At 44.1% G+C, this 55,590-nt stretch overlaps 1 protein-coding gene across 1 annotated transcript; it reads right to left on the reverse strand.

Annotated features, from left to right (window-relative positions):
* Positions 1-3,230: 3,230 nt before the first annotated feature.
* TOMM40 (translocase of outer mitochondrial membrane 40) lies at positions 3,231-27,553 on the reverse strand. The gene is made up of 10 exons (XM_018561331.1): positions 27,428-27,553; positions 20,688-20,891; positions 18,880-18,947; positions 16,918-17,010; positions 14,668-14,769; positions 12,159-12,264; positions 10,608-10,730; positions 9,153-9,229; positions 5,875-5,977; positions 3,231-4,298 (listed from the first exon to the last, which is right to left on the reverse strand). Exons 2-10 carry the CDS (start codon positions 20,884-20,886, stop codon positions 4,159-4,161), a joined length of 1,011 nt encoding a protein of 336 aa, XP_018416833.1. The 5' UTR covers positions 20,887-20,891; positions 27,428-27,553; the 3' UTR covers positions 3,231-4,158.
* Positions 27,554-55,590: the final 28,037 nt, after the last annotated feature.

A 55,590-nucleotide genomic window follows, 5' to 3' on the forward strand; every position in this document is an offset into this window, starting at 1 on the left:
TAGGGTTTACAGTTCCATTGTTGCCCCAAAAGTACTTACAGACCCTACAGTGGTGACTGCCTTCCACACCAATTTTCTGATGCTTGTTGAACTTTTTATTAAACATCATTGGAAGAGAGGGTTAGGGCACAGACAGGGCTGGATATCCCACAAGGCCAACTGAGGCCTGGTCTTGGGGTAGCAGGGAGTAGAGGGACAGCAGGGGTGTGGAATTCCTATCTCCCTAAGCCCAGGACATGCAGTTGCGGGCGGCAGGCCCTGTGATTAGTTAGGGTTACTTGCCAAGTCCTCCCTTTCCTCTTACGGCCTCATTCACACAACTAACAGCCGGCCCGTGCACAGCCGTATCGGGCCACTCCCGGGAAGGACAGGTGCTGCGTGTGATTGTACGCAGCAGCCTGTCCTTCTCTATGGGAGCGCGAGGCCGTACGCTCATCCGGACTGCAGTCCCTGCAGGTGTCCCTGCTCGGACGCAGACAGGATCCACCCTGTCTGCGTACAAGTACGGACACCTGCACCGACGTGCAGTTCGGGTGAGCGTACGGCCTTGTGCTCCCATAGAGAAGGACAGGCTGCTGCGTACAATCACACGCAGCACCTGTCCTTCCCAGGAGTGGCCGGTTACGGCTGTGCACGCAGCATGGTTCTGTACGGGCCGGCTTTTAGTCGTGTGAATGAGGCCTACATCAGAGGCAAGGGAAAGTAAAGGGAGTAATGAATGGAGTCATTTAATGCTTCCCTGTAAAAACAAGCTGCAGCAGCAAACAAAAAAAGTTTCAAACAATGTAACCCTTTTAACCCCCCTTCCTCTCATGCTTATGTTATCTGCGTTCTGTCTCTGCTCTGACCTGTATATAAACCGTTTCACCTCACTTATCCTGCACATCTATACAACGACCCCTTTATCTCCATCCTCCCACTGTATGTGACCTCTACAGTCACTCCCTCACTCTGTCTTCATAATTTAACCTCCTCAATACCGGCATGTTCCTTAATTTCCTAAAAATTAAAAATATTATGGCAAAACATCAGATGACCTTGGACTTTCTACTTCCCAAAAGGAGTCATTTCGGGGATTTTTGTACCGTTCTGACATTATTTGCCGATTTATAAACGAAAGTGAAACAGGCCGTTTTCAAATGTTTGGGTCTTTTACTTATTATAGTGAACACATTTTAAAAAAAGCGGTCAATAAAAACCACTAAAAGAAAGCTCTACCTGTACCCAAAAAAAAGATATTAAATTCATTTTATTACAGAGTTACGTGACGGAGGAATTCTCAACCAAACTTGCAGAGCGCTGACAACTGAAACATGGCCTGGTAATGGAGGGGGTGGAACATGCTGGTGCTGAAGTGGTTAATCTGTGTATTTAGCCGTTTGCCTGGACTTTAGCTTTATGTTCTGTGCTGGTCACAGCAACCCGATTCTTGTTCTCATTTTCAAATGACAGATCTGTCTGGTCTCTATGGGCATCTTTTTCCTATTGCTTTTAAAGATAAGCTGCTTATACCATTAGACTTTACAGAATGTGAAAAACATTGCTATATACATTATCAACATATAAAATTGGAATTAGGAGGCATATTTTTAAACCAGAGAAAAATCAATGAAGTGTAAATGAAATCCGTGCAGATCTTGTGTATATTTCACAGTATAAGGTAGCATCTGTCTGGCATGCCTGTCACACTAGCCATATGGGCAATGGATCTGACTCACTGCCATACACTGCCTGACACATATGGCGATAATTGCTGCTGATAACTAATATCATCTGTTACCGCATTAAATTAGTCCACATAGAGCAACTTGACAGCTTAGACTGCACTCGTGTACAGCTCCGCTGTCTAAACACACAAGTAGCCTTTTTATGGCGTGGACCAGTACATCAAATAAAGCTAAAATGTGCCTAAAATGTGCCATTGCCAGCTTTTTCTTTAGAAACAAAAAAAAGCGAGAGATACCTGGCTGCCAAGCTGATCCTCAACCTTCAAGGATTGTGGAGTTACTGACTAGGAGCATATATGCAGGCTAGAAGTTCTGTCTTCACTTGCTGCGGATCGTGGTCAGTGAGTCCAGAAGCATTAAAGCCAGCACGTATTTAGCACTTTTAGAAGGTGGTCATTAATGGTAGCTTCTATATTTTCTCAGTACAGGTTTCCTTTAAAGAACTATGAGGCGAGTGATTTCCACTCATCCTCATAGTTAGAGCCGACCTGTGACAAAGAAGCTGTCACAGGCCAGCTCTATCGCTCGGGAAGTGAGCAAACACTGCGGTCCAGGCACCTCTAAAGAGCATGTAAGGGAGCTGTAAGCAATGCACGTATAGATGGATGGAGCTCCCTCAAGGCCATAGCCCCACCCCACCTAAAGTTGACACTTCGCACCGGGCAGCATATATTGAATGGCTGCTCATTGCGAGAACTAACAGTGCTGCGCTAGGGGGAGGCCGAGAAGCCATTCACCTAGAAAAGTGAAAGGCATGCGGCGACCCACTGGACACAGGGTCGCGACCCACTTTTGGGTAACGACCCACCAGTTGAGAACCAAGGCTCTAAAAAGGAGCGCCACAGCCGGGACACTTTCCACAGCTCGGTCACTTTCCGATCATCTCCCTACTATCGGTCACCGCTCCCCGCAGGGATCCCCCCCCTTCCCTCTCCGATCCCCCAGCGCTGAGTGGTCACGCAGCTGGGTGGATCTCGACAGTATTGTCAGGATCCGTCCCGGCTGTGGCACTCTCAGTATATCACGGGCTAGCTTTGGGTCACAGGAGGAGGTTTGTGTATGGCCTCCCGTGACCCTAAAGAGAAGCATGGGGAAAAAACACTTACCCCATAGTTATTTAAATAAGTGTAAATGCAATATAAAGGGTTTGTCATCCCCAAGTACTGCATTACCTGTGCACATATATGGAGGGGGCCAATTTAAATTAATGGTTTTAGATATTGTATGTGTTCTGTGAATGGAGAAAGTGCAAGACAGAACAGAACGTATGCTGGCCACATATATTACAATATGTCGGCAGGAGCAGAGTCGCTAGTGTGCCATGGCCCTAAAGGAGATTGTATAATTAGATTGTAAAGTGTGTTTAGTGTTACTTGCTCTGGTTGTAAGCAGAGGCCCGCTATAGAGGTGCTGTGTTATTAGGGCCATAAACAACCATCACCCCAACCAAAGCTTAGACATCAAGATGGCCAATGATAAAATAAACCACACTGACAAAATAAATCCCGTTGCGGAAGTCACTTTATTGGTGCTGTACATGCCCGGTCATGACTTCGCTCTGGGCTCCACATCAGTTTTGTGTAAAAGATCAGTGTCATTTTTCTCTTTATAACTTATAAACATGATTTACATCCAAGTTCCTACAGCGGGAGGTCAGGAGGCAGCAGGAGTGAAGCCTCCTCCCCTCGCCAACAGCAGCACAAGGCCTAGGAGGGCTTAGGTAGGTCCCAGAACAGACCCTCCTCCTAGACATGACACCTCCCAACCCCAGAAATGATAAGCCAGAGTAGAACAGAACAAGATGGCGGATCGGACAGACAAGATGGGAAAGATCAGTCACTTGTGGCATCACACTCACAGAAAGGCAAGTCACATTCATAACATGGAGTTGTTGAGAAGACTGCATAAATGGTTTAGAAGATACAAATAAAAAAATGAGGGAACAGCTTTTGATTCGGGGACTGGACAGGACAAACACAGACAGAAAACTCACTCAAACCAAAGTAACTGTTGACCAATATCTCTGAAGAGAGACTGTCCATGCACAAAGCAACCAATACAATGTTGTCTGGCTATTCCATAACGCAATACAGCTATGAAATGGCCAATCGGATTGGTTGCTACAGACCAGCCTAAATCTCCCATCAGACCTTATTAACTATGAGGTCACTCGTAAGAGTAGACATATGAAGACAAGGATGGCTCCCCCTCCGCTCCAAGTACCTACGTTAAAGATCAGGAAATTCCTCCACTGCCTCCCTAACCCCAATGATAAAATAAAAGTCCATAAAAAATGTGCCTGGCAGGAGTTTTGTGGTGGAAGGGCGAGTTAAGAAATTAGGGAGAAGGGGAAGGCAGTCAGAAAAGCAGAGGGAGAGGCCGCATGTCTAGGTGTGGAGGAGAGACCACAAGCCGTTAACGGAAGATGATGTTAACCGATGGTCAAGCCGAAGCCGCACACAAATTTGTTCTTCTTGTGGTTGAGGAAGGCTCCCATGGCTAGCGTGAGAGGAAGTGGTGGAAGTTTCTTTTCTAAAGTTGCTCCGACTAGCCAATTACTGTCCAGCGAGCCTGCCAGATAGAGACATAGAAAATTAGCCAAAAACATAGATGAAAAATGAATACAATCCAATATATTAACAATATACAAACCTATACCTTGAGCTACATCACCAACCTCGTCCCAAAATACCAAACTGTACAATCAACTCCTCCCAAGAGCTCCTGCTCTTCAACTCCCTCATCAGCTCCTCCCATGTTTACCTCTGGGACTTCTCCAGAGCCTCTCCCATCCTCTGGAACTCCATACCCCAACATGTCTGGCTATCTCCTACCTGCCTTTAGGCAATCCCTGAAGACTCACCTCTTCAGGGAAGCCTATCCCACCTCTACTTAAACAAATTAGCTTTCACCTTCTCCATCACCAACAGTTATTGCCACTTGTATTACTTGCCCCTTCCTTTTAGATTGTAAGCTCTCACGAGCAGGGCCATCCTAACCCTCCTGTCTGGATTTGTATTGTAACTGTACTGTCTCCCTTTATACATTAAAGTGCTGTGCAAACTGTTAGCACTACAAAATCCTGTATTATAATAATAAAAAAGGGGAAGGGAACGCATGAACAAGAAGAAAATTAAATGCAAGAGGTAAGAACTGTTCTGGTCTCAGTAAAACAAAATTAACTACCAACATCCTATACAGAGAAGAATGAACTCCACTCACCCTGCCCAATATATCTTTGTATGCATTTTAGATTCCTCTGAAATGTTCTTCCAGTAAAAAGTAGAGGGAGAACTCCCTCTGACCAGCAGTGCCAAGGGAGCATGGAGCCGGCTTCCTTTACAATCAGGAAGCCAGCGGTGGGTTATGACCTGCCTCCCGGCTTCTGATTGGCCAGGAAGCCAGCTTCACTTGTTGGTAGGCAGCCTAGCTTCCTAACCAATCAGGAAGCCGGGAGGTTGGTCATGGCATGCCGCCCTGCTTCCTGATTGGTCAGGAAGTCAGGCACCCTCGGCAAATAAAGCCGGTATGCTTTCGATAGAACACCAGCGTCTCAGGCAATGGGTCATGAAATGCCGCCTTGACTTCCCAATAATCGTGGCACAAAGCACCGGTGTCGGCAAGCACCGCGGCTTTGAACACAGAAGCCAATATTATTTTCATGCGGCTCTTCGCAGCCAATCAGGAGCTTGGACTGCCAATTCCAGCATGAAACACCACCTCAAAAATCACAGAAAATTGGCAACATCTTATCAGTCCACTTTAATGCAAGCAGGTACAGCCTACTCGAAAGGGTCAACGCTGCTCTGATTTCAGAACCAGCACAAAAGTGTTGTCACCCCATCACAGGAACCTGCATCAGGTAGACTTAACTGGCAGGATCAACAGGTATTGGTGAGAATTTACAGGGGAACCAAGGGAAAACTGTTAGTGCAGATGCGTTTACAGTGAAGTGCTGTAGCACATTTTCTTTTTAAATGAGAGGCCACAGCTCTACTTTAAAATGTATCAAAATCACAGAGATGTCATGCAATGTGTTCTAACTAAAGCAGACTTATTTTTAAAGAAAGAAAGAAAGAAAGAGACGGCATAACACCAATATTAGCCTTACCACCGTCTAGTGGCTCAAAATTCTAACTGTCCATACCTTTAAACAGTAGGTTGGCTTTGGGGAGATCCAGCTGGTAACCCAAGGTGACACTTGTGTCCTGCATCCGGGTGTTAGCTTCAAACTCCACTCCTACTTGAAGCTGATAAAGTAAAACAGAATGTTTATGAGGAACACTGCTCAGTAATGGGGGTAAGTGAATCCATGATACTACTGTTATACATGGCCACCATTTACACTTCACAAGCCTATTGATAAAATTGCTACTGCCAAATACAATACAAACGCAGGCATGACAATTAGAGATGCAACGATATTTATTTTCGGTACCCGTCGATACTGAATACAGATACTGGAAGTCCCATAAAGGAAGCCGGGCGGCGTCTAATGACATGCCCCCGCGGCTTCATGGCCAATCAGGAAGCGGGGGGCAGGTAATGACTCGCCACCCAGCTTCCTGATTGGCCAGATTCCCGGAAGTGGGTCATTACACTTCGCCCGGCTTCCTGACTCGACGGGAAGCCGGCTCCATGCTCTCTGGTCACCAAGTGAGCAGAGAGCGGGGAGCTGGCTTCCCGGCCAATCACGAAGCCGGGGAGCGAGTCATTACCCACCTCCCCCCGGCTTCCTGATTGGCCGAGAAACTGGCTCCATACTCCCTGGTAACGAGGGAGCATGGACCCACGCATGCACAGTAGCCATGAGATGTCTGGACTGACGAATGCTTTTAGCCTGTAAGATTTCTGGACTTGGAGCTCCTCATCTGCAGTGCGCTTGCGCGTTGGCCTGTTGCCCCCGCACGTCCGGGCCTGGAGAAGTGATAGGACACCGGCTTCCCGGTAATGACTCGCCACCCAGCTTCCTGATTGGCCAGATTCCCGGAAGTGGGTCATTACACTTCGCCCGGCTTCCTGACTCGACGGGAAGCCGGCTCCATGCTCTCTGGTTACCAAGTGACCAGAGAGCGGGGAGCTGGCTTCCCGGCCAATCAGGAAGCTGGGGAGCGAGTCATTACCCACCTCCCCCCGGCTTCCTGATTGGCCGAGAAACTGGCTCCATACTCCCTGGTAACGAGGGAGCATGGACCCACGCATGCACAGTAGCCATGAGATGTCTGGACTGACGAATGCTTTTAGCCTGTAAGATTTCTGGACTTGGAGCTCCTCATCTGCAGTGCGCTTGCGCGTTGGCCTGTTGCCCCCGCACGTCCGGGCCTGGAGAAGTGATAGGACACCGGCTTCCCGGCCATTGAGGAAGCCGGGCGGTGTGTAATGACTCGCCGCCTGGCATCCTGATACCGGAAGTTCCGGTATCAGAATAAGCATCAGGAGTTTTTGAGTGAGTAAGAGTACGAAAAAAATCAGTATCGGCACCGATACCAATAGTAGTATCGGTGCATCCCTAATGACAATGGAACTGCAACTTATTATTCCTAGTCCCTAGTTGTATGATTTTAAACCTGACATAAGAAGATAATGGGGACCTGTTTTTATAAAAACCTAATCATTGGGATAATGCGGACCTGTTTTATAAAAATGCTTGGTGCTTGGCTGTTATGCTGACTCTCTGGCTTCAATACTTTCTGGGCTACCGACCTGTAAACAGTGTGCAGATCAGGAGAATCACAGTAAAGCCTGATCTGTGTCCCTGTGCCAGGTCAGTGACACAAAGTGTACAAATCATTATTCAATGTCATTTATAGAACACTCTAGCTGTATTTCTAGCTCTCTTAGTCTAAAAACACCCTTTACCTAGTTGCCAATATGTAAATTAACAGTGCAGCTTGGTATCAAGCGCCATAAAGCTATGTGCTCTAACCTATCCACTGTTACCCTGTACTCCAATATCACAGACCAATAATAGCTGCAGTGTTTCCAGATATGGGGGAACATGTTACACCCCCACCCCTTCTCCATCTCCCATAATGCTGACAACTTTCAGAAAGTTAGTACTTGCCTAGGAACTTTGGAAAGGTAAAAATAGGCAATGCCTGCTAACTCTGTACACTATAATTTCCATACTGAGGAATAGACCTGAACAAGTATGCAGATTAGTGTTCGGAACAGATTTTCCTGATCTGCATTCTTGTCTCGCATCCGGTAATTTAAATACTGAAGCCAGTGACAGGCTGTAAATTAGTATGTTAAAAGGATGCCAGCAATGGCTCCCACTCAATGTCTCAGCATACAAAACTCCCTCTCTAGAGCATGTCCCAGGATTAGATTCTACTTTAACCTTGTTCCTGTAAGAGGAAACAGCTTTTATTACTCCCTAAGACATCACCAGGCTTGTAAAATTCTTGCAGGGAAACCAAAGGCCTATTTTCTATCGATGCAAACATGCCTCTCAGAGCTACATTTCCCAAGAGCTTATTCCCTAGACATTGTGTGGGCAGTGTTCTAAAAGGAAGCAGCATTGTTTTACTGGTAAAGAAATCAACGTATGCATGCAGAGAAGCACAGAGCGAGTTATGCCTACCAACAGGCAGAGATGACAACTGTGCTGCCACAATGGTTGCATAGAATATGACAGGTCATAGTTAATACTCACATTAATGTGAGATGAGAATGTATATAGTTTATTTTCCTTAAGCCATATATTCTGAGCAGCATTATAGTTGGTTCATGTACTGACATCTAGTGGTCATTCTGGTTATTGCACCATGTTTTTCTGTGTTCCCTCCCATCTATGATGTATTTCCCCCTTCTTGTTCAGTGTCATGGCTGACAGTAACATGACCACATGTTAATCTGCATTGCATGCTTGGAAACATGATCATCTTTGACCGCTTTAAAATACCATCTATTCATTCATCTGCTGTATCCTGTTGTCTGCTGTAACCTGCATAAACGGAATAAAGTACTTTGTGGATGAAAGGGTATTTGGTGAGTTCAGCTATCTGATGCAGTGATTATATCTGCTTATACAGGTCAGGCATAGAGGTCTCAGCAAGGGATAAATCGCTAATACAACGCTGACTGGGATTTCTGTGCAGCAAAGAATCTGTTAGCCCAAACAGATTAGGAGCACACTGGATTTTTGGTCAAAACGGTAATTTTTTTTGTATGTGCAGCATTTTTATTGGGATAAAACATTAGGAAATGTGTCTGTACTGAATATTTTTTGCCCTAGCGTTTAAAAAGAGACCCTGTCAGGAAATATGGAGAACAATAATGGAATTAAACTTCACTCACATCAAAACGAAAAATCCTGCCCTCTCCCCGTTCTCCAAAATCTGACAGAGGTCGTCAAATGCACCTATTTAACCCAAAAGAGATTCTGCACATTTAAATACATACAATAAAATGGTAAAGTACCTGATCATTAGCTTTATGGTAATATGTTGCGTGCGCTCCTGCTTGTCCTAGAGTTAATGTCCCGGTCCAATTTGGAGCTATAATAAAAACATGAAACATTAATGAAGCAAGAAGAAAAACAGCACAGTTAAAACTATTAAAGCTGAACTCCAGGATCCCAGACAATTTATCTCCCTTTCCTTATCCACAAATAAAATACCTTTAAAGCATTTTTGTTTAACCCCATTGATTGGTTAAGCTAGGCCCAATGAAAGGAGTCACACAATTCCCCCCCCCCCTCCCCCCGTTAGCATATTTCCTTCCTCGGTAAAGCTCTGTTGTAGGTATACCAGCCAGAGGGAGCCTGGGTTGACTGCTAGGTATGTACCCTAGTAGCTTTATAACAGACAGAGATAGATAAGGCTTCACCCTCCAGGTTATCCCTCTATACAGTTCTGCAGCTTCCTGCATCTAACCTGCACATTGAACTATGAATCACTTCATTCATCCACACACTTTGCAATCTGATTGTAATATATATATATATATATATAATCTATATCTACCTCACACACAATCATATATACTGTACATACATACATACATACACGGTATTAAAGAAATGCACCGGCCCATCTTATTTGAAATAGATTTAATAGATTCAGCTAGATAAACTGTGTGATCAGCATAAGCCTCTGGCTGATCAAATCAATACATAGTTTTCACTCTAAGGCCTGGTTCACACCTGAACGTTTTGTAGCGCGTTCAACGCTCGACGAACGCTCAAACATCTAAATCCCATTGTATTCAATGGGTCTGGTTCACACCTTGCCGTATTTCCGCCCGTCCGAACGCGATACAAAACGGCCTACATGTACTTCTTTGGGGCGTTTTGATCTCGCGTTTCCATTGGGATACAGCCAATAGCCCATGGAAACGCGCGTTTGTCGCGCGTATTTTTTTTTTACCGCGGATCGCGGTAAAAATGCACGACGCGAACCGCGCAACAAACGCGCATATTCAATACGCCTAGGTGTGAACCCAGCCTAAGTTGTGTCCACTAAATTTACTCCATCAGGTTGAGAAAATTAACCCCTTCATGGCTGAGGCATATTTTTTCTTTTTTAAAAATGGCCCTGATGCCAGCACACTGTACGTCACTGGTCATGAAGGGGTTTTGGGGGAAAAAAAAAACAGCAAGTTTCCATCCAGACCTGGTTATTTGACGTTCACAAGAGTTCAATATGGCTAGAATTAAACTTATTCCTTAAGTCAAGCACTCTCTACAGGTGTCCATACACTGTACGAATTTCGTCTGGTTCTACAGGTGGTACATACACATGTGCAACCACACGTGCACACACACACACACACACACACACACACTTCCTCGCCTGTCACATTTCCTTATAGAAAAAAAATACGTGAAATGATGCACACTATAGTTGTTCATGAATTTATATATAGAATTATTACCTGTGTATCTTCCTGCTAATGACATCACTGTTCCCTCTTCCCCAGGACGCCGGTGGTAGACAAGTTCTCCTCCCAGTGCCAGACTGGGTGTGATGCTCTGCATGTAGTGTGCAACCACAATACCTAGAGACAAGATATATTCATTTGCACATACACATGCTGCTGAAACACTATGAAATGTATGCCAACACAATGAGTTGTGCTATTGAAGGGAGAGAACATTCACTTTTTAATATAAAACTCCATTTACTTGATACTATTTAACAAGCACAAGTCATGTGATCTTGTAACAGAAAAGATTTTTCCTTTGCACCGTTCATGTGAGTACCAGTTATATCATGCTATGTGTCACTGGCAACCAGAAGTTCCTTCAATCTGGAAAGACAGAAAAGCCTTTTTCCTTTGTCCAATACTTTGTTAATCTTCTGTGTGATGCGGGACTACATAAAATTAGATCTTAAAGCAGAACTCCAGTCAAACGCAACAAGATAACAATGAATAGCCTATATACGTTTGTATTGCAGCAACGCACGTTACATGGGTTGGTGCGATGGGGTGCCATTCATTCTGAATGGAACCCTAATGCACCTTGCCAACAAGGCGTTGCAGTGCACTGCCAAAAATGGTGCACAAACTATTTTTGGTGTACTTGGTGGTATTGACAGCCCATTCGTTTTGAAAAGGGAATATTAATGCAACACAAAAATGTAAAATGAGCCCTACAAGATAAAATAAAAATAAATAAAACCAGCTTTTGCTGCAATATTCAGCTGCAGTACAGAGATTCTCCCTGATTTCCCATGCAATGTACTTTTTTCTGCCACTAGATGTCCTCAGTCTGATGGCTAGCATCATTCAACCCACTTCCTCTTAGCCCAGGTAATCAAAAAATTAAAGGAAAGACAACATTTTAGAGTAGTCCCCAGAACAAGAGGTAAGAGGAGATCACCCAATGTGGAGTTCTGTTGTGGGAACAGCTGTGACTTTGGGCGATTTCCTCTAACTTCCTGTTGTGTCGCTGGGACAGGAAGTGAAGGGCAATTTCCCTAAACTTTCTCTGGCTATACATACACTTTAATGATTACAGAGCTCCATTAATTTGTGTCTGCTCAGAATTCATCTTTAGCTGTAGCCATCTTGAAAAAGCAATGCAATGTAGCTGGGCATTTTTTCTAATCAATCTCCAGAGTTAATTATTTTCCTTTTATAGCTTCAATTTCTCTTTAAGATTTGGCTTATGCTAAACTGCCTGTCTACAGACCAGTATGACAGTCACTGGTCAGGGGGGGAAATAGAGGAAAACCTGCCCTACCCACTATGCAACACCCATTACATGCTCTGTAGAAGTAAGCAGATATGAGGACGTGCCAGTGGATACATAGTTCTATCGATTTCAGCTACAAATATTTGGCATTTAGGGATAATAAAAACATTTAACTAGATATAAGAAATATACGTTTATTTGGTTGGCTAAAGTTTTGGATGACTGAATACAGCCCACCACACTCCGCATCTCCTCTAAGTGGCATTACAGACAGACATTTTCCTTACCAGATCCCACTAGTATGTCAGGGTTGCCCAATGTGACGGCGGCTGTGAAGTCTTCTCCTCTGTATTCTGTGTCTAGCTGCCAGTTCACAAACTTCGACTGCTGAGTCTGGGAAAGGAAGACACAGATTGCACAAAGGGTAAGGGACAATGATGAGATCAGGTTTGATTCAGTAATGTGAGCGTTTCTAAACATGTGGTTTGCGATTACCCAACTGCTCTGCAAAATGACTGTGATGAATACAGCAAGGAAAGACTCTTTCCCTATTTATACCTTATATCTTATACTTTATACCTTATATTTATACCTTATACCTTTACCTTATTTATACCTTATACCTTTATATCTGGCTTTACAGAAGTGATTGGGTTTGTGATGACAGTGGCACATCTGCAACATAATGGGGATATGGCACTTACGTGGGTTCACATGACAGAAGGTTCAGGCCGCTGTCACACTGGTGGTGTCATTTCCAAGCAGCCCAAAGAGCTAGAGGGGGACCACTGGGTCCGTTTATAGCATCCTATTGTAGAAAGGATCATCACACTTTTTATGCCTTGGCACAGACAAAGATGGGTGAATCACAAAAGAATGTGTATCTCTATCATCTGGCAGGTGAAACCGTTCCTATTCATGTGTTTAAATAGCCTCAGGGGTAATCACTGCACTCTATTTGTAAGGTAAATGCCCATATGCTCATCCACAAAAATGTCCATACATTAAAAAGTTAATGCTTTGACTTCTCTCCACTGAAGACCTGTAAAGGTGCCCATACACCTTACGATTATCGTACGACAATCGTAACGCGTGAATAGAGTGTCCGACCGATAGTTTTGTACAATCGTACGACTTTTGACAGTCAAGCATGTTTGAAAACTTTGGTCGATCGTACGATGTTCGCATGGTTGGTGGCGTTTCCGTCCGTCAAAAGGCATGCGCAAACGAAAATAACTGCGGTCAATTACCGCAAGTCATCCAGGTGGTTTTTTTTTTAACTACCGCTGATTGAACCTTTCGATAAATCGGGGCAGGATGGGGCCGTCGTACGAAAATCGTACGACGGTTCGATCATCGGACGAAAAGTTTCGGCCGACAATCGTAAGGTGTAAGGGCACCTTTAGTGTCTCTATACCCACTTTGGACTCTTGAGTTTAAATAGTGTATTTAGCTATGTGACAGGTGTTGCTCTTTAAGAAAATAAAAGCTGCAATGCTGCTCAGCTGACAGGATCGGTATGTAAACTAAGAGTGCACACAAAGCTAAAGTGAAGGAGATAGGATAGTAAGTCATAGAGCCCATGTAGGCAAATTTCACTTCAAGGGCTTGTCCACCTAAAGCTATTATAGGCCCTGGGTAGATGCTGCATGTTTGCTATGTGTGCGTTTATAATCTGCCACCTACACATTATATACAGTTTTTTAAAGGACAAAATTAGTTTTAATTTGATGTGACATACACATATATATATTCTTACAAATTCTTTTTTATTTAAAAAAAAAAAAAAATGGTGTAATATTTGTCTCATAACATTATTAGCCTTCTCCGCACTATATTTTCTTATATTTTATGAAAAGGTTTTTTTATATATATATATATATCTCCCCCCCTTTTTTAAATATGTTTAGAAACTTTAACAAATTGTTTCAATTTATGTTTAAACTAGGGGGCACTAAAAGGGTTATTTTTATTTTATTTACAGGGGCTTTGAATACCAAGTATTCAGAGGAGACACCGTATTCTCCTCAGAGATACTTTGTATCAGTTTTGTAACACACTGATACGGCTGACAGCTCCACAACACATCACAGTGATCACAGTGCTGGGAGCCCCTAAGATGCTGTTGAGGGTCTGCCGTGGACACCGAGGGATCCAGCAACAGCATGATCTCGATGAGCGCCTGTCCCTCCACGGGCCAAATCTCATTTTACCGCATGACAGGATTATTCTGTCACCGGTCTTTATTGACCTGAACGACTGACGGAATAATCCCGCCATCAGTCAGGAAGGGGTTAAAGCCCAACTCCAGGCACAGGAAACTAACCAGGAATACACTCCATTTCCTGAAAAGCAACTCCCCCTGCTGGCTTTCTTTTACATTAGTCAAATCTGCTATAGTTCCAGGCTGCAGGTCTCAAAGATGCCAGTGCTACGGTCATGTCTCCTCTTAGCCATTCACAAAACACAGAGCCCCAAGCTTAATTTTGCAAGTGGCCAAGAGGAACAGGAGATGGAGACACAAGAGTAGCACTGGGGTCTCTAAGAGCTGCAGCACTTACATCTACATGGTCTGGAAGTGCAGTGGGAGCTGTACTTCATGTACAATCATGAAGCTCTATCTACTGCATTAGTCTCAACATCCCCAGGGTGCATTTTATGACTGGGCTGTAAAATGGGGGCCCTTAGTCTATGGAATGAGAGTAAACATGAAAAAGCACTTGAGCAGTGTTGGATGTAACAATGAGGCTTCTGGTAAATAAACTGTGAACAGACATCTTTGTTTCATTATCCTACCTGAAGTGCAATCTTTGATCGGACACATTGAGTGGCTTGATGGATTATTTGTGCGTTCAGGCTGCCACTGTTATCCATTGCTCCAACTAAAACAGGAAATGCCTGTTAAAACAAAAAACACAGAAGCATGAGCATTCACCTACACAAAATGAATCAATCCTCTTAACATTACGATACTTGTGCTTAGAAATGTTGCAGCCTTGCTAAATCTCTTATCTCACGGAAAGCCTTCTAGACAGGAGGTTCAATTCCTTAAGCTTTAACACATGAGCTATTTGCCATAACCACCATTATTTTAAGCAATGACAACCAAGAGAAAGAGCTTAAAATAAGGTTTATAAAATGGAAAAAATACACACAGCTTAATCCAGGGCTCAACAAATCCCAGGCGCCAGGCCGCTAATGCGAATAGAAATTGTGTCCTGGCGCGTGGGCTTTTGTCAGCCCGTTCAGCACACCTGTCTTCGCCGCTTTCCCCAGCAGATTTGTTGCAGGTCTTCTCCAGGGTTGTGGAATTCCTATCGTCCGACGCCCAGGACATGCAGTTTTGGGCGCTGAGCGGGTGTTTTCTTCTACATTTAGCCCCGCTTCAGGCAAGCAGGGCTAAATGTTGAGGGGGTGGGGGGGGGGAAAGTGGACACTCAATTTTGTACAAGTGATCCGCCTGTATCACTTGTATAGCAGCCTGCTTGTCTGTGTCCCCCCCCTCCACGGTCCGTCCGTCCGTCCCCCGCCAAAGTCCGTTCCCCCAGCCGCCCCGCTTTTCAGGGTCCCCTGGGACCACGGCAATAATTTCAGGGTGGAGAGCAGGGAGCAGACTGGAGAACGTCCGTTCACCGATCTGCACCTTGATCAGTGACAAAGGAGCGCTGTATTTACAGTGCTTCCTGCGTCAGCTGTCACATGTGGAGCTGTACATAAGATCCAGCACAATGCTGTGCTGGATTTTCTGTACTGGAGGGCAGGCTCATAAAAAGAGTGTTTGTCCCCTCCAAATGATATCACATGGGGGATTGTTATCTCCTGTGTGATATCAATAAAGTTAAGAAAATATATTTTAAAAAAAGTGATACATTCAAAATAATAATAAAGGCCACCTAAGCAAGGTAAAGTCACCCTCATGTTCTTGAAACCACTCCTGCACAATACGAGCACCGTGGCATGGCGCATTGTCTTGTTGGAAGAAGCCATCTCCATTGGGATACGCCATCAACATGATAGGATGAACTTGATCAGCAATGATACTTTGGTATGTTGTGCTATTCAGACCTTGTTCCACACGAATTAAAGGGCCCAAATCATGCCAGGAAAACATGCCCCAAGCCATAACACTGCCCCCACCAGCTTGAAGGGTTGTACTCATGCATGTGGGGTGCATGCTTTCATGCTGTTCCCGCCACATTCTGACTCTGCCATCTGCATGATGCAACTGGAAACGTGATTCATCGGACCACATGACTTTTTTCCAATGCTCCACTTTCCAATTATTATTATTAACTGCAGACAGCAAAAGGTGTTCGAACAGGCCTTCAGCTTCCATATCCCATACGATGCAGTGTACGGCGAACAGTGCGTTCAGAGATCATTTGAGAGGATAACTGATTAAGATCGGCAGTCATTTGATGCACTGTTGCCCTTCTGTTGTCTTGTACCAGTCTTGCCACTCTCCGTTCTGCCCTAATATTGACTAGTCGCTGACGGCCACAATTCGCACGTTCAGACCCAGATTTTCGACAGCAGAAGTGAAAATAAATCACTTCTACTGTCGTGGTAAACAACCTGCTTCCCTATTTATAATGGTCTGGCCCTCTAGCAACTTCAGCGCAAAATTATAGATAATTTGCCTGCAAACATCAGGTGGTCATAATAATCTGAAGTAACATTTTGTCTGTCTCTGAGATTTATCCTTGCCTTGGGCTTTCATTTTTGACTTGTTCATTGATCATTTCGTAATTGTTCTGCTTATGCGGTTTGGGTCTGAATGCTCAGGCTTACTCACAACTTGATGCCTTATTCTGATACCCTCATGTTCTTGTCCAGCTCATTTCCTGTTTTTTTTTTTTTTGTGTTCAATAAACACAGATTTAACCATAAAGAATGGTGACGACAACTTGCAAACAACAGATCACCATTTAGTCAAATGTCACAATTACAGTACATACAATAAGAACTCACACATTTTACGTGAACTTTCCAAACAGTTTTCAGTGTAACAGTGGAGAATTCCCAGTATATAGATTACATTCTCACCTCTGCTGGGCTCAGCTGCTTTGTTCCAACATATGTGGCTCCAAATTGATAACTTGAATCACTGAGAGCACTGAGTGAGACCGTATGGTTTACCTGCGAGACAGGACAAGAAATGGGAAAAACTGAGATGGCAAGTGTGTCAGACCCTCTGTCAAAAGGTATTAAAATGCAACTCTAGGCAATGCTAATAATAGTTTGTGAATGCCATTGCTATTGCAATAATAAATAAGGCTTCTGGAGAAGACAGCTGCCTCCTGTGTCATGCAAAACGGAAGTGCCACCGGACCTAGAAGAGTCCAGAGAGGATTTACCGATACAAATTCAACAGCATAAAAAAGCCAGGGTGTTTTGGGGGTCCACACAATACCCCTTCATCAAGGCTAGAAATAGATACAAGCTTGATAATTGTTATTCCCTGATAACTCCCTTTCCTCAAATCCTCCAGGATGGTTCACATGCGCTCAAAGTCCTGGAGGATGAAGTGGAAAGCTTGAGTTTTGACCTTTTCCTTGAATCTACATTCTAACTAATATACAGCACAGAGAGAAAGCTATGGATACGACCGTATCGTAAACTTGCAAACAATGTAGATTTCTATTTATACCCGTGTTTTATATTTTCATCTGTCACTGTGCTGTATGTAAATTTACAAACAATGTAGATTTCTATTTAAACTTCTGTTGCTCTGTATTTCTACCCTCGATGAAGGGATATTGTGTGGACCCTTGCAATGAGTTGGCTTTTTTTTTAAACTCTTGAACTTTTATCAATAAAACCACTTTGAGCTCGACAATACTGAGTACCGGTGCCGTGATTATCAGGAAATCAGGCGGCAGATCATAACCCTTAGCCCGGCGTCCTGATTGACTGTGAAGCCAGCGATCTAGCAAAAGGACACCGGCTTCACTTGCAAAGGCTGCCTGACCAATCAGGAAGCCAGGCAGCGAGTCATGAGGTGTCGTCCGGCTTCCTAATTGGCTAGGAAGCCGCCTTCACTTATTGCTAGGCAGCCTGGCTTCCTGACCAATCAGGAAGCTGGGTCATTACGTGCCGCCCGGCTTTCTGATTAGTTAGGAAGCCAGGCTGCCTAGGAACAAGTGAAGCCAGCTTACTAGCCAATCAGGAAACCAGATCATAACCCACCACCCAGCTACCTTATTAGAAAGGAAGCCGATTTCATGCTCCCTCAGCACTGGCAGTCAGAGGGACATCTCCCTCTTACCGGAAGTTTCGGTATTGGAGGTAAGTATCGGGGCGTTATTATTATTTTGTATGTAGCTGCTAAATACTCGGTGATCCTGCCAGTTCCCCTTTGTACCTGTTGCAAACTGACCACACCAAGCATGGAAGCAGATCCACGGCATGTCTTTAACTCCTGTAGTCAGTTTTTTTGCCATGCCTCCTCTCTCTCTTCACCCACCTCACACAGTACAAAATCATTTTATAACCAATATCCTGCAAGCAGTAAATAATAATTTGTCAACCGTGAGGGATGTATAGTCATCTAAGTAGGAAGAGTCGTAATATCCCAGGATGCAAGTAAAGATGTCAGGGCAACATTCAAGGATGTACCCATAACCCCAATAACAGCTATGATCAGCTCTGCACAGTATTTTCTGAGCTACACACACCACCATAACAAGAACTCTGCATTATCATACTTGTTCCAGGTGAGTGGGTCAAAGTACTGAAGCATGACAGCCCAGTAAGAAGCATTAACATGGGGACAGCTCTGCACTGGCAGCCTCCATATTCACAGTACAGGCTTCATTTGGAGAGAAACTCAAACAACTGATCAGCTTTTTAACAGTTTTTATAGCCAGAGCAATGTCATGACAGAAAGAGCTGCTGGGACCCCCTAGAGATATAGAGAGCTGGTGTGTGATCCAACCTTCTGCAGCTACGGAAATATCAAAGCCAACAGTCTACCTTAAGTGGGAGTGAGCCATTAATGAGCCTTACCTGGAAATAGTTACTCAACCCTTTATTTACAATAAGTTTCACACCTTCCATCTGAATGGGGAATAATTCTGTGAGAAGAAAGCAAAATTAAAGATAAATAAATTACCTGAATTTAGGAACCTGACAAGAAATTCAGCGTCATAGTGATGAGCCAAATGCAATGTGTGAGGGGTGGGAGAGTGTTGGAAAGCTCCTATACTCCCTGGAAGTGTTAGAACTTTGCCCATCCTGAATGGCCTGCCATTTGGGCATAGTGGGGACAATGGAAACTACTTATGCTCAGGCACCTCTAGGTCTGTACTTTATACCTGCTAGCATCCTTTTTTTTTTGCAAAGTGAAATAGTGAAGTGCGTCAGTGAATGAGCAAATCTTAAGCATACTCGTTATATGTTTTTAATTGTATGCAGCACATTTTTTTTCAGTTTAAAATGGAAAATACTACATGTCAAAATTAGAAAAGTTGGGGTTTTTGGGCAGCCGACTGACAACTTAACAAACCAAACATTTTGTTGAAAAAATATATTGATTTTATTTGATTAAAAAATAATTGGAATGGATAAAATGTTTTGACAACAAGATTCTCCTATAGGCTTCCTCCACACTGATTGTAGTTCATTCAAAGAAAGATAACATTTAGAGATTTTGTACAATGGAACATGATTAGATGATTAGAAAGCATGATGTAATAATTCATGGACACAATACATGATCAGTATAAAAAGAGTGATGGAGGAGCTTGATTTTCTCGACGTTTCGCGCTAGATAGCGCTTCTTCAGGAGATGAAGAGAGAAGTTGTCCTTGGAGTCTGTGTGCGTCCCGGTTGTTCCAACCGGCTCAGACAGTAAGAAGTAAAGGCGTAGGGCAGGGGGAAACGGGACCAGAGAAGGAGAAGAAATGAAGACCCTAAAACCCCAGTGGAGGCAGACTCAGTCAAGAGATGGCAGATGAACCGCAGTTTGCAAAGAGTTGGAGGTTAAGACACAAGACTGTCAGTCTGCGTCGTAAAGTAGCCGTTCCTCTCTTGAAATCGAGCCCCCAGCAGCCAATACAGCCCTTTCAGAGCACAGCCTATACTCCAATACTTTTTCCAATATTTTTTCAACAAAATGTTTGGTTTGTTAAGTTGTCAGTCGGCTGCCCAAAAACCCCCAACTTTTCTCATTTTGAAATACCAATTTCAGGGGTGTGGCATCCTGTGCTTTGATTCAGGTCATTCTATGCTAAGAAAATACTACATACAGATATTTGGTATATACTACTTGCAGCCAGAAGGTGAAGGTCAATGCAAGGAGTAGCCAAACTCCGGCTCTCTAGCTGTGGTGTAACTACAAATCCCATTAGGCATTGCAATACTGACAGCCACAGGCATGACTCCTAGAGACGGATGCATCATGGGATTTGTAGTTTCACCAAAGCTGGAGGGCTGGAGTTTACCTACCCCTGCTCTATGCTATAGTAGAGATGTAGAGAAGTCTATGACTGCTTTGCAGCAGTGTGATGTGAACCTTCAATTTAGAAACTCTGTGCTGTGCATGGGTTCATGGGAAGACAATATAAAAAGACAGTTTTCAGGCAGTGACAACAGTTTTCTTTTTACCAGAGGAACATGAAGAATTGCAAGAGACTGTCAATCCAGTACATTATATACAAAGCAAATCAGAGTGATCGCTAAGCTGGGAGTTATTTTCTAAAATGACATTTATAGATTCTAATTCCATACTTTTTCTTGAGGGAAACAGCAAAATTGCAGTTTAATAATTACTGCCCTCATGACTGACCATGGGGACTCAGCGTCTCAGGACTAACCTTTGCACTTGCGGTGGCACTCTTCATACGTGCCGGGATTCGGTAACCGCTCTTCCTGAGTTTCTTTCTTTTCTGCTACTTGGCCCAAGCCAGAGACAGGGGGCATTGTGAACCCAGGAGGCACAGATACTAAACCAGGGCCTGGAGAGGACCCTGCAAGAGGGGGAGAGGGAGAGCTGGCAGCCATAACATTCCCCATGATTTCTGTGAACACAAAGCAGAGGAAAACAAATACATTATTTATGCTGTCTGTTGTGTTACTGGGTCAGGAAGTTAGCAGAATCTCTCCAACATATAGTTACAGCTACAATACCACAACAAGGTAGATGTTAGTGCCTGGGTCTCTACTGATAAGATTTTCTGTGACTGCGGGACAGGAAGTGGTGGGAAATCTCCCCAACAGGGACACAGGCAAAAAATAAAAATGATGTTATACTGTTTTGCACACTAAATTAGAAAAAAATAATTTGTATTTAAACGCTTCTCAGAATATCTATCCAAGCAGGCAACGATCATATGAGCATTATAAATGAAATGTAATGTTAATCATTTATTACAATCAATAGGGAATTTACCTTGTGTACATAACATACATGTGTAACTCAGTTATACATCTGTAAACCTGCGTCAGCTGAGGACACTGTCAGCCGAGGGGTTCACCCAATGCTAAGATTATTTGCAATCTCAAAGATCAGCTTCAAAATGGAATTCCAACCCAGAACTGTTTTCTAATTTTGAGTCACAATAAGGAGGGTTAAACGTTTATCATCATGGCTTACGACTAGAGAGGTTTGACCTAATTTCCTGTTCCACGGATATAACAGGTCACCAAAAGAAGTGACCCCATTAGTAGATTACTCCTCGAAACGTGGCCATACACTGTACAACCCTTGCAAGACTTTTGTCTTGCGAGGGTTGTAATGTAATTTAAAAAAAAAAACGTACGATCTGCCCATCTTGGACAGGCAGATAGTACTTGCGATCAGCGCAAGCCAGCCCCGCTGAGGGGCGGGCTTCCGATGACTGCAATGCTGAACGGGCAGTGTGCGCACACCGGCCCGTTCGGCAGTTGTCGAACAAGCACGCCACTTGCACGATTCCCGGCGTGTTTTCCAGCCTGCCTGTTCGACGGAAGACGTGCGAACATACAGTAGAAATGGTCGCACGCCTTCCATACATTTTGCGATTAACGTACGACCGCGGGATTTCCCGCGATAATCGTACAGTGTATGGGCACCTTTAGATTAACACTAACAGGAAGAGAAGATGAATGTCCCCAACAGGGACAGAGTGAGCAACACAGACCTGGCCAACACTAACCCAGTTTTGGTTGAGGTTCTACTTTAAAGTCACATTTTCTAAGGCTGCGTTCACACCTGACCATTTTGTAGCGCGTCCTACGATCGACGAACGCGCTAGAAAACGGTCTAAAAAATAAATAGCATTGTAGTCAATGCCCTCGTTCCCACCTAGGCGTATTTCCGCCCGTCCCTAACGCCCTACAAAACGGCCCACGCCTGAAAAGGTCCCGGGACTACTTTGGGCCGTTTTGTAGGGCGTTTTCCATTGGGATACAGCCAAGTAGCCTTTGGAGTCGCGCAACTTTTTTACCGCGAATCGCGGTAAAAAAACACGCGACAGATGCGCTTTTGCAATACGCCTAAGTGTGAACCCAGCCTAAGGCATATGTTCTAAGGCATTTTTATTATTATTTTTATTTGTTACAAAAATAAACAAACATTCATTTTTACAAAATGAAAGGAGATGCCCTTTTTAACAGTTGTCCCCAGAACAAGCACCCCCTCTGTTCCTGCTCTGGAGACAACGCAAAAATGTTTAAAACAGAACTGAAGCCAACACTTTTCTTTTTTTTGTTGTTATTGTGAGATTTCGCTTCAAATGGTAGAGCTTTATGGACATAGTCCTCTCCCCTTTAAGAGCCTGGTAGCCCATTTTGAATCAAAAGAAAGTCAAACAGTCTGCATAAGTTTTCCTTGCAGGGGTTTCCAACATCACATTCATGCACTTCTTGCAAAACAAAACACAGTTTAAGCCTCTGGCTTCTACTTTCTCGGCATCCAGCTACTTTGACCCACCGCTCCCTGTCTGTTCCTTCACAGACTACTGTCTGTAGTGTTGTCCTCAGCCCCAATGACTCTCTCTGGCCATCACTGGCCTTATTCCAGCCACCACAACTGTCTCTCTTGTGCCTCCAGCACACACATCTGGCTTCACTCTGACTCCTGGCTGGTTCCCTCCTGACTCCTGAACAGAAAACCTTCCACCGTCTCCAAGGTCGAGCCCTGAACCCTAGCCAGCAATCTTCTCATAAGGGCTGTGGCACATCTGTGCCATCAATGGGTGCTTGTCACTACTAAACCATGGACCCGCAAATGGAGATTTCATCCCTCACAAATCAACTTTGAAATCTCCTGGTTTCAGGATCCCGGGCAGAATCTAGAAAGAACTGCAAAGCCAGTTCAGCAATATGCAGATTGTAGCTCATCCCTTTGATCTGCAGATTAATGAAACAGTAGATACAAAGGTAACAATGCAGCTTTGTATTTCTCCATCTTGCTCTCTTCTCTTTTTTTTCTGACAGCAGCAGCTTCTACAGCTACTCTATTTACACCCCAACTACCGGCTGTCACTTTGACAGCCAGGGATTGCCAGCAAATGTGAAGGGGGAAGAGGCAGAAGGCCATGGATAGGTGTCCTGTGTACTTTGTATTATACAGGTGAAACTTGAATAATTAGAATATCGTGCAAAGTTCATTTATTTCACTAATGCAACTTAAAAGGTGAAACTAATATATGAGATAGACTCATTACATGCAAAGCAAGATAGTTCAAGCCGTGATTTGTCATAATTGTGATGATTATGGCTTACAGCTCATGAAAACCCCAAGAACCCCAAATCCACAACCTCAAAAAAGTAGATTATTACATGCAATAAAACAAGGATTGTACATAGAATATCGGACCTCTGAAAAGTACAAGCATGCATATGTACTCAGTACTTGGTTTGGGCCTCTTTTGCAGCACTTACTGCAATTACTTTTGCACGATATTCTAATTATTCGAGTTTCACCTGTATATTTTTGTGCAACAGTAGCATGCCCAATGTACATTTAAGCATACATGTTAAGTGACCATCAGGAACCCGATTAGAGCTGCAACAGTTAATCGATTTAGTCGATTAAAATCGACGATTGAAAACGTTACCAACGTTTTCGATCGTCGATTCGTCGGCTATCGATTGATTTCCCTGTTCGGGGCTCTACACGCGGCCTGAAGCACACGCTGCTCACGTCCCGCTGAGCAGTATAATCATTATACAGCGCAATGGAGAATACCACCAGCTATAGAGGACTACAAATCCCAGCAATAATACATTATATACAGCGCAATGCAGAGTAACGCCAGCTACAGAGGACTACAAATCCCAGCAATAGTACATATGTAGTATAATGTAGTATTGCTACATTCCTCTATAGCTGCTGGTATTCTGCACTGCGCCGCTGTATTATGTACTATATTGCACACCACACTCTTTTTTTTACTTCTACCGCGCCAAGCTTGCTCCCGTGATGGACTACAATCTCACCACAAACTAGTAGTCCATCACTGGAGCCTTTTTTTTTTTATCCGATTAACTGATTAATCGAACTTAATAATCGGTCAACTAATCGATTATGAAAATAATCGTTAGCTGCAGCCCTAAACCCGATCCTGTCTAATGACAGGCAGAAGACACATGGAGACAGAGAGAGGCTGCAGCAGATCAGCAGCAAAGAGATGCAACAAATTATTATTTTTTTAAAGGCTCAGTATACCGCGAGCTGTAGCTCGCGGTATACTGAGACGCCGCAGCTGAAGCGGATCCCGACAATTGTGCCGGGATCCGCCCAGCTGCGTGGCTCTAGAGGCAGAGCCAGCTGTACTCGCCCCCTCCCCCGTCCGTTCCGCCAGTCAGCCCCCCCGTCACGGCAGAGAACTCATTGTCACAAGTCGGCTAGAACTATGAGGTGAGTGAAAAGCACTCATCTCATAGTTCTTTTTTTGGGTTTGGATAGAGTTGGAAGTGACTAGAACCCCTGTCAGATTTTAATTGCCGTGTGTCCCCGTTAGGATGATTCACCCTCTCTATTTGTCCCGGTGAATGCAATCACTGAAAGAAAATCCCACATATTAGGTTGTCATCAAAACAGAATTGATGGAATATCTTCCACTGGGGACCCTTTGGCTTCAGTTCTACTTTAATTCCCGGAACACACCAGGAACCCTAACCACTTGCTCTCCGGAGCAATTTCTTACTATTTGCACACAGATGATATCAGAATTTGTGTCTAGAAAACAGCTTCAGACCCCCAAATAATAAATATATTTTCTGAAAGCAGATGCACTGTAGAATAAAACAAATGCTAGTTGCTACGGCATTGGCGCACATTTTTATCAAACTAGTATTTTTAAGATAAAATAAACCAAAATGAAATTTTACAGAAACAGAATACCCCATTTTTTGGTAAAATATAAAAGACGGGGTCACGCCGGGTAAAAAAATACCAAACATGTCAAGCCTTAAAACTGCGTGCGCTCGTGAAACCGCAAAAAGCTACACTACCCAAAATTACCCATAGGCAACGCTGCTTATCAGTTTAGTGTTACCAGTGATTGACGTCCTTAGAATTATTGCTCTCACTCCAACGTTCACGGCAATAGGTAACATGTGTGGCGCAATTTACGTTGTTGCATGTAGGTGCATCCGATGCATGTTTGCGTTGTATGTGCGTGCACGTGGGGGACGGGGGACTTTAACAATTTTTTTTGCATTTTTATTTTTCAGGTTACTTTAATTATTTATTTTTACACTCGACTTTATTGCGATCATATAGGGGGATAACTAGCCCCCTATGTAATAGTAAATAGGATGTGACAGGTCCTCTTTATTAAAGACATTAGGGGTCTTTTAGACCCCTGTCACCTAGGGACCCCAAAGAAGCTGAGGAAGCAGAGATCTGCTTCACCAGCTTCTTCTTCTGGCTCTAAGGGCCGGAGAATGTGCACAGTGACCCCAGAAGTGATGTCATACACATCACTTCCGGGTCGAGTGATCAGAGGAGAGATCAGCGGCTGGAAGCTTGCTAATCTCCCTCCGATCTGTCAGGGAAAACCCGCTGCGCCAATGCTAGGCCCTCACGGGGTGCTGGGGAGCCCGGGGTAGCCGGCGGGGAGCACACTCCGCCGCTCAGTACAAACGATCAGGCGGCTATAGAGCCGCTGGATTGATTGTACCTTAACAGCCATCGCCAGCTGTTTAAAATGATAGCAAGAACACGGCCACGGCTGCAGCAGCTGTGTTCTTGGTATAACCACTTCAGGGGGAGGACGTGTATTTACCTGAACGTGCCTGAGGTGGTTAAAAAAAAAAAAGTGACATATTCCGTCCAATGAGATTTGAGAATGAGTCACATGGCTAAATTAGAGAGCCCTAAGCTTAGTGCATTGAGCTTATAGATCTTCAGCAGACCAGATGGCATTGTTAGGGTTTCCAACTAATTAAAGGGTACGTACACCCAATCAGCAAACTTCTCTAATTCTGTCCCTTATGATCTGCAATGTAATCCATCGAAAGTGTTTTATTTTATCTGTTCAACAAGTTTAAAAAAAAATACTTTCTGATGCTGCCAGATATCCTGTGAGCTGATAACAGTCAGCACGTTATCAGTTTGCATTGTTCCTGGCTCTCTCTCTCTCTCTCTACTGACAGCTAAACCCCTCCCCTCTATGTCACAGAGATGAGAGGAGGGGATGAGGTGTTCATAAAAAAGGCATAGTCCACCGTTTTGCAACTATTTAATAAATGAATCCACAATAATAAAATAAAAAAGTGCATTTATTACATTTTTGCACCGAAGCCTGCAGAGCATTGCAACCGCGTCCAGTGCACAGCTGGTTTCATTCTCAGGCTCCTGCACTGTCAATCACAGTCCCTCACTTGTGCTTAAGTGAGATCTAGGAGTCTCTCTGCCGCGGTGGTTTGAAGGTTTGGGGGAAGAGACCATATTTCTAAATACATGCAACATGAAGCATGGTCACATGGGTGGACTGAGCCTTTAAGTTCTAACACACTGCCTGTTCTAGGGTGACTACACTGCTACTTGGCTACAATCAGTGCTGTCACTGTAGTACAGGAAGTGTATTACTGGCAGAAAAGAAAGGGGGGGGGGGGGGAATGGGAAAGAAGAGCCAGAAAAAGAAAACTAATGCAGCCACCACATCTGCTGAGCTATATTACATTTGTGTTATTAGGGTTTGGATACACATTCCTATCTTTATACACAGGCACACTTTAGGGTGTAGACACAGGAAACGCAAGCTGCTACACACTGGGGTATATGATTGGTAGGCATGTCCTGTCACAAATGGAACAATCAAATTTAGGGCATGGCTCCAAGGTGTCACAGTTTTATTTAGGCCATAGTGCAATCGTTAGCCCCTCCCCCCCAGCCTTAGTCTGCAGTGTGACCCCCTGTGCAGGGTCACAGGACAGGCCAGCTGCAGCTCCTGGGCTCCCCCATGCAGCAGTGTGCAGTCCCCTCCCTGTTAACCTTCCCCGGCATGTCCCATTCATACTTAATGTACCAGCTTATGACCCACCTGGGCCACCAACGCCCCCCGCCTCCCCCCAGGTACTCCTTCCCCTTATCCCTCACCTTCTCCCCCACCCTAAACCTCACCTTTCCTCTCCTCTCCAGCGCTCTCTGGGCTTTTTCACATACACTCACACACGAAAAGAGCAACCGAGCCCGCTGGCCGCCGTAGCCCCGCCTCTCCTTCTTCGTTATTGACAGAAAAGTGCAACCACTCCCCCTCTCCCTTGCCTCATTCGTTCACTCCTTCCGTCAATCAGCCGGCTTTTTGCGGCGCAGCCTAGCTTGCTGCTAGGCGTCTTGCGATTGGCCCAGTCTCGGCAACCTTGGCTTTCTATTGGCTGAAGCCGGCGTTGAGGTCGTAGTGCAAGGTCATGTGAGCCGCCCCACAGTTCCACGCGTTTTTCAGGCCGGGGCCGCCATATTTTTTGGGTTGTTGTCATAGTGACGGTGACGTACTGTGGCGACTAGTGATGACGTTCGAGGGTTAATAAGTAGAGTTTAGCGAAGGTTGTTCTCTTGGTTCCACAAAGCTATCCTGTAGCAGGGGCCAGGTGGGGTGACCACACACGTCTTAAAATGCCATTAAGAAAGTTTTAATGTGAACCTGTCAGTCTCTAATAAGATCTTAATGGCATTTTCATCCAATAGAAGAACACTTGTACCCACTGCTCCGGCTTATGTGACCTCGCTTCGCTCTGATCCAGTGCATAGTATTACCATCTTCTTTTAAAGTGAAACCCAAATACTCTAGCGCTGCAATTTTCGGGGGGTGGGAATATACAGGAGAGGAGAGACGGCCTGGGGAGAGAGAAAAGAGACAGCAAGGAGAGCCAGCCAGGAGGATGAGCAAGGAGAGACAGCCAAGAGCATGAGCAAGAAGAGACTGCCAGGGGTGAGAACGAGGAGAGACAGCCAGATGGATAAGCAAGGAGAGTGAGCCAGGAGAAAGAGTGAGGAGAGTCAGCCAGGAGAGACAACCAAGAGGATAAGCAAGAAAAGACAGCCAAGAGAGTGAGGAGAGATAGTGATAAACACATCTGCCTGAAGCAGAACCCCTGTGGCCTTCAAGACTTTTTTGCACCCGGTGTTTCAGACACATCCCTGCTCCCCAAGTTTCAGCGTCCCCCCGTGTCCCACGCCTCCTCCATGCACTCAAGTTGGAACACCAGAACCCCATGGTTGCCCCTGTACATCTGGCATTGTAACATCTTGTGTCCAGGTTTTAGCTGGCCTGAAACCCAGGACTGTTCAGCTGATCAGTCCTACCAGTGCTACAGCCTCCTCCGGGACTTGTTTACATCGGCTCTGTTAATCTGTGTTTAGAGGTGCAGGCTCAATACAGGTGCACATAGAAAACAATTCTTCCCATTGAAGTCAATGGGGCCTGTTCACACACCGTTGTGTTGCGTCGCTGAAATGGCCCGTTGCACCAAAAGGCGCAGAAGCTGTTTTCAAAGCAAAATCGCGCAAAAAAACGCACGAAAACAGCTCATCGGCTCAATCGCCTAGGTCTGAGCCTTGCCTAAACAATAAACATAAGAATAAGGAATGTGCTGTACTATTTAACACCCTTCTATGTGACAACATAATGCAATAAAATGAATAATTACCAGGAAATACATTTATTCAGTCAAGATTGTAGTATTCCCTCATATAGATGTTCAGTGCAGATGTCATATTATAATGTTTAAAGAAAAAGTGTCCTTACATTAGTGGTAACCGGGAAGAATGCCCCTTACATTGGTGGTCACCGGGAAGAATGCCCCTTACATTAGTGGTAACCGGGAAGAATGTCCCTTACATTGGTGGTCACCGGGAAGAATGCCCCTTACATTGGTGGTCACCGGGAAGAATGCCCTTTACATTGGTGGTAACCGGGAAGAATGTCCCTTACATTGATGGTCACCGGGAAGAATGCCCCTTACATTGGTGGTCACTGGAAGAATGTCCCTTACATTGGTGGTCACCGAGAAGAATGCCCCTTACATTGGTGGTCACCGGGAAGAATGCCCTTTACATTGGTGGTCACTGGGAAGAATGCCCCTTACATTGGTGGTCACCAGGAAGAATGCCCCTTACATTGGTGGTCACTGGAAGAATGTCCCTTACATTGGTGGTCACCGAGAAGAATGCCCCTTACATTGGTGGTCACCGGGAAGAATGCCCTTTACATTGGTGGTCACCGGGAAGAATGCCCCTTACATTGTTGGTCATTGGCAGGAATGCTCCTTACATTGGTGGTCACCGGGAAGAATGCTCCTTACATTGGTGGTCACTGGGAAGAATGCCCTTTACATTGGTGGTCACTGGGAAGAATTCCCCTTACATTGGTGGTCACCGGGAAGAATGCCCCTTACATTGGTGGTCACTGGAAGAATGTCCCTTACATTGGTGGTCACCGAGAAGAATGCCCCTTACATTGGTGGTCACCGGGAAGAATGCCCCTTACATTGTTGGTCATTGGCAGGAATGCTCCTTACATTGGTGGTCACCGAGAAGAATGCCCCTTACATTGTTGGTCATTGGCAAGAATGCACCTTACATTGGTGGTCACCGGGAAGAATGCTTCTTACATTGGTGGTCACTGGGAAGAATGCCCCTTACATTGGTGGTCACCGGGAAGAATGCCCCTTACATTGGTGGTCACCGGGAAGAATGCCCCTTACATTGGTGGTCACCGGGAAGAATGCCCCTTACATTGGTGGTCACCGGGAAGAATGCCCCTTACATTGGTGGTCACCGGGAAGAATGCTTCTTACATTGGTGGTCATTGGGAAGAATGCTCCTTACATTGGTGGTCACTGGGAATAACTCTCCTTACATTGGTGGTCATTGGGAATAACTCTCCTTACATCGGTGGTCAGTGGTGGTGGTCTTTTATGCAGACTTCAAAAGATAGGTCCGCATAGTGTGTCCACAGTTCAGGAGGTTAAATAAGATCACACTGGTACCATAACGCATTCCATGCCTTAGCGCTAAATCAGAAAAGATAAAAGCCCCTTTTATCCATGGTCATGTGACCTGCTGGGTCCTGATTCTATTATCTTTCTCACTGCAGAGTGGGAAGGTCCTATTTCGAGTGCCCACGTCCTCTCAGACTTCTGAAGACTGCAATTGCAGGATGATGTCACCTCACGGGGAATTGTGGGCGGTAGGGAAGAGCTACACGCTGAATCGCCAGTATCCACTCCTGGGTTAGGTGCTTGTGAGGTCAAAGGAGAAAACGATCATATTGCCTGATGAAGGGACCCTGTGTGGCCCCGATACATTGCACTTCCACATGAACAAAGGCATTTTATTTCTGAAAAAGCCTCTTGAGGTGCCCGCAGAGAGAGAGAAGGGGACACATCAGTGCAGATGTGCGATGGATTACCGGCATTGAGGTGCTGGTGAGGAACACGTGATAGCAAATTTAGGTAAGCAAAAAGGCGTAAAAGGGTTAAAAAAATGGCTAGGGGTGGCCTTTAATTTGTAACAGATTTTCCTCGTTGAGAGTAAAAAGAAGAGAGAGGCATAAACACAGTGATACTGTCTGATACTGGTGATAATGATCCACCTGATCTAACGAGTGCTCCTTTGAATTATCTATGAGAGGACGCAGATGGGGGAGGATTCATCGTTGTGAAAATATTTCATACAGGCAGTCCCCGAGTTACAAACATCCGACTTACATACGACTCCTACTTACAAACGAAGGCTAATAGGCCCCGTTCACACTGAGCGATTAATCGCGCGGTAATTCCCGCGATATCGCGGCTATTTACCGCGCGATATCACTCTCCAATGCTTGGCAATGGGGCAAAGGGTCCTGCTGTCGCGGGTCGTGCGTCGCTACATCAGGACCCTTTTTGGAGCGGATTTTGCCGCGATCCTAGCTTGCTCAATGCAAGCATTTGCGCCATATCGCGCCATATCGCGCAAAATACAAATCGCGCGACAAACACAGTGTGAATGGGGCCTCAGTGTACAGCAAGGGGTTGTAATGCTATCGCGCTCGTGCTGATGAAGAGTGCCCGCCTTTTTGGGTCTGGTTCGTAGTACTGTACGTACATCACAGGAAGTTGGCTCTTGTTAGACGTGCAGACGAGGGGTGCCCACCTCTTATTCCGGGTCACTGTGAGGTTTTAACTGCTGTATCTATCCTCATTAGAAAGATTTAATCTCACTTCCTGTCCTTGAGACAACAGGATGTGAGAGGAAACCTACCCCTAGGAAGGGAAATTCACTCCTGTAAGAGTGATCATGGGAAAAAGGTGTCTCCACCGAAGCTTTATCACCAATCTTTGTTTCCATGACAACCCATAATTTTCAAAATCCAATTGTCGCAGGGACAGAAAGTGAGGTGAAATCTTCTGAACAGGGGGACACACAGCAAAACAAACTTTACAGGGGGGTTAACATGCTTCCCTATGCTATCCAAAACTAAAAGCAATGTTTTTGGCTGGAGTTATACTTAAAAAATGTACATGTTCCAACTTACATACAAATTCAACTTAAGAACAAACCTGCAGAACCTGGGGACTGCCTATAATATATTTTTGGGACTGTTTTGGTGCTTACAGAGACATTTTAAGAGAACTTTCCTATTGTTTTATATATTGTTTTTCTATATCTTGAAATCAGAGAACACTGCTGCTAGCGCTGAGCATTTTGCATAGAACATTTTCCTGAAAGGTTTTTCAGACTGTTTTTGCACAGCTGCTGTTGAGCGGTAGCTAATGATAAACAGGAGCGCGGATCATTTGAGAATATTAGAGCTGTGATATGATGTCTATGAATTCCAGTCCCTTCACTTTGACTACAGCTACCGTGTTTCCCCGAAAATAAGACAGTGTCTTATATTTTTTTTTCTACGAAAAAAGACACTAGGTCTTATTTTCGGGGAATGTCTTACCTGGCTGCAGCTGTCCGCTCTGCCGTCCAGGGAGCCAGGCGTGCGGGTGGGCGTGCGTGCGGGCGCTGCGGCTAGCGCTCTCATGTCATCCAGGGAGCTGCTCTGGGTGACTGTCAGCCAATCGGAAGGCTTCTGGCAGTGTGTGGGGGGGGCCCGGGCTGTGCTCGGCATGCATTGAGATCCCCTAATGGTGCCCATACACCTGCTGACTGTCGTACGATAATCGCGGGAAATCCCGCGATCATACAATAATCAGCAGGTGTATGGAAGGCGTGCAACCGTTTCTACTGTACGGTCGCACGTCTTTTGTCTTACGAGCAGGCTCGAAAACCTGCCGAGGGTCGTACAATTGTCGGCGCCGCGGGTTTGTGGCCTGCTCGTAAGACAAATGCCGCACAGGCCGGTGTGCGTACGTTTGTTAAATTACCTTACAACCATCGCAAGACAAAAGTCTTGCGATGGTTGTAAGGTGTATGGCCAGCTTTAGTCTGTGAAGGTTCTCATTCATCCAGGTCATGGTATATCTGTAAAAATAAACTGAAGCAACTGGACTTGTATTTTTTCCGGAAGACGTTTCCCTGGTCATCCAACTATCTCAGTTCAGAATTAAATTGAGAGAGCTAGTCAGATGACCATCTAAATGCAGGGATCCCAAAATAAGTCATTTCAGGGATGTGCCCTTCTCATTTCAGGGAGGTGCCCTCTGTCAACCCCCCTCTCTGCGGTGGACCTGAAGGAGAACTTCAGGTCTACCGCTGCTGATTGACAGCAGCAGTGGGCGGGTGCAATAGCTAGTCTGCTATTGGCTATTGCAAATTGAAATAGCCAATAGCAATTTAGTTAGTAGTTCCTATGACATTTTTTTTTTTTTTGTCCTGATGGCAGCAGCTGTCAGAACACTAAACAAAGCAGCAGATAGCAAAGGAGGCATTAGCTTCTTTGCTATCTGCCATCATTTCAGGGGGGTGCTCTCTTCCTTGTTGCTGCACCCCCCCCCCCTTTATAATTTAAGTTAGCATAACAGTAGTACAATAAACACATGATCATACTCATAACCATTTACAGTATATAGACACAGGGAGAGGGGGATAATATAATTATGCTCTGCTCCACATCTATCTACGCTATTCCATATATTAAGTACATTGAGCAGTTAGAATAATCCCCCTCCCCCCCTCCTTTTCTTCTCTCTATGAACTGGGGGACTGCATGTAGCTTTAGGGCAGCTCCTTGTTCAAACCCAGAGTCTGTGCGTGTATATATTGTATATTGTTGTATGGGAGTATTCTTTGACCCTTTTCATCTGTTTGGGCTTTTATGCATGGGGGTCGTGGGTGCTTGCCGAGGCACTTGCCCTGGGCACTCTGGGAGGTGTTTGGGTTTAAGTCATCATTGTTTGAACTGATCATGCAACATTATAACCACTATCTAGCACCTTTTTCGCACTCACAATCTAGCACATGCACTAAATTGCTACTGATGTCCGATCTATGTGTTTTTCTTTTTTGATTCATTTATTTACTTGATTAGATGTGCTAATATAAAACACTTGTTTCTATATATATTTTTTATATGTCCAAGCAACTTGTGGTTTTCATTATTCACACCGGTTTAAGGACTTATGTGCTTGAATCTGCACATATCACTTTTCCACACTATTTTTTTATACACATTTATCATAGTTCCTCACATCTTTGCAATCATGTCTTTTTTTTGATCACCAAATTATGCTACATGATCTAACACATTATTCACTCCATGATTCACCTTTTTAGTCCAGTTTAATTTATTTTATACATATATATGTGGTTATTAATTGAATTAATTAGCTGATTTATACACTTTAATACAACACTGTGTATATTGATGAATTGAACCTAAATGGCTCCACTGATCAATATGATTTAACACTTTATTCACTTATGATTCCCTTTTTTAGCCTAGTCTAATTTATTATATACAATTGAATTAATTAGTTGATCTATACACTCTAATACAATATTACAAATACCGATGACTTGGACGTACATGGTCCCATTAATTAATTTTACGTTTACTATTTTTACACATTACCTAATATTCTGTAATACAGGATTGACCTTTTAACACAGCACTGATCTTGCATTTTATCTGTTTTTGAACATCTCCAGTTGCGTGCTTCCCAACCAATTACCTGTGACTTGGTCCCATGTTCTTGGTGATTTGGTGCTCCATATCACTCTGCAGACACGACTCCGGTGCTTGATTGCCTCTTCACTTGAAGTAAGGGTGAATATAGTTGACCTGCTGTGGTCCATCGCTCTATACTGGCATGTACTCCTATTGGACCCCTTCATGTAAGCTTAAAACATATACAAATTTGGCAACTTTGATATATGTCTGTCCTGCATAGGCATGCAGTTTTTAATTTATTGCACATAAATTGCTCCTCATTTAGGATATACAGTTCCTATCCCCTTGAAGAAGCCCAGTAGGGCGAAACATGTCGGGACTATTTTGAATTAATTACCAATCATGATGTACAAATAAATCATGTGATGTCAATGCTATATATGGAATAACCATACTATGGAATAATCATGTTTTATAAATTGGAATTTTAATTGTTAAATAATCATGTTATAATAATACATGAATTTATAAACTTTTATATATAATAAGAGAGCTTTTAGTATTTCTTGAAAGCCACTCCCCCTAGGGTTCTGGCACACCCTTGGGTGGAATTTATTCTAGTAGCTACCGTGTATGTACAGTATGTTGGCATAAAAGATTTTCTGATTCCAGGAGTGGATCTGTGCCCTGCTTTGGTAAGGCATACCTCATCAAGTTCTACTGTCAGTGGACCACATGTATCTCCTTTTTTCAAGGGGGTTGCCCCGGGTGATAAGGTGGGGTATGAGTGATGTCTATGGTTGACATCACTGTAGAATTAAAATGTTTGTTCGAATCTTTTTTTTTTTTTACTGCCCATATGTTTTTTTTTCATTAAATTATTTCTGGAATAAACAAATGAAGGAAACTAATCAGTGCAGCAGAAAATCACATTTGATTACAATATCATTGAATTCAATTGGAAGAGGCGAATACAAATGGTGCACCACACACTTCAAACTATCAGATTTTTTTACAGAGCCCAAACGCTGTTTTTTTTTTCTTTTTATTCCACTTGAGCAAAAATGTGGAGTTGAAAATTCCACACACGACTTGATTGTAATTTTGCTGGATTGACATATCAAAGGATCAGATGATACGGATTGGCTATTAGTAGATGTTATATAGTATTTGCAAGGAAACAATCAGGACCATTGAGTAAATAGGTGAGAAAATGGAGGAGAAACTTTTGGGAAAATTCCACACATGACTTTATTGTAATTTTTGCTGGATTGACGACTCAAAGGATTGGATGATACAGATTGGATATTAGTAGATGTTATATGGTATTTGCCAGGAAACAATCAGGGCCATTGAGTAAATAGTTCAGAAAATGGGGGATAAACTTTTGGGAAGGCTTGTAAAAAAATAGTTCTTCATATCAGAAACAAAAGGTCCTTTTAAACTTAAAGAGGTCTATTTAAAAAACACTTGGCAGAGACAGTCACCCTGCAGAGCTAAACTTTCTTGGTATATTTATTTTTCGATTGAATCTAATGTAATACTTCATTATGGCCACTAGATGGAGCTGAGGAGCATTGGAAATAAACATAATTTGTTTTTAATTTCCTCAGCTCCATCTAGTGGCCATCATGCAGTGTTACATTGACCTTGAAAAAAATATATAAGAAGGATGTTTGCGTTTGCCTCTATTCACCCAGAGATTTGCAGGGCCAATGGCTCTGCGAATTGTTTATCAATAGACATCTTTATGTTTATAAGAACTTTTGGTTTTTGATACAAAAACAACCTTTTTCTTTCAAGCCTTCCCACAAGTTTCCTCACTCTTTTTTGACCTATTTACTCAGCGGACTTGATTTATGAAAATTGGAATAACGAGATCCATAGATGTTGTCAATAATAACTCATTAGAATTCATGTTTAATTTCCTTAGTGCAAGTTATATTGCAGAACTGTTAGTTGCAACTGATATCCAGCTGCCTGATCTCCACATCCAAAGTTGAAAAGGTTTGCCTGCAGGTGTCACCCTTTCTCCACATACATCTCACCATGAGACGGAGGAGCCTTAAATATACTTGTTTTATTTGTGTCATCATTCAAAGCTACATTAACATGGAAAAAACAAACAAACTGTACTTTATACCTGCAGCAACCTTTAAAGGAGAACTATGAGGTGAGTGCTTTTCACTCACCTCATAGTTCTAGCCGACCTGTGACAATGAGACTGTCACAGGTCGGCACAGTAGATCGGGAAGTGAGCGAACACATACCGGCGTTCGCTCACTTCTCGATCCTGTCACGGCTCTCTGCTGTGAGAGGGGAGTGGCTGGATTCCCCCCTCCCCGTTCTGATCCGCCAGTGCTGACTGGCGGAACGGACAGGGGAGGGGGCGGGTACAGCTGGCTCTGCCTCTAGATAGGCAGAGCCAGCTGTCACTCACGCAGCTGGGCAGATCCAGACATAATTGTCGCGATCCGCTTCAGCTGCGGTGTCTCAGTATACCGCGAGCTGTAGCTCGCGTTATACTGCGGCGTCATAGTATACCGTGAGCTGTAGCTCGCGTTATACTGCGGCGTCTTAGTATACCGTGAGCTGTAGCTCACGTTATACTGCGGCGTCTTAGTATACCGCGAGCTACAGCTGAGCTTAGGGTGACGGGAGGACACTAGTTTGTGGGGTAACTATGGGGAAAAGCCCTAACCTCATAGTTCTCCTTTAAGTTCCATTAGTGTATATGAAATAAGACCTGGTTCACTAGTTGCACTGCCACTCTCCGGCGCTGTGCGTTCCACAGTGGAACACAAACGGCCCGGCCGGCGTCCCCGGAGACCCTTACACTCAGGGGTGCCTCAAAATTTTGTGGTAGTGGGATTGTGATGTGAATGGGGAATGAAGACTAAGGTGATGTAAAAGGTTGGACTCTTATTTGAAATAGGAGCATCTTATGAAAAAGGAGGGGCTCCTGATGTGAGGGGGGATTACTGATGCAAAGGGTGACTCTGATGTGAAGGGGGGTAATCTTGATCTGAATGGGGCACTTTGATGTGAAGGAGGAAACTCACTTTTTTTGTGTGTTGTTGCATGGAGTCCCCCTTTAAAATCCATGAGATTGTAGAATCTAGTGCCTCCAGATTTTGCATACTTTTAAAGGGTGCTGTGACTGAAAAAAGGTCGAGAAACTCTGGTCTAGATAACCCTTACACAAAAAACACTTTCTGAACATGTTTTATTTTTGAAATTTTTGTAGCCACTTGACCTCAAGGATCCAGCCCTTGGAGGTTTCGACAAAAGTGCTGAACGTTTGGTCCTGGTTCCCATAGCTCCCAGGGTCATCAAGATGTTTGTCTACCAGGAGAAGAGTTTTCGCCCACCAGCTGCAGAGATTGGGATCGGCTGGAGCACCGGAGCTTTTCTGTCACAAGAAAAAATAAAACAGTATTCAGAAAGCGATTTATTATAAAATGTAGGCAGAGAGGAACAAAGCAGAAAGATGTACTAATAAACAGGTGGGTTATTGGGCAGCCACAATAAGCCACCATTCACACCTGAGAGGCGAGCATTTTAGGCCATGTTAAAGTGACATTAAAGGATAAATATTCCCCCCCATGTTAGTGTAAGGACTTACCTTAAACGATGCCTCTTGATCCGATCATCTTTTTCTTTCCTGTAATTTTCAGCTGTCCCTCCAGGGCTGGTGCCGGTCTCCAATCCAGCGCTGACTCCTCTGTCTTAACTGGTACCTCCTGTCCTACAAAGTCTGTGCGGGTGCAGGCTGCTGCATTTACTTACCTTGCGCCTCTCCTCAGAATTTTTCTGCTGCTACAGCGGTGCATCCGTGCTTTCTTTTTTCCCCGCTGGACGCTGCTCCGTCTCCCAGCGGGGAGGAGAGAAAGTGACAGCCGGCCAAGCGCTGCGGAAGGAGAGCGCTGTGTTTGTGGGTTTTTTTTGGGGGGTAGGGGGGGCCCAAAAAAAAAATCTTGCACCAGGGCCCTTTGTTCCTTAGCTCCGCCACTGCCTCTCCTCGTCTCCCGGCCGAAGATCTGAACTGCGCATGCACCGGCCTCAAGATCCTTTACGGCCGCCCGAGAATGTTCAGATGTTCAGAAGGGAGCGTGCAGCAAAAACAGTGTTTTGTTTTAACCAATGGAAAGCAGTATCATCTGTGACATCATATGTTGTCATCATCCTTGTATCTGCATCCTGGTATTTCTGTGTTTTGGTGTCTTGTGCTCTTTTGAGCCATGGACCCTATTCTACGTTTCTTGCCAGCAGCAACTGCCGCCATTGTTGTTAGTGGAAGAAGAGAAAAAGAAAAGGGCTGCTGTGGGCCCTCAGTATGCGGATTAAACCCTCCACAGTCTGCTAGGACAAATTTATTTTCCATGCTTGGAAAAAAAAGGGCGCCAAACCAAAAGGTGAAAAAGCCCAAAAGTGCCTTTAATTGTTCACAATTCGATCAAACAAAAAACAGCCAACGTGTGTTGGGGGCTTTGAATGGGATAAGGATTTAATTGGACTCAAAAGATACTGCAACAAAATGGATCTTTATCTGATGTGACAAAAAGATCTCCTTTAAGGTTGGAATGGCTGGCAGCAGCAACACAAGCGACACGGCACTCAGATGGGAACGGCCGTTATTGAAAATAATGGGATTCTTCATGTTGATCATCGTCACGCTCATGTGATACAGCCACCAAGCTACGAGCAATACAGCGCTCAGATGTGAATGGGCATCATTGAAAATATTGGGATTCTTCATGTTGATCATTACCGCGATTTGGGAAATGCGCAACAATCTGCTCAGGTGTGAATGGGGGCTAACATGTTAAAGTATATATGAGATTTTAGTAATTGGGTTTACATATACGAGGAAGAATCCAAACGTAAAGGCAATTTATGCAATTTATAAATTACACGGTAACCAGAGCAGAGAGAAGCTTGAGCAATGCAGCATATTTACATGTTGGATAGTTTGACCATGGGCAGTACAGCCAGCGCCGGATTTACTCTCTCTGCTGCCCCAAGACCAGGTTCCTTAATGTGTTCCTTAACCAGTTGACATCCGCGGTGTTAAACCCCCTTCCCATCCAGGCCATTTTTCAGTATTCAGCGCTGCGGTACTTTAACTGATCCCCTCACCGCCAAATTTCCCCCAGATTTTTAATTTATTTATTTTTTTAACTTTTTTATCACTTGTACAGAATGAGCGGCGACTTCCCCGCTCTACATTTAGCCCTGCTTGTCCACAGCAGGGCTAAATGTAGAAAACAACTACCCGCCCGGCACCCGGAACTGCATGTTCCGGGCGTCGGGAGATAGGAATTCCACACCCCTGCTGCCCCTCTACTCCCTGCTGCCCCGATTCCGGGCCTCGGTTAGCCTTGTGGGAAATCCGTCCATGAGTACAGCGCTTGGACTTTAGTAGAGTGGTAGTCACGTGGACAGAAACATAGACGCTCTGTTGTGAGATTGCACCATTGAAGGACAATGTGCCGTAATACAATTTCTTTGGGCAGAGGAGTGAAACCAGTAGAAATTCACCGTGGGATGTTGGCTCAGTATGGCCATTGCACCATGAATCATTGAAAGGTTTAAGTAAAACAGCTTACTGCTCTGCACAAGCAACAGCGTGTGGAGGTTGTGACCCAGTTCTTGACATGGTATGAAGAGTATTCTGGAGAAAATTGTCAGCAGCGACGAGACATGGGTGCACCACTATGATCCGTAGAGCATAAGAAAGGAGGCCCTCTGCGGTTGCAGGTTCACCTCAGATGGTGAGGTAAAGGAAGGTGTGCACACTTGGCTTCAGCAGCAGCGGAATAGCTTTTTCTTTGCGGGAATACAGAAGCTATTTAAATGATAGAACAAGTGCATCATCTTGCATAGGGACTATGTGGAAAAGTGATCAGTGCTCACAGTTACTTCTATAAAAGCCTTTAAAGGTATTTTGGCTTTACCTTTTGATTCTCCCTCATACGCTATGTTAAGGCAAATACAGAGCTCCCTCCCTCTGGTGGTAAATGGAAAAATGTCCACATTTATTACAATAATGTTATTATGGGTCGGCAAGCAATAAATAATAATATCTGCAATAATAAAGCAACACATGTGCCTCCTCGAAATAAATGTTATGTAACTTCCAAGTTACATTTATCGTTTTGCTGTCAGAGAATAAGAAACATTATTCTTTGCCTCTCCCCCCAACACCTATAATATAAAAAAAGAAGTTATATGTAGTGTCAGCGCATTTGGTTCTATATTTACTTGTTTTAGCCACAGTATATGCAGCATTATATGTTCCTTTCGTGTTGCCATGGTGATTAGAGGTTGTCACTTTCTTGAAATCTAAAGTGGCATTACGTAAGATGACCATTGGCCGCATTCACAGTGCTCGCTAATAATAATTGTTCTTGTTACTTTTATAAATATATTCGCGTGCCTAAAGCAACTCCAGGCAACAAGTAAAGTCAGGCAGTTAATCTAATCCAGGAAGCTTTGCAAACTGTGTTGAAAGGAAGATCAAGTACGGTCTAGATGAAGTAATATTTTGTAATTTTTTTTTCCGATAAGGTAGATGTAACCTCTGACTGAATGAACTGTGCATCATGAAAAAAATTGAGGTTTAATTAAAAAATTAAATTGTAAGGGCGGGATCACAAAGTCATTAAGATGTCAGAGGAGGTGGGATGTACGGATTGCTGTACTGTATTTATAGTAGGCATTCTCACTGCGATACCCTGAGGAAGGGACATTGCGTGGTCCCGAAATGTTGTATTTCCTATGTATGTGACGTATTGAGAATAAATTATTTCTGATTATGTCACACATACAGTATGTTGTGCTGGTAAATTCTCTTTTACTTGTGATATACCTACAGCGCCATCCGTCATTGTTACTACGAGCAACCATGTATCACTCTGGTCAGTTTGGCTGTAAAGAGTGTAGCTTAGAACTCCGATTCTTTTCTATTCACAGAACATCCTGTATACTGTGTAAAAAATGCAAGATGTTTTGTGAATGGCCAAGGTGTAGAGTGAAAGATCCACTATCATCTCGTACTAGAGCTGCGACTGTAAGTTTCCATGACGAAAGTTGACTGCTTACAGAAGGGTTGGGGGCAGAGGTGTTCCCAGGCCGGGTGTCACCCAGAGCTGCCGCTGGGTGTCACCCCCTGGGACGTCATCATGCTTGTGCGTAATGACGTCACGCACACTTAACTGCCGGCAGCCATCTCGGTGATGGATGCCGGCAAAGAGAAGAGGGGAGGTTCGTCCAGTTGGATACAGTATGCCATTGGGTACCCTCCTCTCTCGTTCAGCTGTCAGACTCTCGGTCCATGATCGAGTGCCCGATTTTTCAGAGGGGGTGACACAAAAATGACTGATTGGGGGGGTATGAAAATGATTTTTTTTTACCCAACATAGAAGCCAGCCACTGATGATAAACTCATCATAAGAAGTAAAATATGCAAATGGCCAAAAAAAATGTTTTCTTCTGGAGTTTCGCTTTAAGATAGTATGGAGGTAATAAAAAAAGGGGGAGAGCCATAAGGGCAGGTTAGGTATTTATATGCCTCTGTATCTGCCTGTGGTATCTTTTGGCGACTCTGTTTTTATGATATGGATTTTTAACATTTAGGGGGTTATTCACAAAGCTGTCGAAGGCAGCCGAGTGAATAACCTTGCTGAAGTGAAGTGAGCCGAACAATGTTCGGCTATTCACTCTGGCTCAGTACGGCTGATTTCAGCTGTACATTGGCTGGCTTCGGCTGAGCCAAAGTGCAGAAGGACTTCAACTCAGCTGATCCCACGTCTAGATCGGCTGACCCAAAGCTCCGGCAGCTCACTCGCTGCTGTTCGCCCCTATTCTCATAGGGACCAAACGGCAGTGAGTGAATAGGCTACTTTGCTCGGTACCGCCGTGATACTGAGCAGAATAGACAATCAATGAAAAGAGTTTTTTTTTAAAAAGGTTGAAAAAATATTTTACAATATTTTAAGTTGTTAATTTGTGGGGCTTACGGCCGGCCTTCGGCGGGCCATTCGCCCCACTTCGGGTGTTACTTTGGCTCAGTCGAGCCGAAGCACATGTCTTTGGCTCGGCTGAGCCGCTCGGCCGTTGTACGGGCTATAGTGAACAGCTCGTACAGCAGCCCGCATCGGCAGCCAAAGAGAGCCAAAGGATCAGCTGAAGCTACGGCTGGATCCTTCGGCTCCTTCATGAATAACCTCCTTAGTGTAACACATAAACAATTGGAAGTTACTACTTTATGTTGCTGTACTGCAGAAAGACTCAAACATGTTATACCAAAATTCAGCAGCAGATGTCACTGCAGGTGAAATATTGAATGACAGTGTCTAGTCTTGCAAAAATCCAAATTATTTGGGTGTGGGAGGGCTGCACCTACTGTATGTTACTATATCTGGTGAACTAAGTACAGGGGATTTCCATCTAAACTGAACATTAACATAACAACATAATTAACATTAAAATACATTTCCAGGTATACATTTATTTTGCTGCATTATGTGCGTGTAAAAAAAAATCACCGGTACAAGAAAAAAAAACAATAAAGTTCAGGAGAATACTTCCTAGGAACTTCCATACCAGGCATGCCAGGCGCTTTGGAATAACAACCATTCAGTTTATTTTTTCCTAAAAGCGAAGAACAAAAATGCGACCATATTTAAGTAGATGTTGGCAGATGTTACGGTTGCCGCCCAATATAGCCAACAGCTTTTTTTCAAATGTTTTTACATTAAGCATATCAGTAATTGCTGCTGAGCTTGGGTATCTGAATTCACTGTGTGCCATGTGTTCTTGAAACCCCATAGAACACTACACAACAATTTATTGTACTATTAAAACCGAATTGAGTATGTAGGCGGGGTTCACTCTTGGGGTGTTGCGTGTGAGTTCCCTTTGGGTTGGCTCTGGTAACCCCGTGTATGCCACTCGAAACCAGGCACCCCACGGTCAGGGGCCTCGGCTCTGGCCTCGTGCAAACACTCACCCACGTGTAGTACTGCGCACACAGGGCCTCATGGCTTCCACCGCCTCTGCGGTTTCGGCGCTTCCTCCCCCGTAGGGAGAAAGGCTACCATGAACGCCACCCTATGTCGGGCATAGCCCCTTTGCACACCTACCCTCCTCAGGATGGTTACAGCCACGATACAGTGCAACATCACACTCCTGTAGAACCCCACCTTCTCAGAGGTTGGAGGGGGAAGAACCAGTCCACACAGATAGTATTTTCTTGATTTTACTTGAAAGAATGAACATGGTGTGAAGTATACATTTCAGCCATCCCCGAGTGGGATGACGGCACATCTCTTGATAGTTGCATAGCGATACAGATTAGAGAGAGAGAGAAGAATAGCCCAGGTGCAGCCCAGAGTCCACAACTTACTTCGGCCAGAGGCCCACTGGCAAATATCGTCAGTCTTATCGTCAGTCTCACTATGCTCCGGAATCCCATCCTTGTCAGTCCTAGCTCGGTGGTTTCCCCCTCCAGGGGAAACTGGGGAATCTCTATAGCTCTACATAGTCCTAGGCCTGGTCCTGTCCTTCCCATGGACCAGCCTATGTTTTAGAATCATTCTCCCTCCGGAGACTCTGCATACAGTCTAAGGCCCCGTTCAGACTGAGCGATTTATCGCGCGGTAATTCCCGCGATATCGCGGCTATTTACCACGCGATATCGCTCTCCTATGCAATCCAATGGGGCTCTGTCCGTCGCTGTCGCGGGTCGTGAGTCGCTACAGCAGGACACTTTTTAGAGCAGATTTTGCCGCGATTCCAGCTTGCTCAATGCAAGCATTTGCACGATATCGCGCAAAATGCAAATCGCGCGACAAACGCGCGATTTGCGAATCGCTCAATGTGAATGGGGCCTTAGACTTCTCCTGTACTCTCCTGAACAGAACTCTCCTCCCCTCTCGGACGCCCTCTATAATTAAGCTCTCCTGGTACACAGAGTCTCCCCAGGCCAGAGCTACATCTATCTCTAGGGCCCCATGGGGGCAACTAGTGGCCGTTGGCCATACTGCACCTACCTACAAGTAGGTAAGGCTTGGAAACCGTCGACTCTCAGTAGCCAAGCCTAGAACTAGAAGCTTGGCACTCCAGCTGTGGTGAAATTACCAATCCCTTCATCCCTTCCTTTGGGAATCATGCTTGTGACTGTAAGGAGTCTTGCAATGCCTCATGGGACTCATAGTTCCACCACAGCTGGAGTGCCGAGGTTGCCCACTCATGATCTAGACTTACCCAAACTATGCTCCATGAGAAAATTGAGGCATAGGTCTCATTCACAATCACCATTGGAAAACAGCTGGCTATTACCAGCAACACCATGAAGCTCATGGTGTCACTCAGCCCTCTTCATGCTATATACCTCTTTGACAGCATTATGGCATAGAGGAAGTGCGATCAAGCAGATAATAGTCAGGATTTGCAATCATAGGACATACAGTAGATAGCATGAGAGTTGCAGAGGATCACCATAAGTTCTATGGTGATGCTGGTAATTTTCCATACTGATTGCTGTACAACCGGGGAATGGACAGAAGTGAAATTTGCTGCTATGCAATTATCAGGGTACATGTATTATATGGATGTTTAATGTTTATTGAGTAATTCTACGGTGAACTTCCACTTTAAAGGAGAACTATGGGGTTAAGTCTTTTCCCCATAGTTCTCCTTATGGTAACGGGAGGACACAAACTAGTGTCCTCCCGTCACCCTAGGCTCAGTATATCGCGAGCTGTAGCTCGCGGTATACTGAGACGCCGCAGTATACCGGTAAAATTAATAGATGACGGTATTCTACTACTCATCCACGTGTTCCTTAATTCAAAGTGACACTAAACTCAGGAGTTATATCTTCAAAATACATTCAAGTACCTTAACTGTTAACAAAAATGTATCTTATTTGTGTATCACTGCTGTAAATCCTCAAATCATCTCTGAATTGGTGCTAACACTGTACCTCCTTCTGGTGGGTGACTATTTTTGTTCCCCATGGTCCCTGTGTGTGTTGTAATGTAGCCACTATTCCAAGCTCGCTCCTATAAATGCACTACAATCTCATGTTTAGTTTATTTTTTTGGATTGCGTTTGTAATCCATCACAGGAGTGAGATTGGAGTGGTGACTACTCCCATGATGGACTACAATCTAAATACAAGTTAGTAAACTAAACCTGAGGGGGCTGCTTGGTACTGCAGTCCGTTTGTCTCAGGTCCCTAGATGGCTGCCCTGAGGTCCTCAAAAACGCAGGACCTTAGGACAGCCGAATCCTTCTAGGGTTGCCACCTGTCCCGGATTCACATGGACACAGGGCCGGCCTTAGGGGTGTGCGAGTTGTGCGGCCGCACAGGGCGCCATGGCAACAAAGGCACCGGGCGGCCGACACAGCTCGTCCTCGGGGCGGACTTCTCTCCTCCTCGGGGCGGCTTCTCTCCTCCTCACCGCTGGCCATCCGACATGACAGCGCCCCCCCCCCCCCCCCAAGGCTGTGATTTACATCACAGCCTGTTCATTCAAGATTTCTTCAATGGGGAGAAGCACTTAGTACAGAGGCTCCTCCCCATTCAGAAACTGGTGATAGTAAATATTTTACTATTTCAGCAGTGTCTGGATGAATGGGAAGCCTCTGAGTGCTTCCCATTCATTGAGTGCTGAGGCTGCAGAAAAATAAATTGAGGATTTGGTGTCCTCAATTTCTTTTCTATTTTAAAAGGGAAATGTCAGGGGTCTGTTGGACCCATAATATTTCCCCAAAGCCCCCCAACAGTAAAAAAATAAACAAATAATAAAAAATAAAAGATTATAAAACGTAGGGCGCCTAAAGGCCTAAGGCCGGCCCTGCCTGGACAGTCTGCGTTTTGAGTCCTGTATGTGCTGTGTCAGGGTTTCAGCTAGCCTGCAAACTAGAAAGAGCACATACAGGACTCAAACCCCGGACTGTCCAAGTGAATCCGGGACAGGTGGCAACCCTACTGGTATCAGCTTTTAGTATCGGTGCATTTGTACGAGTACAAGTACTCCTGAAAATGCCCAGTGTCGGTATTAATGCATCCCTAGTGACAACACCCTGCCTCTCCACTGTGTTTCTGCATTGTCACCCTGTCATAGGGGCTAAAAGTGGCCAACACAACGCACAATACTCAGTTACGGTGGACTTTTCTCACCATCAGGAAACCCACCCTGAGAAATGCCAAGCAGCCATCTCCAGAGTGCATGTTGTCAGCAAGTGGTTACAAAGAGACTGCATTGAGATCAGCATCACTAAAACATGCAACAAACGATGAAAAAAAGGGGGAGGCAAGTGTTTTATGGGAAAAGGGGCAAATATTTAAGATAACTCGTGCTTAGCAAATTAAATGTCCTTTAGTTAGGGTTTACATCTACAATATATTATACTGAAATTCACATAGTTTTGGATTTTGGAAGTGAAATGCTCAGATTGCGTGATAGATATGGATCTATCATGCAGGAAATAAGAAGGATTCTGTCTAGAACATGTTGGTACTGAAAACTGGGGACATTTCCAAGAAAAAAAAAAAAAAAAATCCAGGAACAAATGTTCAACACCTGAGGCTTCATCTGAAAACATGAGCCATTTGGCAACTCTATACGTCTTTTTCTCAGCTATATTTATGCACACGTATGTATCTGCAGCATGTCTGCGTCACCATGATGCTAATATTTTGGCAAAGAGAAAATAACATTGTACTATACACTATACTCTTTTATTCTATACTATAATATATCATACTACACTATTCTATGCTATACAACACTATATTATACTATACTACACCTGTGGTTCTCAACTGGTGGGTCATGACCCAAAAGTGGGTCACGGCCCCATGTTCAGTGGGTCACCGCATGCCTTCCACTGCACTAGGTGAGAGGCTCCTCAGCCTGCCCAATAGTGCAGCACTCTCATTTCTTGTGCCGAGCATCCATTCAAAATATGTTGCCCGGCGCAGAGTGTCAGCTTGAGGTGGGGTGGGCTGGAGGTATGGCCCCAAGGGAGCTCCATCCACATGTGCATTGCTTGCAGCTCTCTCTTGTGACCGGAGTATAGTCAAATTCTGGCTTCCGACACCTCTACAAGGAGTGAAAGCTGTACAAGCAATGCACTTATGGATGCAGCTCCGTCACAACACAGTAGCCCACAATGAACCCCTAAAAAATGTTTTGGGAGCATGTATGTGTGTTTGTGAACGTCTGTGAGTGTGTGTCCTTGGTTGTGTCTGTCTGCCAGTGTTTAAATCGCAAACTACAATGCAATCCCAACTACTGTTTTTTCTGGTGCGGGAAGTGGGTTTCGTTGCAATTCATTTGAATGGCACCCCAAACACACCTCATGCCCACAGTTTGATCGCTTGCACCAGAACATGCGGTACTGCAATGCTGTGCATTCCAGTGTGGTGCGGCTTGGGTCGCGACTTAATGACCAAGGATAAGTTTGGGTCCTGAAGTTATACAGATTGAGAACCACGGTACTACACTATACATTACTATACTGTACTACACAATATTATACTATACTCTACTACACTAGACTACATTATATTATATTATACTATATTATACTATACTATACTAAGGTGTGATCAAACCTTTTTATGGCACCGACATATCTTCATTCATATGCCTTATAATAAGCCAATACATTTTTAGATTGTAAGCTCTCAGGGGCAGGGCACTCCTTAACATCTTGTCTTGATTTGTATTGTGATTGTAATGCCTTATTTATATTGTAAAGCGCTGCGCAAACTGTTGCCACTATATAAATCCTGTATAATAATAATAATAAATTGCACAACCATTTATAAAGTAGACAGAATGATTCATATCAGTCCATACACGTAAAGAAGAACTAGGGGAAAACTTTTTCTTATCCATTGCAGTGTGGCTACGCCTGCAAGGGTCAAGCACTCCTATTTGTCTAAGTGCTAAAATAACAAAGTTATACTCACCCGAAGCTCCAAGCCGGCCAGCTGTCACAGCTCTCCCTCCAGCCTGTCTCCTCCTCTCCCCTAGAACCTTAACATTAAAGAAGAACTCTAGGTAGAAAAATAATTTACCCCTGCAGCGGGGCTACTCCTGCACTGCAAGGGTTAAATGCTCACTTTGCCTAGGGGCTACTCCTACACTGCAAGGGTTAAATGCTCATTTTGTCTAGGGGCTACTCCTACACTGCAAGGTTTAAATGGACTGTTCCTCAGTGTCCTCACGTCTATACAGTGTTTATAGACGTGATGATTTATGAGACCTTAGACCGCTACAGGGGAGGGGAGAGAGGCTCAAGGGACCAGTCTACGAACATGCTGGTTCAAAGCATTGGGTGACTGTAACTTTTTTCTTGTAACCTATACACAAACAAGCACTTAACCCTTGCAGTGCGGGGGTAGCCCCACTGCAAGGGTTAAGAATTTTTTTGTGGAGTTCCTCTTTAAATGACATGTTCCTGCCCTGGAAAAACACACTATAGGCAATATAAGCATAAGCCACTTATAGTCTGATTGAAGTCTCATACCTTCTTATTGCTTTATAGTCCTGTGTGTTATGACTTGTGACCAAATTTTGCTATAAAATGTAAATCCTGCTTCCTGCCTTAACACTGCAGAGCCCTGTGCTGGCAGAGCTGAGTAACAGCCACACCCCTCAGCACAGGTAAGGACTTCTAACTTTTCTGAGCTGTGTAATGGATACTGGCAATGCCTTATATAAGAAACTGCAGCCCCACCCAGGAGCCCTATGAGAAGCTTCACGGAGTAGTGTTGGGATTGTCAGATTGGAACTTGGGAGAATAGATATGACGGGGTTAATGTGCCTTATAAGGGAGGTGAACGTTTTAATATACAGGTCAGATAGAGAACAGCAGGAGATGAGATGTATGGTAAAGGAGGGGGGATGAATGGGTTAAAAAGAACTGACCCCACTTCATGAATCCGCTGCTACTGTTCCCTTTATCTATTTAATCTTTCATTGATAAAATACTACCTCTCCTTCCTCCATTGTAAGAGGGGTGGAGCGATCCCAAGGTACAGAGCAACTCACATCAGCTCTGTACATTGTGTCTGTGATTCAAACTTTTTGATGACGCCTTAAATCTGAGCAAGTAACGAGCGCAGGGTGTTTACTGGAATGACGTTTATAAAGGACACTGCAGAAATACACGTCCACCACTCCGCCATTTATAAACGTACAGCGGTAGTTAAGTGGTTAAGATTCCACAGTTGGAAAACCTTGCAGTAAAACTTATAATACAGAACCTTAGACTACAAATGAGATCTCAGGACTAGACATAGAATAGGTACGAATGCCAACAATAACCCACTTCACCTGGTACACAACCTTCCATCTGCTGATTTCTTGGTTTAATGCACTTTGACTGGCGTAAATATTTCATGATAAAACATCTTTATGATCAATTATTTAATTCAGTCCAGGTTGTTCAGGAAGGATGAAAACAAGTGTATTCCATTGAGTAGCAGGTAAATTGGGTCATGCTGGAGAGCATACAAATGTATTTTCATGGTCCATCTATTGCAGAGCATAGCAAGAGCGCTATGTGCTCCAGACAATAGTGACACCCTCTTCACATGGAGGACAAAAGAAGTGGAGGACGCGCCAAGTATATATCGGAACACGCTGCACAGACATCATTTATTGATGGCACACTGAGACAGGTGAAGTAAGCAATCTTATGTGCTATATGTATGTACTTCAGCTCTTTGTTCCTCTCATGCACTTATTCTATTGATTGTAAACAGAAGCTTCTTTTCATTAAATATACCTAGCAATCTCTGACTGCAATGCTATAAAAAATTATTCGACTTAATGACTTTTCACTTAACCTGTAATGGAAATTTGTTAAGTAATGGAAGTATTTTAACACTGCAATCCACTCAACAGTGATTTCTCAGTGATAATAAGTGGACTCTGCTAAGCAGAGTCACCCAGCGGCTTCGTATACTAGCTTTTCACACTGAGAGATCAGAGATGGTAATTGTAAGCTTAGGGCTCTTTACGCTAAGGTCCCCCTCACATTTATTCTCCCTAGAACCTTAACATGAAAGAAGAACTCTGGGTAGAAAAATAATTTACCCCTGCAGTGGGGATACTCCTGCACTGCAAGGGTTAAATGCTCATTTTGACAAGGGGCTACTCATACACTGCAAGGGTTAAATGCTCATTTTGTCTAGGGGCTACTCCTACACTGCATGGGTTAAATGCTCATTGTCAAGAGGTTACTCCTACACTGCAAGGGTTAAATGCTAATTTTGTCTAGTGGCTGCTCCTACACTGCAAGGGTTAAATGGTCATTTTGTCTAGGGGCTACTCCTACACTGCAAGGGTTAAATGCTCATTTTGTCTAGGGGGCTCAAATAAAGCGGATATACTCTCCTGATCCTCGGTCCTGTGGCAGTCAGCGCTCATCTTTCTTCCCCTCCACTCCAACTATGAAATGTCTCTTGGCATCCTCACGTCTAGCATGTGATGATGTCATCGGTCCTTAGACCGCTGGAGCCCAGGGGTGGAGAGACTGCAGGGATTGGTCTAGCAGCCTGGCGGAACTAAGGGTCAAGTGAGTATATCTGCTTTATTTTAGTCCCATAAACAAGACTTAACACTTGCAGTGCAGTGGTAGCCCCAATGTAAGGGTAGGAGTTCTTCTTTAACATTTCTGTAGCTTTCCCTCTAACATTAACCCACCCTATGGCCCTAGCCCTAATGCTAACCCTCACAATAGCACTCCTTGTAATTCTAACATTAGCTCTCCCTGTAACCCCAACTGCTACTCCACTGTAGCCTAATGACAAGTGCTCTACTGTAACCCCAAATCTAAAGCCATATACGTTGAGTGTGGATGGGGGAAATCTCCTCTGCATGCTGGGCTATTGGACAGCTGGTTGGCTGGAGTCACTGTTCAACCGCCATATTTTATGATGGTTGGTATCGGCATTGCCACCAATGGATTGAATCTGATACATGTATGGCCAGCTTAACTCTTCCTGTGACACTAACCATAAGACTGGACCTCCCTATAACACTAACTCCCCTGTAGCCCTAACTCTAAAGCTGACCATACATTAGTCATATCTCAGCTATTCCTGCTGAATTGGCCGATATTTGAGCTGTGGGTGGCCCTGCTGGTACCAACTGGCTCAAAAATTTAGATTTTCTTAATTGACAATTATCAAATGAACCATGGGGAGATTTGTGGGCCAAACAGCGACTACAGCTAATCAGCCTCAGTCACCTTTCAGGTATTCGGACAGCTGCCACCCATGGCTGCCAAAATACCTGAAGAGCTGGGAAGATTCCCCCCATCCATGCCGTTCACGTGGATAGGGTTACCGAGCGAACAAGAAAAATCTTAAGGTGTATAGCCAGCTTAAAACTAACCCTTGCTTATGTAAACTTAACCCCTTGTTTAAGTACTCACCTCTCCTTTGTGGGGACCCTCTGTGCCAAAGGTTAATCTTTCTAAAGATGACCTGGTCTTTGGCTATGGGTCCATTGGTTGCAATCGGGCAGACTTTATTTTACCTTAGTAAAGCAGATGTTGCTTATGTAATGAGAAAATATGGCAGCCCATATATGCTATATACAGTGCATTCAGAAAGTATTTAGACCCCCTTTTCACTTTTTTCAATGTTGTTATGTTGCAGCCTGATACTACAGTTTAAATTTATGTAACTCAGTATCCCATAATGGCAAATAAGAACAGAATTTTAGAAATGTTTGAGAATTTATTAAAAAGAAAAAAACTGAAATATCACATGTACTTAAGTATTCAGACCCTTTGCTCAGTACTTTGTTGAAGCACCTTTGGCAGCAATTACAGCCTCGAGTCTTTTTGGGTATGACACGACAAGCTTTGCACACCTGGATTGGGGGATTTTCTGCCGTTCTTTGCAAATCCTCTCAAGCTCAGTCAGATTTGATTGTAACCGTCGGTGGACAGCCATTTTCAGGGCTCTCCAGAGATGTTTAATAGGGTTCAAGTCAGGGCTCTGCCTGGGCCACTCTAGGACATTCACAGCGTTGTTCCTAAGCCACTCCTGTGTTGTCTTGGCTGTGTGCTTAGGATCGTTGTCATGTTGGAAGGTGAACCTTCGGCCCAATCTGGAACAGGTTTTCATTGAGACTATCTCTGTACTTTGCTCCATTCAGCTTTCCCTCAACCCTGACAAGTCTCCCAGTCCCTGCTGGCCAAAAACATCCCACGGCATGATTCTCCCACCACAATGCTCCACTGTTGGGATGGTATTCGGCAGGTGATGAGCGGTGCCTGGTTTCCTCCAGACACATTTTGAATTACGACCAAACAGTTCACTCTTGGTTTTATCGGACCAGAGAATCTTGTTCCTCACAGTCTGAGAGTCCTTCAGGTGCTTTTTTGCAAACTCCAAGCGGGCTTTTATGTGTTTGGCAATGAGGAGAGGCTTCTGTCTAGCAACTCTGCCATAAAGGCCAGATCGGTGGACAGCTGCAGTGATGGTCGTCTTTCTGGAACTCTGTCCCATTTCTACACAGGATTTCTGGAGCTCAGTCACATGACTATATGGTTGTTGGTCACCCCTCTTGCTAAGTCCCTTCTCCGCTGATTGCTCAGTTTGGCCAGGCGACCAGCTCCTGGTTGTGCCAATCTTCGTCCATTTGAGAATTATGGAGGCCACTGTGCTATTGGGAAGCTTCAGTGCAGCAGAATTTATTTGTAGCCTTCCCCAGATCTGTGCCTTGCAATAATCCTGTCTCTGAGCTCTGCAGGCATTTGCTTTGAGCTTATGGTTTTTGCTCTGATACAGTATGCATTGCCAGCTGTGAGGCCTTCTATAGAGAGGTGTGCCTTTCCAAATCATGTCCAATCAATGTAATGTACCACAGCTGGACTCCAATCAAGGTATAGAAACATCTCAGCAACGATCAAGAGAAATGGGAGGCACCTGTACTAAATTTCAGGTCTTGTTGCAAAGGGTCTGAATACTTATGCCAATGTGATATTTCAGTTTTTCCTTTTTCATAAATTCACAGACATTTCTAAAATTCTGTTTTCACTTTGTCATTATGGGGTACTGAGTGTAGAATAATGGAGGGAAAAGAATTTAAACAACTGTACTGTCAGGCTGCAACATAACAAAATTGAAAAAAGTGAAGGGGATGTGAATATTTTCTGAATGCAATATATATATATATAAATATCATAATACACACCAACTATACAAGCAAGGTTTTCATGTTGAGCTTTCACCACCACCACAATCTGAAAGAAGGTAGAAGGAGAGAAATCATTGAATCCCCCTATCCACACTAAACAGCATAGATGGAAGAATCTCCACCTATTCTGTATTCTGACACCAGGAACCCTCTGCTGTCTAAATCCCAGAGTAATTTCATCTGTTTGGATGCAGTCACTGTTCAGCCAGCAATACTCCACCCAGATCCTTTGATTTTATAAGTGACGTTTGTTGAGCTGTGTGGTGCTGACAAGACAACTGACAGCCTGAATTTTGGCCAATTTTGCAGGCATCGTGAGCCGTGTATGGCTAACATAATTCTCAACTACCCAGCAAGTAAAGACAGTTTTGGGTGAGTTTATTGTTATTACTGGCCACATAACAGAACCAAGCTCTACTTTTGAGAAATTAAACACACTCTGTTACGTTTACGTTATGCCATCAACATCCTCTAAATGTTCTTTGTTACGTTGACAACGTTGTACATGCAAGTCTCTGCGCTGTGCAAGAAAGCAGCCTTGCAGTGTTTGGATTGTGCTAGGACATTGTAAATGAACTTGATTGTTGATTTGCTTTCTGTCCTTACAGCCAACGTTATCTCAGCCTTGTGCTTTTAATTGCCTGTGTTCATACAGTCAGCTTGGCTTCTCCCTCCACCAAGCCTGGGCTGCAGCTGCTGTGCTGTGTCCTGCATGTGTTGCAGCTAACGTGTCTGGTTAGTGCTCTGTGTGTTCCGCCTGCACTCTGCATCCACTTTACATGCACCTCACATCCATGCTGGTGCTGCTTCCAACTCATCTGCAGAATGACTTTGCGCACTGAGAGTCCCTCCTGCCTTCAGTTACATTATCATTTTGATAAATTACTTCTCTGTGCAATGCCTTTGTGTTTGCCGCAAGTGTGCTGTATACCTTTTCTGTTCCCATTTGTAAATATCCAAGGCTTTGGAATACAGACCCTCTCGCTCCCTCTTTCTATAAATATATATTCTCATTAGAAAACTAGAACAGTTTCAGAACAATTTCTCAAACTATTGTTTTGCTTTCATTATACAAAAAATGTTAGGGCATTATGAGTATTGTATACGTAGTCCGATAATAAAAGAATAAAATAAATAAATGTTAGGGCAGATTCAGTTTTATATAACAAAAGTTTGATTTTTTTTTAGGTTGTTTCATAGCTTTTATTTTGTAACTATAGACATACTAATTTTGATTAAATACATATCAAAGGCTTCAAAGAGCACTGTGGGCCAGCTAAAAAGACAGCACGGCAGAGGTAGCCTGCTTTGAGGCGGGATCTGCCTGCTAACAAACTCATATTTTATATATGTAATCTAAAAAATATTAAATACAAAATATATATACACACACACAATATATATATCTATACATACACCGTGTTTCCCCAAAAATAAGACAGTCTTAGATTTTTTGTTTTTGCCCCTAAAAAACACACTAGGTCTTATTTTACAGGGGATGTGTTATTTTTTTTTGGTGCAGGTTCACAATGCTGCATCTGCGGATCAGTGTAAAAGCAGCCCAATATGGTAATCACTTCAGAATGTTCACTGTCTTTTATTTGCTGGCCTTCATGGTATGGTAAGAATGAGAATAATACTGTTGCTCATTATTTTCCTGCTGGTCAGTATCGGTAAAGCAGATTCCATTCTAACTCCACCTGTCACAGTAACCGGCGCTATAGACGAAGTAGCGGCCAATGCGGCTCTGCTCCCTCCGCTGCCGCAGCCTTGCTTTCTACAGGTTCCTTTGCCATCAGGGACAGCGGTACCAGCGGTGCAGCAATGGGAACATCAGACAGTAGACAGCGCGGTATAGTACATGCTACCGCCAAACTAGGTCTTATTTTCGGGGTAGGTCTTATATTACAAGAATCTTGAAAAATAGTGCTAGGTCTTACTTTCAGGGTAGGTCTTATTTTCGGGGAAACACGGTGTGTGTGTGTGTATATTATATA

This window comes from Nanorana parkeri, unplaced genomic scaffold (genome assembly GCF_000935625.1).
Source record: "Nanorana parkeri isolate BGI_ZX_2015 unplaced genomic scaffold, ASM93562v1 scaffold517, whole genome shotgun sequence".
Classification (NCBI taxonomy): domain Eukaryota; kingdom Metazoa; phylum Chordata; class Amphibia; order Anura; family Dicroglossidae; genus Nanorana; species Nanorana parkeri.

What these genes read in the sequence shown, in the direction of transcription:
- TOMM40 (XM_018561331.1), bottom strand. Translation starts at nt 20,886, where the DNA reads ATGGGGAATGTTATGGCTGCCAGCTCTCCCTCTCCCCCTCTTGCAGGG. An exon ending in ATTAGCAGGAAGATACACAG is followed by an intron (nt 9,230 to 10,607) that starts GTAATAATTCTA and finishes TTTTTATTATAG; the next exon opens with CTCCAAATTGGACCGGGACA. An exon ending in AGCCAACCTACTGTTTAAAG is followed by an intron (nt 4,299 to 5,874) that starts GTATGGACAGTT and finishes TCTATCTGGCAG; the next exon opens with GCTCGCTGGACAGTAATTGG.